The following is a 72089-nucleotide window of genomic DNA, read 5'->3' as shown; positions in this document are numbered from 1 at the left end:
TAGAGGCAGTGGGAGGAAAATTGAGCTTGAAGAGAGAGTCTCTGAAAAGCAACGAGTAATGAATCCTATAGAACCTATTCATATAGAGCCAGTACACATAGTACCTCCTCCACCTCGTAGATCTAGTAGGATCTCCCATCCTCCCAATAGATACTTAGGTATACTAGTAGAGGACATCGAGGAAATGTTCCTAATGGGAGATAGGGAACATATATAGGATCCCAATACCTACAACGAGGCGATATCTGATATCCATTCCGAGAAATAGCTGGAAGCCATGAAGTCAGAGATAGACTCCATGTATTCCAACCAAGTCTGGACCTTAGTAGATCCACCAGAAGGTATAGTACCTATTGGATGCAAATGGATCTATAAAAGGAAGATAGGTTCGGATGAAAAGGTAGAGACCTATAAGGCAAGGCTAGTAGCGAAAGGGTATAGTCAGCGTGAAGGCATTGACTATCAGGAGACCTTTTCACCTGTAGCCATGCTAAAATCCATTCGAAAATTGCTTGCCATTGCAGCATTTCATGATTATAAAATATGGCAGATGGATGTGAAAACTGTTTTTCTGAATGGATACCTTGATGAAGATATCTATATGGAGCAGCCTTTGGGTTTCACTTCCAGTGATGGAGATCACAAGATCTGCAAGCTGCAAAGGTCCATCTATGGACTAAAGCAAGCATCTCGGAGTTGGAACACTCGTTTCAATGATGCGATCAAATCGTTTGATTTCATCAAGAACGAAGAGAAACCGTGTGTTTACAAGAAGGTTAGTAGGAGTGCTGTCGTGTTCCTCGTACTGTACGTGGATGACATCCTCTTGATTGGAAATAATGTTCCCATGCTAACCTCGATCAAGGTCTGGTTGTCAAAAGAGTTCTCCATGAAAGACCTTGGGGAAGCATCCTACATGATGACCCAAAAATTGATTTAAAGATTAATTTTGATGATCACAAAACCTTGAAGTATAATTACTAATGTTTGTGTTGCAAGAAGAAAGATAATTTATTTTGCAAGGAACATAGCAAGTTGGAAAAATACAAGAAGGCCTCAAAAGCTCTCAAGAAAAGTTAGAAGAAAGCTACAATTTATTGGCCCAAGTTTCAAGTTCAAAGGATTTAAGTTGGAGGAGCAAATTCAAAGAAAGATTCAAAAGAATAGTCCTCGAGTCGACTCCGAAAAGTTTAGAGTCGACTCTGGCACTCTAGAGTTTCAAGAAACAGTGCTCGAGTCGACTCCGGGACTCTACGAGTCGACTCCGACTGAGAACAAACAAAAAACAGAAAGTTGATTTTCAGCGCTACAGTGATCTCGAGTCGACTCCAACTTCAGTGCTACAGTGCGGAGTCGACTCCCAGCTACAGTGCCGACAGACTACTATTCACAAGTGACTTCTGTTTCAGCCGAGTCGACTCCTACTTCAGCCGAGTCGACTCCAGCACGCTGGGAGGCATAACGGCTAGTTTTTTGTTGATTCCAACGGCTCTATTTTTGTCTCTAACGGCTAGATTTTTGTTTCCACTCCCTCTAAAGCTATAAAATCAAGAGGAGAGCTAGGGAAGAGGGGATGGAAGTGGGAGAAAACATTTAGGAAAGAGGTTTCAAAGAGATTACAAGGAAAATCTCCCATAAGCACAAAAGGGCCATCCAAAGCGAAATAGAGAGAAGAAGAGCATCCAAGTGAATCCCAAAGCTTCCTCTCCATCCGTGTGCTGCCTCAATCATCCTCTACCTCGTTCCAAATCAGAAGAGGGTCAAGTAAAGAAGAAGCCGAGTTCCTTCATCTTCAAAATTCGTTTGAGAGCTTCTCTTTACTCCATTTGTTTATATTTGATATATTTGCTTAGTTAAGAAGCTTGTATTTGCTTTAAATTCTTAGTCTAATATCTTGTAACTTGATTCAATCAAGGGATTGAATCAAGAGGTTAAGGTTTGTTGGTGAGCCAAAGGAAAACCAACGGTGTTAAGGTTTGTTGGTGAGCCAAAGGAAAAACCAACGTTGTATGGTTGTGGTTGGAAAGCCTTTGGGAAAACCAACTGGGTTGGATTGTGAGCCCGTGAAAACAATCGGTTGGTTCTAGTCGGTGAGCCTGTGAAAACCGACCGAGTTCGTTGTGATCTCGCAAAACAACAAGTTGGGTTGTGAGCTTGTAAAACAACCGACTGTAATCTGAGGGATTATAGTGAAATTCCCAAGAGGTCTTGGGGAGTGGATGTAGGTGCTGGGGTGCACCGAACCACTATACATCTTTGTGTTTGTGATGCCTTATCTCTTGTATTTCATGCCTTACATTCATGCTTGATTGTGTAATATCTCTAGCTTTGTTTTCTATAGAGTTATAAGTGATTGTTTAGAGTTTGCTTAGCTTCCACTCCATTCTTACCATACACATAGATTAAAATTGATCATACAACTATAAGTTAATTTTAGATCAATTGCACCCTAAAGCCATAGTATAATTGCTCTAGCTTAATTTTCCACTGCTTTACTTGTAATTGCCTAGAGCTTAAGTAAATAACATCTTATTATTCCGCTGCATTCTATTCAAAGTAAAAATTAGGGAACATAATTTTTAGAAAACCCAATTCACCCCCCCTCTTGGGTTGTCACCTTGGGCAACAAGTGGTATCAGAGCAGGTGCTCTAAGATTAATTATTGATCTCACGATCAAAAGCCAAAGATCATGACAACTCAAATAGATAGTCTTCTAGAAGAGGGACAATTAATTGATAGGCCTCCACTATTTAATGGCATAGACTACATATATTGGAAAGCACGCATGCGCATTTTTATTCAATCACAAAACTATTACTTATGGAATATCATAATAAATGACCTCCACACACTCTCTCAAACTATTAATGAAAAAGACTTAGCATAATTGAATGCTAATGCTATGAACATACTATATTGTGCTATCCATGAAACTATATTTAATAAGATTTCTGCATGCTTATCTGCTAAAGAAATCTGGGATACTTTAGAAATTATTTATGATAAATCTCAAATTAGCTCACATGTGCTTCAATTACATACTAATAATGAGACTGCAGAATCTCCCACATCAGCCGAGTCGACTCCCAGTTTGTCCGAGTCGACTCCAAGTATTTCAGAGTCGACCCCCAAGTTAGCCGAGTCGACTCCAATAAAGCCCGAGTCGACTCCGAGGCAGGACAGTTCAAAAGACAGAAAACAAACTCTTCGGCCTCTGAGAACGAGACGTCTCCCGAAGATCTCGAGTCGCCTCTCAAGTCAGTCGAGTCGACTCCTAGTAAACCCGAGTCGACTCGAGGAAGAAAGAACAACAAAAAAATTCAAAAGCTTCCTAAAGACAAAGAAGAAGAGGAAGCAAGAAGAAAGAAAGAAAGAGATAAAAAGGAAGAAAGTTTTGACCAAGGAAGAGTCAAGCAAGGAAATGAAAGCTAGGAGCAACAATGATGATATTAGCTCCAAAGAACTACAAGAGATAACTAACTTTTGCTTTATGGCACAAGAAGATAAGGTAAAATCTGAATCTACTTTTACATCAAGTAATTTTCAAGAAGAATTTTCTTATGATGAACTTTTAAATGCTTTTCATGATTTGTATGGTGAATGTAGAAAATTAGCTATGAAAAATAAAAATCTTAAAAAGCTAAATTTGCAAAATTCAAAAGAAAGAAATTTTATTGCTAAAATACAAGACAAACTAAAATCTGAAAATAAAAGCTTAAGGTTAAATTCAGAAGAATTGATTCAGAAAAATCATAGCTTAATCAAAACAAACCAAAACTTAAGTGAAGAAGTTGACCAACTGAAATCTCTTATTAACAAGTTCACTGTAAGTTCAGAAAGATTAAAAATGATGTTTGAAAGCCAACATGCTGATTTTGATAAATCAAAATTTGGCTTAACTCCTTCACTTAGCAATGAATCCCTAAAGAAAAAGGTTTTAAATTTGTCAAGCAAATCATCAAAAAGGATAACGTATTTCAAACATCAAAAGAATGGACATAACAACCTTACCTATAGTTCTAGTACAATTAAATCAAATGGTAAAGTTATTACTATTAAACAGATTTGGGTTCCAAAAGGAACCATATGTCCTAACTCTCAAGGACCCAAGCAAGCTTGGGTACCCAAAATGAAAATATGAGGATGTAGACATAGGTGTGCCAAGATACCCATGGAACAAATAGAACTTTCATACAAATGGGTGCTCTAGACACACGTCAAAAAATGAAACTTAAAATATACTTATGAAAAGTAATTTTAAATAAATAATAATAATAATGAAATCAGTAATCCTTGCATCTCATCATTATTTTTGCTTTAGTATTTGATTAAAATATGAATTGCATGTATTGATCAATTTTGTGATATAGAAAATACTTTTGGAAATATAATCAAATCACTTCATTTTATAGTATACTTTACTCACTATTGGATAAGTTGCTAAATGATTAATCAATTTATTAAGAATAACTCTATGAATTCTCTATATGCTTGATTGAGAGTTTTTATCCATGGCATTATTGTTTATTGATCATAGATATGATAATGTATACTTGGTGTGCTTTTGAATATATGCACTATGAATACCAAGATTAAAGAAACCATCTTTGGCATATAAAATCAACTCATGCTAGTATGTACTTAATCTCAAAAGACCTTGCCATTGGCTTACTTAGATTATCTTCTGAAAGGTCAAAGTTTGCTATGCATGCTAACTAAGGAAACAAACAAAAATCAATTTCTAAATCTAAAGATGTTGTTTCCATCACTAAGTTTTCAAAAGCTTACATTGGATTTGTTCTTGGCAAATAAAATTAAAATATTTTCTGTATTTGCTAAATCTTGTAAAAGTGTTTCAAATGATAAAGGTTTCCAAACTATGAAGATAAAGAGTATCATGGCACAGTGTTGAAAACCAAAATCCTGATAAAGTTCATACAGAAATTAATTATTTCAGCACCAAGGACACCATAAGTAAAATAGGGTTAATAGAATTTGTTGCCCAGATAGACAACCCAAGAGGGGGGGGTGAATTGGGTTTTTAAAATAATTTGGCTAATTAAAACTTTGTGGATGATTAATTAAAAACTATAGCAAGTTATTTAATTAAAGCCTAGTGCTGTGAGTAATGTGCGGGGAAGAAGATGAGAGACAATGCACTACAAACACAAAGTTTTATAGTGGTTCGGAGCTAACCCTTGCTCCTACGTCCACTCCCCAAGTCTCACTTGGGAATTTCACTATAACCCCCTTGGATTACAGCCGGTTGTTTTGCAAGCTCACAACCAAACTTGTTGTTTTACGAGCTCACAACGAACTCGGTCGGTTTTTCCAGGCTCACCGACTAGAACCAACCCCGATTGTTTTCCCGGGCTCACAATCAAACCCTTACACACGTTGGTTTTAACTTGGCTCACCAACCAACCTTAAACCCCTTGATTCAATCCCCCGATTGAATCAAGTAAATACAAGAGATAGAAGAAAACAGAAAATAGCTTCTCAAAAAGCAGATTTAAAACAATATAATCGTAAAGGAGTTAGAAGCCCTCAAACGCTTTTAAGCTGGTGAAGAGGTATGGCTTCTGGAATTCCGGTCTCCTCTTGAAAGAGTGGTCGACTTGAATGCAGGAGGAGGAAGCTTTGATTGTTGGAAAGAAGTTGTTGGAGCAGTAAATGCAGATCTCCCCTTTTTCGTTTAAGAGCACTTGGAGAGCTTGAAAACTTGAATGCTTGGAGTGGAATATCTGTTCTCTGCCTTGCTACAGTCCTCTGTGGCTATTTAAGCCAACTCCCACGGAAACTAGCCGTTACTCTGCTTTTTCTGGCCGTTCTGCACACTCTGCGCAGCCTGACAATATGACCGTTGGTGGGTTGGAGTCGACTCGCGCGATTAGGAGTCGACTCGGCTGTAGCGGGAGTCGACTCAAGCTTTTCCGGAGTCGACTCGGCAACTGTTCCAAATTTGAATTAAAGTTGCCGTCACGACTGGGAGTCGACTCGTCTTGACTCGGAGTCGACTCGCCAACTTCTGGAGCTGACCTGGCAATTTTGGAGTCGGCTCATCCACTGAAGTCCGTGGATCCAATTTTGAATTTTGTCCACTCGAGTCGACTCGACTGTCCTGGGAGTCGACTCGAATCTCAGAGCCCGAACTCCCGATTCTCTGTCTTTTGGCTCATCCAGTCTTGGAGTCGACTTGAACCTCCTTGGAGTCGACTCGGCTCTCAGTTTCCGAAAGTTGGTCTTCTCCCTTTTGACGTGAAGCTTGTCTCGGAGTCGACTCGAGCTGTCTGTGAGTCGACTCGAATCTCAGAGGCAGTAATATGGTTTTCTGTCTGTCGATGGTCGCTCAGTCTCGGAGTCGACTCGCGTATTGCGGGAGTCGACTCGAATCTCAGAGTCCGAAAATCGTTCTCTGACTTTTCTGCCTGTGACTGCTTGGAGTCGACTCTTACTTTCCTGAAGTCGACTCGGTGAACATTGGAGTCGACTCGCGCACTTCAGGAGTCGACTCGTTGACAGGTTCTGAGATGAAGCTTTCTGTCCTTCTGTCTGTTCTCAGTCGGAGTCGACTCGTACTGATCTGGAGTCGACTCGAGCTCGTGCCAGTGAACTTGATACGCTTGGAGTCGACTCGTGATACTCGGGAGTCGACTCGAGTCTCAGACTTTGGTTCAGCAGACTTCTTAACTTATCCAAAATACTATGAACCAAATCTAGATACACTTGGACAGGATTTTCACTGAAACACTCAATTGAATTCATTAGTAATCACAAGATATACTCAAATGCTTTGAGCTCATCAAAATCAAATGGGGTTTTAATCAATCACTCCACAATCTCCCCCTTTTTGATGATGACAAAACTTTGAGTATATGTAAAATGACTTGCTCAATAAATAATGAAATAAAATCCATAAATGAATTCAAATGTCTGATAATTTAATTTATCCAAGTTTGAAAGGAGTGAAACAACAAATTTCGGAGTTAAAGCTCCCCCTTGCATTTGGAATTATATAAGCCTTCATATTATGCAATCAATTGTTTGGCTTATATGTCATTAATGATTTAGCTTGATTAAAATTTAGATTCTCCCCCTCAATATATGCATTCAACTATGTTTTGATTCTCTGAATTTTCTTTTAATGCTTTGAAGTTTTTGAACTGAATTTTTTGTTTTTAGAGGGAAAATCTGTCAATTTGTTCTTGAGTAGGATTCAGCTAATCTCCGAATATCCCTTGAATAGATTCTGGAGATTACTCCATTAGGAGCCCCAAAAGAGAGATAATGAGCCTCGAGGTACCGAATCCACTTAGAACAAATTTGAGTGTGTTTTTAAGAGTTTATCTTTTTATTTATTTCCATTGATTTCTTTTACATATTTTTTCATATTTCTCCCCTTTTACACATTTTATACATATTTCTCCCCCTTTTTGTCATCATACCAAAAAGGAGGTAATCAACCACAATCAATGGCACAACCAATCATCAAATGGCACATAATTGAAGATAAGATGTCTACTCATTGTATTGATATGAATTGAAGTATATTTGAGCATACAATAAGTAAAGTAAAACAATACAAAACAAAACTCAAACACATCTATGTCCTCCTCGAGGATGAAGCTCCCCCTCTCGAGGATGCATCTCCTCCTCTGGAGGATGGTGCTCCTCCTCTCAATCGGCTCTGCTCCATGAGGAGGGTGACTGCATCCGTCACATGTCCGAGCTGCGTGATAATAGACGTGGTGGCTCTGCTATGTGTAGTGGAGAGCTCTGTCACCGACGCCTGAAGCCCAGTCACCGATGTCTGAAGTGCGTCCAGCTTGTCGATGAGTACATTCGCCAAGCGCTCGGCCCCCTCGGTGGTGGTGTGCATGTCACGACCTATCTCCTCTCGCATCTGTCGAGTGGAGCTCGTGACCTCACTCATGCTGTGGAACTGGGCCTGGACCAAACTCCGGACATTGTAGATCTCTTCCCGTACATGAGCCGTCATGTCAGTCACGGCTGTCAAGGAAGGGACCAACTGAGAAGATACGGGTGCAGGAGTGGGGGCAGGCACCGCACCTCGGAGCTCCCGAAGCAGCTCATCCCTCAGATCTCGGATGATCTCCTGCCGCAGCTCCCGGAGCTGCTCTGTATCAATACGGACCTCCATAGATGGTGGAACTGAGGAGGAAAGTCCGGCAGAGGTGGTAGGAGCAGGAGGAGTGGATGGGAGGTCTGGATGGTCTGGAAGGTCTGGGTAGTCTGAATCTGGCTCAGGACTGGGTGATGGTCTGGTGGTCTGAGCAGTGAGAGTGGACTTCCTAACCCAGATCCCTTCTCTCTTCCGAAACTCCATCCTGTGCATAGTCCCCGTACATAAGCGATCAGTCCATCGCAAGGCACGAGAGGGTTCCCTCTCAGGAATGGGAATCTCGTACTGCCTAAAAAGAAGAGTGAATAACATCCCGTATGGGAGTGAGAGCCTAGGTCTATCTAGGGGCTCACATATATACCTATAAATGAGCTTTGGGAAGTTGATCGGGGTGTCCTGAAGGATATAAGACATAATAGCTAAGTCCCTCTCATTCACAAAATCAAATCTCCCTGTCTTAGGGAAGATGGACCTGGACAGAATGCTCAAAAGGATTCTCACTTCAATAGGAAGTGAGCTAGCAGATACCTCATCTAGGGGGGACTGAGGTGGATGCCCTAAGACGACCGTAAGGGCCGCAACTCTATCCTCAGGGTGTGCGGGAGCCACCCCTACTAATGGAAGGTGAAGGATATGGGCAATGAGGTCCTCTGTGACACGCAACGGGACACCTACTACCGTGCCCTCGATACCTCCATCTCCCCGATGGACGGTACTGTAAAACTCTTGAACTAGGCCAGGATAGGTGGGAAGGTCCAAGGTGAGGAAGTACTCTAGGCTCTAGGCTCTAAGCCTATCGCCTATGGTGAACCCCTCCCGGGAGAGATAGTCGAAATCGACAAACCTCCCGGAGGTGACGGCCTTCCCGGCCAACGGCCTAACGAGAACCACCCTAGGCGGGGAACGATCCGGAGGTGGTTCCCTCGCGGGATCGTGCCGCGCCTTGGAGCGCCGCTCGGGACCGGCCTCGGGACGGGACCTCTTCCTAACGACGGTCTTACGAGGCATCTTGACCTAAACGGGAAGAAAAATATCTAGAGGACGGTGAAGGACCGACAGAGGAAGCTCGGGACGGACCGGAAATGACCTAGGAACGGACGGAAACTCAATGTCCGGCGAAAAATCGACGGGAAAAGGGCTTGGAGACGATCGGGGATGACCTAGGAGTCGGCTCTAGGGCTTTGTGAACAGTGGCGGCTTGAGGAAAAGTGTTTGCGAAACGACAAACCTAGGGTTAAAAAGTCGGATCCCGGCTGCGAGTCGACTCCCCTGAGTCGCGAGTCGACTCGACCTCGAGTCGACTCCAGAATATGCGCGAGTTGACTCCCGACAGTGTGCAAATCGACTCCCCCTCAGCTGCCAACTTTGCGAGTCGATTCCCGCAAATGCGCGAGTCGACTCCCCCTCAGGAGCCGGCTCTGAAACTTACTCGAGTCGTCTCTAACCTTGGCACGCACCTAAAAACCATGCCATAATCGTGCCAAATGAGGGAAAATCACCTAATTAAAGACTGATTTGATGATCACTGCATAGAAACTCTATTTTAACCTCATTCTAATCATCAAAATCAATTAATCTAGTGAAAAACCCACTAGGATGGATCAATCACTCCTAATCCCCTCCTAAGCACACTAAACCTCTCTTCACTTAGGAGTTTTGTAAAAATATCTGCTAATTGATTATCAGTACAAACAAATTGGAGTGACACATCACCATTCAATACATGATCTCTTATGAAGTGATGTCTTATCTCAATGTGTTTAGTTCTTGAATGTTGAATTAGATTTTTAGTTAGATTTATGGCACTTGTATTATCACAATTAATGGGAATTTTATCTTGTTTAATGCCATAATCTTCTAATTGTTGTTTAATCCACAAGATTTGAGCACAACAACTCCCGGCTGTCACATATTCAGCTTCTGCAGTGGATAATGCAACCGAGTTTTGTTTCTTGCTAAACCATGAGATTAGGTTTTCTCCTAGAAACTGACACGACCCGCTGGTACTTTTTCTATCAAGCTTACATCCAGCGAAGTCTGAATCTGTGTACCCTATTAAGTTTATGCTGGATTCTTTAGAGTACCATAGCCCTATGTTCTTAGTTCCTATTAAGTATTTAAATATTCTCTTAACTGCAGCTAGGTGTGATTCTTTAGGATTAGCCTGATATCTAGCACACATGCACACACTAAACATAATATCAGGTCTACTTGCAGTAAGATACAGTAAAGAACCTATCATACCTCTATAAAGTTTTTGATTTACAGATTTACCTGATTCATCTTGGTCTAACTTACATGATGAGCTCATGGGGGTGCTGATTGACTTGTTTCCCTCCATATCAAACTTCTTGAGCATCTCCTTGATATATTTTGCTTGATTGATGAAGATGCCTCCTTCAGATTGTTTGATTTGAAGCCCGAGGAAGTAGTTCAGCTCTCCCATCATGCTCATCTCAAACTCACTCTGTATCAAATCAGCAAATTCCTCGCAGAGGCGATTGTTAGTAGCACCGAAAATGATATCATCAACATAAATCTGTACTAATAACATATCCTTATTTTGCCTTTTCAGAAATAATGTTGTATCTACATTTCCCCTAGAGAATTCATGTTCTAATAGGAATTTACTAAGTCTCTCATACCATGCTCTAGGTGCTTGTTTTAATCCATAAAGTGCTTTGTTCAGTTTATACACATGATTAGGGTATTGATGATTTTCAAAACCAGGAGGTTGTTCTACATACACTTCCTCATTTATATACCCATTTAGAAAAGCACTCTTTACATCCATTTGATATAGTTTGAAGTCCTTAGAGCATGCATATGCTAATAGAAGTCTAATTGCCTCAAGTCTAGCTACGGGAGCAAAGGTTTCATCAAAATCTATGCCTTCTTCTTGATTATAACCCTTTGCTACTAGTCTAGCCTTATTCCTTATAACAATTCCATTTTCATCTAGCTTATTTTTATATATCCATTTAGTACCTATAATTGGATATTCAGAAGGTCTCTCCACTAGATCCCAAACCTTGTTTCTAGTAAATTGATTTAGTTCTTCTTGCATTGCATTTATCCAATTTACATCATTTTCGGCTTCTTCTATATGTTTGGGCTCAAAGTGTGAAACAAAAGCTAGATGATTATTCAAATTCCTAAGGGATGCTCTAGTCCTAACCGGTTGTGATGGATCATCTAGAATTAGTTCCTTAGGATGCCCGTGAGCATACCTCCAAGCTTTAGCTAGCCCATGATCCACTATAGGCTCTTGGTTTGACGATTCTCCTTCAATCAACTTTTGATTATCATCTTGTAATCCCATCTCATCTATCTTTTCTTCAAGTATTTCAATATCATCATCAAAATTAACCTTCTTACTAGATGAGATGTCACTAGAGTCATCAAAAACAACATGTATAGATTCTTCTATAACTAGGGTTCTTTTATTAAAGATTCTATAGGCTTTACTAGTTGTAGAATAACCTAGGAATATTCCTTCATCAGATTTAGGATCAAATTTCCCTAGATTATCTTTCCCATTATTATGTACAAAACACCTACATCCAAAAACATGAAAATAGTTAACTTTTGGTTTTCTGTTTTTCCACAGTTCATAAGGTGTTTTCTTTATAATGGGTCTTAATAAAACTCTATTTAATATATGGCAAGAAGTATTAATGGCTTCTCCCCAAAAGTACTTAGGGAGGTTACTTTCACATAACATCGTTCTAGCCATTTCCTCTAGAGTTCTATTCTTCCTTTCCACAACTCCATTTTGTTGTGGTGTCCTAGGTGCAGAAAAATTATGGGTTATCCCCTTTTTACTACAAAATTCATCAAATAATTGATTTTCGAATTCGGTACCATGGTCACTTCTAATGGCTATGACTGAAGACTCTCTAGCATTTGTTACTTCCTTATGGAACTTTTTAAACATTGAAAATGCTTGGTCCTTATGTGCTAGAAACATGACCCATGTGTACCTAGAGTAATCATCTACTATGACTAGACCATATTTATTTCCACCTAGGCTTGTTGTTCTAGTTGGACCAAACAGGTCCATGTATAATAATTCTAGAGGCCTAGAGGTAGAGACACATTTTATGGGTTTAAAAGAATTCCTAGATTGTTTGCCAAATTGACATGCTTCACAGATTTTGTTCTTTTCAAATTTTAACTTTGGCAAACCTATCACGGAATCTCTTTTAACTAATTTAGTTATTGTGTCCATGCTTGCATGACCTAACTTACGGTGCCATAACCAACTAGCATCATTATCTTTAGTTTCATTTACAACTAGACATTGGTTATGTTTTGCAAGATCTTCTAGGTCTACAACATATATATTTCCACGTCTAATTCCTTTAAAAACTAAACTATTATCATTAGGATTTGTTATAATACATAGTGATGGTTTAAACATAACATCATATCCTTTATCACATAATTGACTAATGCTTAACAAGTTATGTTTAAGACCATCAACATATCTAACATTATCTATAAAAGTAGAAGGGGTGATTTGAACTTTACCAACACCAATGATGTGACCTTGGTTGTTGTCTCCAAACGTCACAGCACCACCCTTCTTGGTTTCAAGGGTGAAAAATTGGTCTTTATCACCCGTCATGTGCCTTGAGCAGCCACTATCCAAATACCAGCAGTTCTTTTTGACCTTGGCTGCAAGACACTCCTACACAGGCAAATTATGTCATCTTAGATACCCAAGTTTTCTTGGGTCCTTCATGGTTAGTCAAGTTGGTTCCTTTTGGAACCCATACCCTTTTAATTTTTCTTTTAGTTTTCCTTTTCCTATAGTCACATGCATTTGCTTTATGTCCTATATTTCCACAACAAAAACAGGTTATTTTCTTAGTTTTATTTTCCCCAGCTTTGACAAAGAAATTACTAAGTAGTTTTTGTTTATTTTTTGGTTTATACCCTAAACCCGCTTTATTAAATACGGCTCGTTGACTATTAAGTATCAAGTTTAACTTTTCAGAACTATATGTGAATTTTTTAACTAAGGGTTTGTATTTGTTTAGTTCTTTAGTTAATGTTTGATTTTCGGCTTTCAGATCATTTAGTTCTTTTGTTAGATCCTTGTTTAAGACTTGTTTATGGTTTTTGAGTTCTGAAAGTTCCTTAGTTAGTTTTTCATTATCTTTCGTTAAGGTGTTAGTCTTCTTAATTAAGAGTTGGTTGCTTGTCTTAAGTTCTAGATTTTCTTTGGTAAGATTATCTTTATCCTTAATTAATGAATCATGCTTATGAATATAAGTTTGGTTAGTTACTTTTAGTTCTCTGTTTTTAACATTTATATTCTTATACTCAATCATTAATTCATTGAACGCATCATAAAGTTCATCAAATGTAAAATCAAAATGCGTATCGGAAGTTACCTCGTTTTCGTTGGCCATGAAGCAGAAATTGGCCTTCTCTTCTTGTTCTTCATCTGATGAGGAGGATGATGAGTCGGAGTCCGATAGGGTAGTGACAAGTGCCTTTTTCTTCTTGTACTTACTCCCCTTCTTCAGTAAGGGGCACTCCGCTCTTATGTGACCCGGCTTCTTGCACTCGTAACAACCAATCCCCTCATTTTTCCTTTCCTTACCTTTGTCTTTGCGGTAGGAATTTGAGGGGCCTCTCCTTTGATGATAGGACTTCTTGTGGTTGATGAATTTCTTGAACTTACGCACAAGAAGAGCCTCACCACCATCTTCCTCATCTTCTTCTTCTTCACTGCTGCTGCTGCAAGACAAGTCCTTGTTAGAAGAAGTAGATTTAAGGGCTATTACCTTTTTCTTATGGGAGGACTCTTTCTCGTTGTGTTGTTTCATGGTGAGCTCGTGCGTCATGAGGGATCCAAGAAGCTCCTCAAGTGGTAGCTTGTTCAAGTCCTTGGCTTCTTGGATTGCTGTCACTTTAGCTTCCCACGACCTTGGTAGACACCGAAGGATTTTCCTGACAAGCTCACTGTTAGTATAGTTCTTGCCAAGGCTTTTTAGACCATTGACAATATCAGTAAACCTAGTGAACATGGATGTGATTGTTTCATTTGAATCCATTTTAAATAGTTCATATTTATGAACCAAGATGTTTATTTTGGATTCCTTGACTTGATTCGTGCCCTCATGGGTCACTTCAAGTCTGTCCCAAATTTCTTTTGCTGAATTACAAGTTGAAATCCTATTGAATTCATTACGGTCTAAGGCACAATAGAAGACATTCATTGCTTTAGAGTTTAATTGTGCCTTCCTCATGTCATGTTCATCCCAGTCCATTTCTAGTTTAGGTACCTTAACACCATCTACGTAAATGGATGGGATGTATGGCCCATTTACTACAATGGACCACATCTCATAGTCTTGGGCTTGGATGAATATTCTCATCCTAGCCTTCCAGTATGAGTAGTCAGATCCATTGAAGAAAGGGGGTCTTTGGGTGGACTGACCCTCAATGTGAGAAGATCCAAATGGGGTTGTCATTTTGATCTTTTAACTCTTGAGTGGAAGAGTTTTTGGCTCTGATACCACTTGTTGCCCAGATAGACAACCCAAGAGGGGGGGGGGGTGAATTGGGTTTTTAAAATAATTTGGCTAATTAAAACTTTGTGGATGATTAATTAAAAACTATAGCAAGTTATTTAATTAAAGCCTAGTGCTGTGAGTAATGTGCGGGGAAGAAGATGAGAGACAATGCACTACAAACACAAAGTTTTATAGTGGTTCGGAGCTAACCCTTGCTCCTACGTCCACTCCCCAAGTCTCACTTGGGAATTTCACTATAACCCCCTTGGATTACAGCCGGTTGTTTTGCAAGCTCACAACCAAACTTGTTGTTTTACGAGCTCACAACGAACTCGGTCGGTTTTCCCAGGCTTACCGACTAGAACAAACCCCGATTGTTTTCCCGGGCTCACAATCAAACCCTTACACATGTTGGTTTTAACTTGGCTCACCAACCAACCTTAAACCCCTTGATTCAATCCCCCGATTGAATCAAGTAAATACAAGAGATAGAAGAAAACAGAAAATAGCTTCTCAAAAAGCAGATTTAAAACAATATAATCGTAAAGGAGTTAGAAGCCCTCAAACGCTTTTAAGCTGGTGAAGAGGTATGGCTTCTGGAACTCCGGTCTCCTCTTGAAAGAGTGGTCGACTTGAATGCAGGAGGAGGAAGCTTTGATTGTTGGGAAGAAGTTGTTGGAGCAGTAAATGCAGATCTCCCCTTTTTCGTTTAAGAGCACTTGGAGAGCTTGAAAACTTGAATGCTTGGAGTGGAATATCTGTTCTCTGCCTTGCTACAGTCCTCTGTGGCTATTTAAGCCAACCCCCACGGAAACTAGCCGTTACTCTGCTTTTTCTGGCCATTCTGCACACTCTGCGCAGCCTGACAATATGACCGTTGGTGGGTTGGAGTCGACTCGCGCGATCAGGAGTCGCTCGGCTGTAGCGGGAGTCGACTCAAGCTTTTCCGGAGTCGACTCGGCAACTGTTCCAAATTTGAATTAAAGTTGCCGTCACGACTGGGAGTCGACTCGTCTTGACTCGGAGTCGACTCGCCAACTTCTGGAGCTGACCTGGCAATTTTGGAGTCGGCTCATCCACTGAAGTCCGTGGATCCAATTTTAAATTTTGTCCACTCGAGTCGACTCGACTGTCCTGGGAGTCGACTCGACTGTCCTGGGAGTCGACTCGAATCTCAGAGCCCGAACTCCCGATTCTCTGTCTTTTGGCTCATCCAGTCTTGGAGTCGACTTGAACCTCCTTGGAGTCGACTCGGCTCTCAGTTTCCGAAAGTTGGTCTTCTCCCTTTTGACGTGAAGCTTGTCTCGGAGTCGACTCGAGCTGTCTGTGAGTCGACTCGAATCTCAGAGGCAGTAACATGATTTTCTGTCTGTCGATGGTCGCTCAGTCTCGGAGTCGACTCACGTATTGCGGGAGTCGACTCGAATCTTAGAGTCCGAAAATCGTTCTCTGACTTTTCTGCCTATGACTGCTTGGAGTCGACTCTTACTTTCCTGGAGTCGACTCGGTGAACATTGGAGTCGACTCGCGCACTTCAGGAGTCGACTCGTTGACAGGTTCTGAGATGAAGCTTTCTGTCCTTCTGTCTGTTCTCAGTCGGAGTCGACTCGTACTGATCTGGAGTCGACTCGAGCTCGTGTCAGTGAACTTGATACGCTTGGAGTCGACTCGTGATACTCGGGAGTCGACTCGAGTCTCAGACTTTGGTTCAGCAGACTTCTTAACTTATCCAAAATACTATGAACCAAATCTAGATACACTTGGACAGGATTTTCACTGAAACACTCAATTGAATTCATTAGTAATCACAAGATATACTCAAATGCTTTGAGCTCATCAAAATCAAATGGGGTTTTAATCAATCACTCCACAGAATTCTTGAAGAAATAAAAAAGACAATTGTGTATTATAGTCATCTACTTAAATATTTTTTTAAAGCTATCATCACTGCTTGTCATACATATGATTTCTATTAGATCTATTTTTGATGAAAACTCCTTTTGATCTTCTGAAAAATAGAAAATGAACTATTGCATATCTTTCATATTTATCAGTAGTATATGTTATACTTGATATGGTTTCTTGAAAGTAATGCTAAATCTGATAGAGATATGTCTATCCTTGGATATCATTCATCAAGCAATGCATATAGAATATTCAATGAAAAGATTTTAGTTGCAGAAATATCAATTCATTTTATTCTTTATGAGACTAATGATTTATTATCAAGATACTAAAATCAAATTATATATGTATATGGTTAATCTTTTACATATAACAATCTGAAAACATGTTAGTAATTAGAACCAAATTGAGTTTTTCAGAAATGCACTTAATGAAGAAAAATTAATGACTACTAAAAGACTAAATCAAGAAAAGATGAAATAGATCTTGATGAGATTCTTGTATGATTAGAAGTAAAAATCTCCATTATCATTTGCTTGCTTTATGAGCTTTATATTCTATCAAATGAGTGTGTAGAATGGACTCCTATGTGCTTACTTTATTAAAGAAGATATATGTTAAATAACCACCATATTTGAAAACACTCATTAGAAATATAATTTGAAACAAGCATCAAAAGCATGATATAAAAGCTTAAGCAACCTTTTTGATAGAAAGTAATAGTGATAAATCTTTGCATCAAAAAGAAGAATTTGTGATATCTTACTTGCTCAAAGTATACATTGATGACATCATTCTTGGTTCTACTAATGGAGATTTATATGAAGATTTTACTAAGCTCATGCAAGGTGAGTTTGAAATATGTATGATGAATGAATTAACATTTTCTCTCGAACTTCAAATTAAGCCAAACAAGAAAGGGGATCTTCATTGACCAAAGTTAGTCCACAAGAAAACTCTTAATAGAAGATTGGCATGAAGAAGGTATGTCTGTGACCCCATCTTGTAGAATTTAAAAAGGATGAGCAAAGTAGATCTATTGTTTTAAAGCTGTATTGAAGCATGATAGAATAACTATTTTATCATACAGCTAGTAGACCAGATTGTATGCTCATTATGTGCCCTTGTGCAAGACTTCAATCTAACTTTAATGAATCATATTTTATTGATAACAAATAAATCATAATCTGAATTTTGATAGAAACAACCGTTTAAGATAAGTTGATTAAAACTTAGCTAACATGTCTTATTGATAATTATCTTAAGCAAATAAAATCTAAACTAAATCGATTTTGAAAATAAGAAATTGATTTGACCTTGATAAATCTTCCTATTGCCTCACATGCTTGTCCTTGAACTATCTTGGTTAATGAAACTATCTCTTTAGTTCAAGTGATATGTGCTTGCTTATATTTAGACAATCTCTTGAGTAAAGTGACTCAATATTCAACTATTGTCATATCTTATATTGAGTCATCTAGTTAGAAATATGTTGGATGAATGGTTTGTATCTTAAAGAAACTAAAGACTTTCTTTCAAAAAAAAGAAAAGGAATTTGTTAATAATGCAGGATCCTTGAGCAAGAAAATGAGAGATCTCAACTTGAAGGATATCTCCATGTAAGATACAATAAACATTCACATGTAAACAAGAGAGAGGACCTTCTTCAGCCAAAAGTTCATACATAAGAAATCTAGTAGGTATTTGACTTGAAGAATGCAGAATGAATCGGTAATTTTAGATACCTCTCTCATAAATTAGCTAAGCAAAGTCAATAACTTAAATCTTATTGTGGCATGATTAAAATCTTTAAATATTAATTTCTAGATATCATGTCTATATATGCATTAATTGACTTATGCTTTTAGAAATTGTTTCATGGTTTGCTCAAACTAAAATAATTCTTTGCCTATATCATAACCATGAAATATACAAGTAAATGCTTAAAATTTTGATTTAAAATAACTTGTGAGAAGTTATGAATCCTTGAGCACAATGAAAATGTTGTTTGCATGATATACATTTATATGATACATAAGATTATTTCTTTATTCTGCTCTTTCATGTAAATTACTTGAGAATAACAAAAAGAGAGAGAGAGATAAAGAAAAGAAAATGGATATTATTCAAGAGAAGTAAAATCTAAGTAAAGGCAAATACTCCAATCTTAAGAAAAAGCAAAACAAGCATAATATATTCGGCACATTTGTGAGACTTGTGTGAGCATTCTTTTGGAAGGGATAAAATCTGTAATTAATTACACTTAAACAGGGAGAGTTTGAAGTAAACATTTTAACATTTCTATATTGCTCATCATAGGGATGGTGCCAATGGGGAGGCTAGTGGTAGTACCCGGCACTATTTGACCCAACTATTCGGTGTAGGGCATATTAGGGACAGCACAAGAGGGAGGCTAGTGGTAGTACCTCGTGCCCCTTCCCAACTCCACCGGATAGGGAGCAAATAGAGTATAGAGCATAAGAAAGTAAACATGAAAGACAAAGTTAATGAAAGTATATAAGAAGAATCAAGTCATTTTTTTTAAATCACTTGAAAACACAATTTAAGGATGAAATCAATGCAAGATTATATTTAAATAGGGGGAGTTTAGTTGAAAAGAATTGTTTTTGATCCTTGACATGCTTGTTCTTATTATTTTAATGCATGACTTAACACATAATATATTTTGCATGTGGCATGATGTCTTGAATTATGGGTTCTCAATATTTTGCAATGCTCCATGCTTGGATAAGTTGATTGAAATATGTCTTAACTTGGAATATGTCTTAACTTTGATCACTAGTCTTTGCTTCACCCTTGCCTCAAACTAACTTGTGTTCCAATGCTTGAATGTTTAAAATACTGCATAAATTTTTTTTTTGGAAATTATTGAAAAGAAATTTCAGATTTGTCGTTCACAATCATCTTTAAAATCTGAAAGTTGAATAAATTTGTAAAAAAAGAGAAAAGAAAGATATCTTTATTTAGGCAAAATGAATTGATCTTGATCTATCTTTCTACTTGCCTAACTTTGATACATAATATCCTAATACTTGTTAAAATATCCTCCATTTTGTATCGAAACTCAATACTAAATACAAAGATTCTGAAAGTGCTCTAATGTTATTGAAATATGTGTTTTCAATCTTAGTAATTTAAGATGAGCTACAATCTAGAAGATGCATATCTCAAATCATAATTTTGAGAGCCTTCTTGAAAATTCTTGTGAAAATTCAGAATCTGATTTTGTATAAAAGCTTAAACTTAATTTAAAAATGCTTATATAGTTACATCATTGTAACCTTAGTTATATACTTCAATGATCATGTCATTTAGGAGAATCACTCAAATGATTCTAAAAGAAAGAAAATGTAAATGTTTTTGAAAGAAACTGAGCTTCAAATGAATCATTTTCTGATTAATATTTCAGTACATTTTCTCAAAGATTAAGAGGAAGCATAACTTGTTCTTGAAAGATTAAAAAGGGTGATTGCTATAAATTTTGAATAATTCTTGATCACTCTACATTCTCGATATCATAGAATTTCAGTTTTATTCACGCTTGTCACTAAAATCTGAAATTCAACAAAAGAAAAGAATGATTAAAGAGGAATGCATCTTTTGAGGGAGAGCTTTAGATATTCAGTATCTTATCCTAAAGTTACTTTAATTTGATGCATAACTTGATTTTTATGGATTGATTTTGATGAACCTCCTTATATAGCAAGACTTGCTTTAATCATATAATAAGGTTATACCTTGAGATGAGTTCTATAAAAGTTGTCTTATCTCAAACCTTGAAGTCTTATGAAAATAAGCTGAAACTTATAGAAAATATTTTTTTGAGATTGACAATTTTATTGAACATTATTTTCAAATTCTAAACTCTTAAATGGAATGATCAATTAAGGGGGAGAAAGAAAATTTCAGAAGGAGAGATCTTATGGAACTTAATCGCATAAATCTATAACTAAAGGAGAGAGAAAGAATACTAAATGAGATGTGATCCTAATACTCTCCAATATGGATCATTTGAAATTTAAATTTGAAAATCTTTATGATACACCTTGAGGCTTGTTATTTGGTTAGTATATCTTATGCATCAATCATGAACCAAATTACAATTCAAACAGTTGATCTTAAGAGCCTCTAGTTTAATGAAATAGAGGAAGAATAATGTGTTGAATTTTCTTGAGTATCTCTTAGAAAACCTATTTTTGGAATTCACTAATGAGTTCTTATTGGCTTATTCTTTAGAACTTCAATTTAGTGCCAATTCATTATTATATGTACCAAAATGTGCTTCTTTTTAAAGAAATAAAGTCTTTAAAAGAGCTTTAAAAGAACCTTCAAAGCTTTCATTTTTATGTATACTCTAAGATATATCATAAATTGCATGAATTCATGTTTTAGTATTTATTCCACAATATTTTTACACCATTAAAAAAAAAAACTTTACAATCATACTTAATATATTGCTCTTATACTCTGAAAATTAGTTAAATTGCTCTCATGTTGCTAAAATACTTAATATATTGGGCAAAAGATCTTAAATGAACAAGCTTTCATATTTATTATTAAAGAATGGTGAGATTTTCATTCGTGCTTTCTTTGAATATCATTCTTGGTACTTCTTGAATTAACTTGAGAAAGATTCCACCTACACTTGATTTGAAAACTATCTTTGGAACCACATTCGATGTGTTCTCACTATAATTGGCTCTGATCTATGCTCATTAATCTTTTTCTAACATTATTGCCTTGAGTTATATGATTCATATTCTTGCAATAATTTGACATGCAAATCAGAGTACAAAAAGAAAAAGAAATATTTGAGTATTCTTATCTTTGTGCTTAATGTTTCATTATCTTGCAACCTTTTTGATGTTGTCAAAAAGGGGGAGAAATATCTAAGTATATGCTCATAATGCTTTATGTTGTGAATTGAATACAAATCAGCTTAAATTGAAATATGTTGATTGTGTTAAGCTGAATAAATCTAAAGCATTATCATGAAGTATGTTTTTAAATATATATGTTTTCTACTTCATGCAACTTAGCTATGCATTACTTCTAGAACAAATTATATTTTATATTGCATATACTCCAAGTTTTGTCATCATCAAAAAGGAGGAGATTGATGACCCAAAAATTGATTTAAAGATTAATTTTGATGATCACAAAACCTTGAAGTATAATTACTAATGTTTGTGTTGCAAGAAGAAAGATAATTTATTTTGCAAGGAACATAGCAAGTTGGAAAAATACAAGAAGGCCTCAAAAGCTCTCAAGAAAAGTTAGAAGAAAGCTACAATTTATTGGCCCAAGTTTCAAGTTCAAAGGATTTAAGTTGGAGGAGCAAATTCAAAGAAAGATTCAAAAGAATAGTCCTCGAGTCGACTCCGGGAAGTTTAGAGTCGACTCTGGCACTCTAGAGTTTCAAGAAACAGTGCTCGAGTCGACTCCGGGACTCTACGAGTCGACTCCGACTGAGAACAAACAAAAAACAGAAAGTTGATTTTCAGCGCTACAGTGATCTCGAGTCTACTCCAACTTCAGTGCTACAGTGCGGAGTCGACTCCCAGCTACAGTGCCGACAGACTACTATTCACAAGTGACTTCTGTTTCAGCCGAGTCGACTCCTACTTCAGCCGAGTCGACTCCAGCACGCTGGGAGGCATAACGGCTAGTTTTTTGTTGATTCCAACGGCTCTATTTTTGTCTCTAACGGCTAGATTTTTGTTTCCACTCCCTCTAAAGCTATAAAATCAAGAGGAGAGCTAGGGAAGAGGGGATGGAAGTGGGAGAAAACATTTAGGAAAGAGATTTCAAAGAGATTACAAGGAAAATCTCCCATAAGCACAAAAGGGCCATCCAAAGCGAAATAGAGAGAAGAAGAGCATCCAAGTGAATCCCAAAGCTTCCTCTCCATCCGTGTGCTGCCTCAATCATCCTCTACCTCGTGCCAAATCAGAAGAGGGTCAAGTAAAGAAGAAGCCGAGTTCCTTCATCTTCAAAATTCGTTTGAGAGCTTCTCTTTACTCCATTTGTTTATATTTGATATATTTGCTTAGTTAAGAAGCTTGTATTTGCTTTAAATTCTTAGTCTAATATCTTGTAACTTGATTCAATCAAGGGATTGAATCAAGTTAAGGTTTGTTAAGGTTTGTTGGTGAGCCAAAGGAAAACCAACGGTGTTAAGGTTTGTTGGTGAGCCAAAGGAAAAACCAACGTTGTATGGTTGTGGTTGGAGAGCCTTTGGGAAAACCAACTGGGTTGGATTGTGAGCCCGTGAAAACAATCGGTTGGTTCTAGTCGGTGAGCCTGTGAAAACCGACCGAGTTCGTTGTGATCTCGCAAAACAACAAGTTGGGTTGTGAGCTTGTAAAACAACCGACTGTAATCTGAGGGATTATAGTGAAATTCCCAAGAGGTCTTGGGGAGTGGATGTAGGTGCTGGGGTGCACCGAACCACTATACATCTTTGTGTTTGTGATGCCTTATCTCTTGTATTTCATGCCTTACATTCATGCTTGATTGTGTAATATCTCTAGCTTTGTTTTCTATAGAGTTATAAGTGATTGTTTAGAGTTTGCTTAGCTTCCACTCCATTCTTACCATACACATAGATTACAATTGATCATACAACTATAAGTTAATTTTAGATCAATTGCACCCTAAAGCCATAGTATAATTGCTCTAGCTTAATTTTCCACTGCTTTACTTGTAATTGCCTAGAGCTTAAGTAAATAACATCTTATTATTCCGCTGCATTCTATTCAAAGTAAAAATTAGGAAACATAATTTTTAGAAAACCCAATTCACCCCCCCTCTTGGGTTGTCACCTTGGGCAACACTACATTTTGGGGATTAAGGTCTATAGAGATAGATCTAAGAGGTTGCTTGGCCTATCACAGAAGATGTACATAGAGGAGGTGCTGAAAAGGTTCAGCATGGAAAACTCCAAAAGGTATCTATTACCCCTTAGGCATGTGATTCATCTCTCCAAGAAAATGTGCCCCAACACATCTGAAGAGATTCAACGTATGAGCAGGATCCCTTATGCTTCTGCAATAGGGAGCCTCATGTATGCCATGCTGTGTACACGACCTGATATAGCCCTTGCTGTGAGTGTCACTAGCAGATATCAGTCGAATCCAGGCGAAGAGCACTGGACAGCTGTGAAGAACATTCTTAAGTACTTAAGAAGAACTAAAGATTTATTCTTGGTCTTTGGGGGAGCATCAGAGTTAAAGGTAGAAGGACATACAGATTCAGACTTTATGACTGATATTGATGATAGAAAGTCTACATCTGGATATGTGTTCTTGTGCAATGGTGGTACAGTAAATTGGAAGAGTTCCAAACAACCGATCATTGCTGATTCTACCATGGAAGCTGAGTATATCGCCGCCTCTGAAGCTGCAAAGGAAGCCTTCTAGTTCAAGAAATTTATTGCAGAGCTAGATGTAATGCCATCATATGCCATCACACTCTACTGCGATAATAATGGCGCCATAGCTCTTACTAAGGAGCCTAGGTCTAATCAGAAGTCCAAGCACATAGAGCGGCGCTTTCACCTCATACGCGACTACCTCGAAAAGAAATATGTCGAGGTGCAGAGAGTAGACTCCGCGGACAACGTGGCGGACCCACTCACTTAGAAGTTAAATCAGCAGAAGACTGAAGCCCACCTTGAGAAGATGGGACTTAGATATATGTCTGATTGGCTTTAGTGCAAGTGGGAGATTATTAGATGTATGCCCTAGAAGCCAATATGGCGGACACATTATTATTTCTGGGACATAGATTTGTACTTGACTTTATTATTATTGAATAATTAATGGGCAATCTTTTCATTCATATTGTTTATGTGTCTATGAATCGTCCAAGAAATTAATAAGATGATGATACATATTCTCAAGAGTTGAGAATTTGAGCCATGTATCATTGGTGATTAATTTCTAAATGCTCCTGATCAATGGATCATCACGAGGACGGTGATCGATCCGATCAGTGCACAGATTGCTTTCCATATGGATGGACGAGACTCGAGTCCACAGTGTAGGGACACTGAAGTGAGAGGGCAAGTGCTTGTTAGAGAACAAGGGTACTGAGCGTGACCAAGACAAGAAGTCACTTGGATGTCTATCCACTCGTCAGTGACTTACTTGATGTTGCAGTAGTATGACTGGTCCTTTGACCTACGGTGCTTCGGCTACTCACAGTGAGGTTATTGTAGTTTGACTACACATACACATGGTCTCTAGTCATATGGGTCCTTGTAGTGTAGATTGGCTACAGTAGGTTCACTGTAGGAGTAGGATATGCACCTATATGGAATCTATCGACCTTGATAGATGAGGAGAGATCCTATGTGATTTATAAGACTGAGTTCTAAGACCTTGGCCAGGGCAGAATATATAGTGGAAAAGAGTTTTCTACTTTCGAACTCAAGTCAAATAAATCTAGACATATGACAGACGACGGGGTTTGACGAGTTATCCATGACCTCCGGTCTGTAGGGATCCATGATAGAAGGACTGTATCATACGAAAACTGCACCTAGAGGTTCATCATTCTATTCTGCTGGGTAGCCACTACATACTGCTAGGTGTCACTGGTGGATGGTGAGACTCACAGGGATCATCTTGATGGTCGATAATTCCTGGTGAGTTGAGTTGAAATTGTTTCAACCCATTGAAAGAAGTTTTCAATGATATTGTGATAGAGATCGCAATATATCACACTACTAGTCAGAATAGAACCTATGGAGTCATACACATTAGAGGTATTGACCAATCCGATGGTTGAATATGATTAGGAATCACAAATAATCAATTAGATTGATAAATGGATAACCCACTAAGAGTTAGTGGTTAGAAGAAGGAATAATTGCAGTCGGATTGCAATTTAATTTAATTAATTGGATTTAATTAATTGGACTTTATCATGAGTCCTACTTGGAGTGGGATTCATGAAGTCCTAATTGGATTAGAATTTCAAATTAAATTAGAGTCCTACTTGGAATAGGATTTCTAAAGTCCTAATTGTCTTAGGGCTGAAATTTGAATAAGTCCTAATTAGATTAGGATTTTCTTAAGTCCTAATTAATTTTAATTTTAATCTAATTAATTAAATGACTCCTAATTGGATTAGGATTGAAGAGTTCAATTGAGTCATGGTTCAATTAAATTCTAATTGGATTAGGATTTGGAGGAATTAAATTGGGTGCACTTAGTCCTATTTTGAATAGGATTGGACCTAGAACTAGTTCTAACCCAATCCCCACTTAATTTGATTAAGTGGGGCTAACCAAATGGGAGAAGAGGGAGGGGCCTACACCCCTCCCTTGGTTGGTGGCGTGAAGGAAAAAGGAGGGGCCACCCCCCTCCTAATTTGAATTCACAAAGGGATAAAGATGAGCTCCTAAAATTTAGGAGCTCATCTCTATCCACACACCATAAAAGATGGGTTCAAAGGGGCTACGATTTTTTCATGATTTTTCTTGGGATTTTTGGCAGCAAGGAACCATCTCCCATTCCTCCATTCAGCCACAAGAGCAAGGGAAGAAAATAAAGGTGGCATCATCTCCTTTCTCTTCTTCTTTTGGTTCCAGCGCAAGGGAAAGTAAAAGGCTGCGAAGAGCCTTTGTTTCTTCTTCCTTGGCATTTCCTTCTCCTTCCTCCTCTCAAGCCAATCAAAGGTTGATTCAAAGGAGAGGACTTCAGCCATCAATAGCGTTCTCTGCAAGGGAGCTAGCACCCCGGGGAGATCCAAAGGCTTCGATCGAATCATTACTTCGTGTGGATACCTGTAGAGGCCGGACGCGTATGCGGCTTCCACTGAGCCTTGATCAAATACCACGTAAATCAGATTTGCGGAGACCATCTACCCGCACAAGGTGAAGATCTTATCTTCTTAATAATTTTAAAATGATTTAAAATAATTTAATTCTAATCTATCTACAAACGAAAGATTTTAAAATATGTTCATGCAATGAACGGATCCCGCATATGTTTTTCCGCTGCAATCTGAAAATTATTTCGAAATTTTCATGGCATATGAGGGATGCTAACATGCATACCCTACTCCTACAGTGAACCTACTGCAGCCAATCTACACTGCATGGACCCATATGGCTAGAGACCATGTATACGTGCAGTCAAACTACAATAACCTCACTGTGAGTAGCCGAAGCACCGCAGGTCAAAGGACCAGTCACACTATTGCAACATCGAGAAAGTCACTGACGAGTGGATAGACAACCAAGTGACTTCTTGTCTTGGTCATGCTTAGTACCCTTGTTCTCTAACAAGCACTTGCATAATTACTCCAGCGTCCCTACACTGTGGACTCAAGACTCGTCCATCAAAGAAAGCAATATGTGCACTAATCTCAGCGGATCAATCACCGTCCTCGTGATGATCCATCGATCAGGAGCAATTCAGGAATTAATCACCAATGACACATGCCTCAAATTCTCAACTCTTGAGAATATGCGTCATCATCTTATTAATTCCTTGGACGATTCATGGATACATAAGAACATGAATGAAAAGAATGCCCAACTCAATTAGGTCAAGTACAAATTTATGTTCCAGAATAAAATAATGCGTCAGCCAAATTGGCTTCTAGGGCATACTTCTAACAGCAGCGAGCTCCTATCTCTTTCTTCTCTTCCTCTTGCGATTTTCTTGAGAACGGCTCCTTCTTAGCTCTTATGGGAAGTTATTCCCAAAATACCCAAAAGGTTTCTCTCTCCTGGCTCTATGGGATTCGGCCTGTGAACCCAAGCTTCTTCTTCTTCCGGTGAACCATGTGGGATTCCGCCTCTGAGAAGATATGGAACCGAACCGAAGTTGCCTCCCCCGTTTCACGTCTGGGTTCTTATAGGCTACCAACTCCCTCTCTTTCTTCCTCTGTGCTGATCCGAATGGGAGGATAAACTCGTGGAGGCTTTATCTCTTCCGCGGATGATGGGATGTGAGGAGATTGGGGCTCTGTTTCAAAGCAGAGGAAGATGTGGAGGAAGCTCACGATGCTTGCTTTCCGAAGAGGATAAACTTTGTTCTCAGGGATTTGGAGGTTGATTTGAGCTGCACTTATCCCTGGGTGATGGAAGGAATCGGCGCTTCTTCATTGCGCAGAGGATCTTGGACGCGTGCGGAGGATTGAGCTCGGTCATATCCCAGAATGGACGCAACTGCAGCTGGATTGGAGCTTATCCGAATGCAGGGAAGATGAAGATGCTGGGAGATACACTTGAGAAGATCTAATCCGGACGTTGGGAGGCCGGTGAGCTGAGAGCTGATCACTTCTTCAACGCCGAGGGGAATGCGGACGGCTGGGAATGAACTAGGACCCATCCGTGGAAGATGGAGGCTCTGATCCGTGAAGCTCGGGAGGATGACGGTGAATCCTGGTTGGTCGTGGGATAAGGATGAAGAACAAATGCAGATATGCACGGAGGAAGCTGACGGGAAGAATCCGAGAGAAGAGAATCTCAGACATGGTTGAATGCTGGGATGGTAATCTTTGAATTTATCCATGACTCTGTTCAGAAGCAGGGGATACGAATTACTTTGAATTTGATTTTCGGTTGGCTGGGATCAATTCTGAATGCTGGGCTGGTTAGGATGAAGTGGATACTGAATGAAATGAAGAGGAGATGAGCTTTGAACGCGGAAGGAATGAAGCTGGGGTTAATCGACGTGGGCGTTTGAAAGAATCTCGGAGGAAGAGGATCACAGAGAAGATGGGATTAGGACTTGATTCCGTAGGGGATGTAATCCGAGATGCAGGGGATTTGATCCGGTCGTGGGATGAAGTAGATCACGAACGCTATTAGGAGGGAAGATATGGCTTGGTTCGGAAGAAAGATACGGGAGCTAGAAGATAAGGATGATAGTTTCGAAGCAGGGGAGGATGCCTTTGGATGTTGGAAATTTCATGAGATCAAGCCGTGGACGATGGGATTCTATTCTCATCGAAAGAGGAGTTCTATCTTGAGGCAGGGAATGATGTGGATGAAACGAGCTGGGTGATGGAGTCGGATCCATGCGGACAGTTTGAGCCATGATAAGATGATATGAGCTGGGAGCAGGAGATTTTGTTTGGATGCTGAGATCTAGCGGAAGAAAAGTGAAGGCTTGAACTTCATTTTGTTAAGCTGGGAGGTGACGTGGAAGCTAGAATGTTGCCCACAGCTGAGAAGGGATGAGGCTTTGGGATCTGTGCAACTAAGATGGTATGCTTTGAGATCTGAGAGACAAATAATTGAAGGGATTTTATTGTTTTTGAAATTAAAATAGGAGAATTGGATTATGTGGAAAAAGAGTTGGAACGAGTGGGAAGAAATTTAGGTGAACTTGTGAAGAGTCAGGAATTAATGGGAAGCACTGGGTTTTGGAGAAGAGTTCTTGGAGTCGACTATGGAGGATGTAAAATTGTGAAATGATGTAGTGTCAGTTTAGGCTTTACCTAATTAAGCTTGACTCGACCTGCATACATTAAGCTTAATCAGTAAATAAATAAGTAATACTCGAATTACCTTTAATAATTTATTAAAATGCAATGCTGAAGGTAACACAATTTTTTTAGTTGAATTTACAAAATATGTGAATTAAAATAATGATAAGTGCTATGAATAAGATATTAATTTATGCATTATTTAGCACTTATCAATAGGTGACCGGATCCTCATCGTTTTCATAAAGTTCGATAGGATCCCCATCCCCGACTAAGAAACCGTAGTATCTGTCCGGTTGATGTGGTACTCTGCTTGATCGCCTTAATGTTACATCTATAATGGGTTCTGGGTTTGATATAATCAACTCAGATTCTAAACGTTCAGTGGTTGGTGTCGGTTCTTCTATATGTTGAATTTCCTTAAGTTCAACATTAGAACTATTACTTTCTTCTCCAAGAAATTTCTTCTCTAAGAAGACAGCTCTATTGCTGACGAACAACTTTTGTTCTTCAGCAAGATAGAAGTAATATCCCTTAGTCTCTTTAGGATAACCGATAAAGAAACATTTGTCAGACCTAGTTTTGAGTTTGTCCGCTTTCAAATGTTTGACATAGGCCGGACACCCCCAAATCCTAAGGTGAGTGAGCACCGATTTACTTCCTGTCCATATCTCATGTAGTGTTTTATTCACAGACATACTTAGAACCTTATTAAGAATGTAACAGGCTGACTCGAGTGCATATCCCTATAAGGATATCGGCAGACTTGCATAGCCCATCATGGATCGAACCATGTCTAATAGAGTTTGATTTCTCCTTTCTGACACTTCATTATACTACGGTGTACCAGAAGAAGTCCACTGGAGAGGATCCCATTCTCTCCTTGATAAGTCATAAACTCACTGGTGAGGTATTCACCTCCTCGATCTGATCAAAGAGTTTTAATACTCTTTTCAGTTTGTTTCTCTACTTTATTACAAAATAGTTTGAACATTTCAAACAATTCTAACTTATGTTTCATAAGATAGACGTGCCTATACCTAGATAGGTCGTCTGTAAACGTAATGAAATATGAGTATCCACCTCTAGCTTTTGTGTTCATTGGCCCACATATATCAGTATGTACAAGGGTCAATAAATCACTAGCTCGCTCACCTTTTCCGGTAATAGGTGACTTAGTTATTTAACCAAGAAGACATGATTCATAGGTTGTCAATGATTCACAATCATTAATATTGAGGATACCCTCAATTGTTAACCTGTTCATCATGTTCTTGTTAATATGACCTAGCCTATGATGCCAAAAATATACATCTATGACATTATCTATTCTAGAGCGCTTATTTGACTTGTACATTACATTAATAGGCTATGATAATATGTAAATGTCATTACTCAATTATCCCGCATTACAGTAACACCATTCATAATGATATCATAATAATTTTATTTTATTGAAATCTCATAACCGTGCATGGCCAAAAGGCCTACAAAAATTATGTTCAATAGAAAAGTAGGACAAAAATGACAGTCACTTAAGATTATTACATAAGAGTTGAATACAAATTTTAGAATTTCTAAAGCTAGAACTAGAACTGTATCTTCCATCTCCAATATTCAGGAATCTTTCATTTTCTCTAAATCTCTCATTGACCTGAAGTCCCTGCAACGAATTGCAAATATTAAATGGACTTCCAGTATCCAATACCCAAGTCGAATTATCATAAATTGAGAAATTACAAGGTGTTATCATATAAGTATCTTGATCAGCAACTGATTGCATCTTTTTCTTTTGCCTGTTTGAGTCAAGAGAGGCAATGTACTGAGGATAGTTCCTCTTCCAATGCCCTTGCTTCTTACAGTAGAAGCACTCTGCCTTACTTTGATTAGCCTTCACCTTTTTGGTCTGACTTGGCCTAGCACGCTACACTTTTTTCTTTTGATTCTTATTTTTCTTTCCTTTCTTAAAGGGACGACGCCCTCTGGAAGAGCCTCCCACTAAATTAACCGACCCTTTTAAGAGCTGGTGATCCTTCTCAAATGTCTGTAGTAAATCCAACAATTGGTGATAATTTACTGCAGGTTTCGTCATACGACAGTGAGTAAGGAATGGGCGGTATGATCTTGGCAGGGAATTCAGTATTGCATCTTTCCCCAATTGGTCATGTAGGAAAAATCTGAGAGTGCTTAGGCGCTCTATCAACTCGATCATGTACAATACATAATCAGTTACTGAGGCCCCATCCTTCTTCCGGGCGCTGAAAATGGCACAACTAGTTTTGTGCCTTTCAACATCGTTGGGAATGCCGAAAGATTCATTCAATACTTGAACAATTTCTTCCGGCTGTGCATTCTCGAACCTGCGACTGAACTCGTCATTCATCGCAGTGAGCATAATGCAACGGATAGTGATACGGTTACTGAGCCACTTCTGATAAATGTCTCGACTATACCCCGTGCATTAGCAACGGGCTGCTTAGGTGCTAGATCCGTTATCACATAAATGATCCGTTCATGCTATAGCACAATCTTAAGTTTTCTAAGCCAGTTGTTAAAATTAGGTCCTATCAACTTGTCGTTATCGAATAACGAACGTAGCGACAAACTGGTGGCCATTTCTGTATGAAAAGAAAATCGGCTATTAGTATATGAATTAACAAAGCCTAAAGATTTGGACTTTAGTCTAAAGGTTCTTCCACTATTTTATACAAATTGATAACCTCTACATTCAATTCGAAGAATTACTCTTAACCTTTTAGTGGGCACTAGAATTCATTTGATTGCATATGGACCCGAGTGTGGCTCGGCCAACCCACGTGCACCAATAGGTAGGTTCTTAACCAATTGTTTCATCTAAACAATTTTTAGTGAATATTTTGCCCCAGGCTCCTCTTCGTTGGGCGTGTGGCGCCTCCACCAAAAGTTCTGGTTAGGTCTAACCATTAATATGATAGGGTTCAGTGTAATCTACTAATAGATGACCAGGCCCGAGTGTGGCTCGGCCAACCCAATCACCTATGGAAGGTACACTTGACTCATCACATTATGAAGGACAATTTCAATGGTCAGATAATCGCGCCTCCAATGACTATCTAGCCATTGGACCCATTATAATCCAACTTAATAGGAGGCTATGACCTAGTTATTTCCATAACTATTTTATTTTAGGGACCTAATAATTTTAAAGGATTTGATTTAATTGAGAATAGATGAGAAGAACCAGTTAATCTAGATCCTTCCACTGACTTCATCAAGTTAGATTAATAAGAACTAGATTCAATCCGATTAAGGAGGCACCTAAATCAATCATACTGATTTTTCTTAAAGGCATAGGTCAACTCGAATAATTAAGTGATCCAATCAAAATGTGATTGATTATGTCAGCCAAGTAAGTGATATGCCAAGGAAGGGATATGCCATTAACTCGACAAAGACGAATCAGTGCGAGTAGCTCCCAATTAAAAACCACCAATCAAGTCTGCCAAACTTACCTTAGACACTGACTGATTAATCAATTTCAATTTGATTACTCAAATGACTCGGGCTCAACCTCTGAGCCTCAATCAAGTTCCATCTTGGTCTAATCAAAGATATGGAATTTGATCAACTACAATTATTGTATTTGACCTAGAGTTTTCTTGACCTAATCTAGTTACTACTTAATTAGATTTGATCAATTAACTCTAATTAGACCATATTTGACTCTAATCCTAGGTCTAACCCAATCTTAAGAACTTGATTTGAGCTAACCCAAATACCCCAAGAATTATGCAATGCCATTTAATTGAGTTTATAATTCTAGATCTAGGTTTTCATCATCACTTAATTCTTAATTAAGTGTAAGTTTATGAAAATTCAGATCATTGCATTATTTTTAATTACATATTAATTACAAAGTTTTTTTCAGTTCTTAAAACTTATTTTTCATATCTGAGATTTGCAATTAATCATGTTAAAATTTAGATTTAATTCATGTTTAAATCTTAGATGATTTATGTTCATATATCACATATACAAACTAATATGAATTAACTTAAACAACATACATTATATGCATTTATTTTCAGATCTCATTTGTTACATAAAATCAGAAAATAAATGAATCATAAATTTTATTTAGATCTAATCTAAACAAGTTTGTGATTTCAGATTTATTCATGTTCTCTATACTAACATGAATATACATCACATGCTTTCAATTTTTCAGATCTAATTAATCATGCATAAACAGTAATTAAATCATTCATAAATCTACTTTAGATTTGATCTAAATACATTTTTAAATTTCAGATTTAATTACAAAAAATTAAAACAGATTTTAATCTACCTTTCGTTGTTCATCTTCTAGGATCAACCACAGTAGCACCCTACACGCCGTAGAAGATTCCATCGAATGAAAAAAGAGGGTGATGAGCCCTTCTTTCTTCCATGACCGGATGGCCTGGTGATTAACCCAATTAGATTACTAAACTACTCAGATTAATTCAATTATTTTAAGCATAACTTGTTTAAACATTCAATCTGGATGCTCTGATACCACTGAAAGTGCGAGCCAGTTTTTGCATGCTTGTTATTTTCAAAAATTTTCAAAAAATACATCAGAATGATAGAATTAATCTAATTAATTTTAAGCATGCATCAGAGATCATATCTCGAATAAAAAACTATCCAGGATCTTTAAACTATTTAGGCAAAAACAATATGAGCATGATTAATCATATTGATTGAAAATCAGCAACCCTAGTTAAGTTCTAAACTTAATTAATATAAAATCATACCTTTGTGAAGTAGAAGATGGATCTATAGATCTGAAGCTCAAGCCTCGCAGCCACACACGTGTATGGCCTCTACGAATCGTCCATGTGAAGCTCCGGTTGATCTGATCCCGTGGAAGTGCTAGCTTCCGCGAAACCTTGCTGAAGGCTGATTTTGTTCTTCCTAGAATCAATCAACCTTTGATTGAACTTCTTGGAAGAAGTAGGTAGAATGGTTTATAGGGATGAAAAAGACTTGAGATCTGATCTACAATCCCTAAAAAGAAATCCTAAAACCTAATGCGTGGAGGATAATGGAGAGGATGAAGTGGAGGCATGTGACCTTTTCTTCATTCATTCATGGCAACACAAAGAAACTCTCCATTTTTATAAGCATTGCATCCCCTTCATTTTGAATTCAAACTCATGTCAACTGATCCATATCAGATGGCGGATCACAAGGGGAATTAACCATAAGATACTTCTTATCTTATGATTTGAATTTGAATTTCAAATTCCATGCGGATGGGAGAAGGGAAACCTTCATGCGATCACAAAAAAATATCTCCTTTATTTGTGTTGCACTCCTTTAAATTCTGAATTCAAATCACACGCCTTAACCTCATTGAATTGGTCAATAAACCCACATGATAAACACTTACGTTGTGGTGTGTTTGAATTTAAATTCAAACACCAAGCCATGACGCCTCCCATGGATATATGCCATGTGTCATGCGACATGAGGGAGATTGTTTTGATCTTACTCAAACATATCATGAGATCTAATCTCATGACGCCCCCCCTATTAGATGGTTGCCAATTGTCCCATGGTGCCATTAATCAAGTATTAATAATCCTAATCAAATTGGGATAGCGCCATGCATTAGATGAAAGGGTATTTGTCCCCATGTACCATCACATGTTCATGTGGACTTTAAGATCCGCATGATTCGGATCAAACCCAATCCAATTGGATCAAGTCACATCAATTAAGGAAGCCTAATCTCTTTGGGTTGAACCTAATCCGATTAGGTCAACACCTTATTAAAGAATAATCCTCTTAGGTTGAACCCAATCCAATTAGGTCAAACCCTGATGAAGCCCAAATTGTATCCAATTCAATTTGGCTCATCCTTAGTCCAATTAGCAAACTAATTGCTAATAAATCCTCCAATAATTCATTAATTATTTTTCAGCAACTTTTACTTATGATAATTTGTCAATCGAATTGACCAAATTATCTCTAGATGATTCTTAATTGTCCATCAACTCTGTAATAGTACATCCACTTCTGTGATTCAACTTTAGAAATTTTGTGACTCTTTACAAGATTACCTTGGCCAAGATTTTGCTAAATTGAACGCAAGGGCATTATCTCCTGTCTATAGAAGGGGTTAATTCCATCTTGACTCACATACCGACTTCGCAAGTACTTGGCTGCACCCAGTGACCTTCCGTCCCTGAATTAGAAATTTAGCTGATCCGGTACCAAAGTACAGTATGTTGCTTGCTAATCGCTGTGGTGATCTCAGGTCTGAGAGACATATATACCCATATCCACTCGGAACATCTCTCAATAGGAGCATTCCGAAATGGTCACATTCAGTAAAGTGTACTTTATACTTCACCTGTGTGACATATCAGTGTCTCCACACTCCTTGGTTAAGAGGACAACCAACGTATATGGCACACAATGACCTAATCTCGATAATGCTGTCGTCCTAGTAACAGCATATCATTTGGTCGCGAACTATTTTAAGGACTCGTAGATAAATCCTCCTTTATCATAAAAGAGTTTTAAGGACTTCATCACATAATAAGAGTTCATTTTAAGAAGTATAATAATGATAAATAATGCCAAATAACACTTTATTAATAATGTCAATTCATATACAAATTCAATCATCAACACGATGACGATTAACTTTTAGGATACATTTTCCAACAAAAGCAACATTCAAGAATTCTTGGACTATGGTTATTGTATAATTCATCTCTATGACTTCAAATGCCTAGGATGACTTCAGAGTTTACTGTCAACTCTTTAATCAGTTCATCCAATATGTGTTTCAACTTTACAAATCCTATGACTCCTCACAAGGATTACTCTGGCTAAAGTTTTGCTAAATCGAACACAAGTGCATTATCTCCTATCACCAGGAGGGGTCAATTCCATCTTGACTCACACACCGACTTTGCAAGTACTTGACTGCACCCAGTAACCTTCTGTCGCTGAATTAGAAACTCAGATAGTCTGGTACCAAAGTACAGTGAGTTGCTTGCTAGTCACCGTGGTGATCTCAGGTCGGAGGGACACATATACCCATATCCACTCGGAACATCTTTTGACAGTAGAGCATTCTGAAATTGGTCACGTTCAGTGAAATATACTCCTACACTTCACCTGTGTGGCAAATCAGTGTCTCTACACTTCTTGGTTGAGAGGACAACCAACGATATGTTACACAACGACCTATTCTTGATAATGCTATTGTCCTAGTAATAGCATATCGTTTGGTCGCGAATAGATTTAAGGACTCATAGACAAATCCTCCTTTATCTTTTAAAAGAATCCTAAGGACTTCATCACATTACTAGAGTTCAAGAAGATGTACAAAATATATGCGATGAATAATGCCAAATAACTTTTTATTAATTCATTAATTCATATACAATTCAATCATCAACAAGCTGACGATTGACTTTTAGGAGTATACGATACTATATCGATTGGCTTTAGTCCAAGTGGGAGTTATTAGGAATTGTATATTAAAAATCAATCGTCAGCCTGTTGATCATTGAATTGTATATAAATTAATGAATTAATAAAAGGTTATTTAGCATTATTCATCGCATATATTTTGTAGATCTTCTTAAAATCTTGTAATGTGATGAAGTCCTTAGGACTCTTTTAATAGATAAAGGAGGATTTGTCTATGAGTCCTTAAACCTATTTGCGACCAAATGATATGCTATTACTAGAACAATAGCATTATCAAGAATAGGTCGTTGTGTGCCATATCGTTGGTTGTCCTCTTAACTAAAGAGTATAGAGCAACTGATATGACACACAGGTGAAGTGTATGAGTACATTTCACTGAACGTGACAAATTCTGGAACGCTGTGCTGTCAAGAGATGTTCCGAGTGGATATGGATATATGTGTCCCTCCGACCTGAGATCACCACGGTGACTAGTAAGTAACTCACTGTACTTTGATACCAGACTATCTAAGTTTCTAATTCAGTGACAGAAGATTATTGAGTGCAGTCAGGTACTTGCGAAGTCGGTGTGTGAGTCAAGATGGAATTGACCCCTCCTGGTGGCAGGAGATAATACCCTTATGTTCAATTTAGCAAAATCTTGGTCAGGATAATCCTTGTGAGGAGTCACAGGATTTGTAAAGTTGAAACACATATTGAATGAACTGATTAAAGAGTTGACAGTGAACTCTGAAGTCATCTTAGGCATTTGAAGTCATAGGGATTAATCATACGGTAACCATAGTCCAAGGGTTCTTGAATGTTGCTTTGCAATCATTAAGCCTATTCGGACGTCGGATACTATTGCTAGATGGTCATTTCGATTAGTATAGAAAGTTATTCTTATGCTACGGGTTTAGGTTCAAACCTATGGTGTCATACGCATAGAAGTTTTTAGGTTGATCAAATGGCTGACAGACAATTAAGAATCGTCCAGGGGTACATCGGTCAATTCGATTGACAAATTATCCTAAGCAAAGGTTGCAATAAAATAATTATTGAATTATTGAAGGATTAATTAGCAATTAGATTGCTAATGAACTCAATTTGATTGAATGATTGAGCTTAGGTTGAGCCAAATTGAATAGGATTCAATTTGGGCTACATCAGGGTTTGACCTAATTGGATTGGGTTCGACCTAAGTAGATTGAGCTTGACCCAATTGATGGTACTTGACCCAATTGGATTGGGCTTGATCCAAGTCAATTAGAAGTCTTTATTTGATAAGGATTATGAGTCCAAAAATTCAGAATTAGATAAGAAGAAGAATTCTTAAATTTTAGGAGTCTAGCTTTATCTCTTGAAGAAGATTGACACCTCATCCTTATCCCCTTGATAATCCTTCTTAGAGAAGGAGTGTTCCACGAAATTAAGAGGAATTATTCTTCTCTTAACTCCCGTATTTTTCTGAATTTTTGGAGTTTTATTAGCCAAATAAGTTGGCAAAAATAGAGGTGTGGCGTGGGGGGTCCAAGGCTATAAAGGACCTCCACGCCTAGGGTTCATGATATGCTTCTTGGATTTTTAAAAGGGTTCTGAAAATTCTGAGATTGGGCCGTCCTCCTCTTCTCCTTCCTCTCCTTTATCTCCACCCTTCATCCTCTCGAAGAAAAATCAAAGGTTGAGTGCTTCAAAAAAGAAAAGGTTCAGCCATAGCAGCACCTCTGCGCGAGCTAGCACTCTGCAGTCGTCGATCTTTCTGGAGCTTCGCGTGGACGATCCATAGAGGCCGGACGTGTGTACGGCTACAGAGCATGATCAAGGAGTCATTAAAGACCTCCAGTGAATCAGGTATGAGATTTGATCTCATTAGAAATTAAGATTAGATCTTAAATATGGTTGCTGAAATTTCAGGATTGTATGTTAGACATACAATCAATGTTTCATGTTTTATATAAACATTTAAATCTTAGTTTTTATTTTTATGGTAGAGATAAGATCTCAAGCATGCATGAAAATTAAAGACTTTAATTTTTAAATGCTTCCGCTGATTTTTAGAAATTTTTTAAAATCATGCATGCAACCTACAAGGGTTCCTTTCAGCAATCAGATTGGTCCAACTTAGAACTGATATGGCATCCAGCATGGCCAGACCAATCCATCTTAGTTAGGCAGGGAGTAAGATAGGCAAACTAGAGGACCTCCTAGGTTACATATCACTTAATGAGAAGCACCGCAGCCTGGATGGATATTCCCCAGCTCAACTTCTGCCCCAAGTTAACCTAGGCCCTCTTACCTCGGCAGCTGGTTTTTTCCGCCATGTGCGGAAGATCGTTCCCTCCCTCAAGCCGAAGATGAAGATTACCATAAAACCTTCGACAGTTATGCTGAATCTCTAGGCGATTATAATGCAATCTAGACGGTTATAGCATGAATCTAGGCTTTTGAGATACAATTCGCATAATATTTAAGATTCTACAACCATAAATAAGTCCAAAGACTTTCTATGAAAATTAATTATTGAAGCATTCCTAGTACTAGTATTACTCAAGCTCTTTATTCTCTTAATCTTTTTCATTCTCATCTCTTACCAAATTTTTTTTTTTTGACTTAAGCATTAGAGGGTCCAATCAGAACCAATCTGGTAAGCTCTCTATTCTTATTTGTTTCCTTGCAGATCCAAAGAAGTCACCCACGCTGTCGATCCGAGAATCCACAGTAACAACATCTAATCATCATTTTCGAAATGTCCAAACTTGGATCAGTAACACAGCTTTCTTGGCATTTTATCTTGTTTATAGATATAGATCCTCCGCAGACACAGGCCTACTACATTTCCTCCCTCTTCATTTTTATGACAACAAACGTTGCAATCTCTTCCTTTCTTATTGGCGGTTACTAGATATCAACCACTCCCCCATACGGCTTCTTCTACTGGTCGCCTTAACACGGTCTGGACCCTTTAAAATACCGTACCGAAAACCCCCCCTTATAAAATCTACCATTCTTTTCCCATCAGAGGACGTATATTTGGGCATCTCAGTTTCTAACGAAACTCTTCCTACAGCCCAGCCGTCGTTGGCTTGCCACTTAAATTGAAACGGTCTAATTTACAATTAACCTCTCAAATCTCGGGGAGATTCCCATAATTAACCGGCCAAAACTTACATTTCCAATTCAGCTCACGTCCGCGTCTCGCCCAACCCAATTCGCGCAACTGTGTCGGGTTTTTCGTTGTAAAATCGGGAAGAGGAGGGGCATTATCGTCACTGTCGCGCGCCGTATCGAGGGCTCGTACGGTTGGGCTCCCCATTTCCGTTCCATTCTCTTTCCACCATGCCGTTTCCTCTCTCTTGCTCTCCTAATAAATTCGAGAGCGGATAAGGGCAAGAAAATAAAAGAATTAACGATTTAAAGGATAAAAGTGGAGCAGAAGCCAAGCGATTCTCTTCGGTTCTTCTTCGAATCCATGGGTAAATTTTGTTTTGGAATCCGTGCATTTTGATTCGTTTGGTTCCTTTTTAATATGGTCGGGATCTGGTGAAAGATCTTGTGGGGGGGTGGGGTGTTGCGGGGTCTGTGCTCCCAAAGATTAGATATTGCTTAGTTTTATTTTTTTTATCGCATGCTCTCGATGCGTTTTCTCTTCAATAATGGATTCTGTTGTGGTTTGGGATCTTGATAGCTTCAAAAGGTGGTGGAATGTCGGATTTATTAGGGAATGATTGGAAAATAAAAAATTGGATTTCTGCCCCTGGTACTTCTCTGTTATTCTTTAATTCTTTACATTGATTGGATTCTTTGGCCGCATATTGATTTACCATAAAACACAATTTTGTAGGGGAAAAAGAGTTTCCTTTTTATCTTTTTGTTTTTGTATAAGGAAACGAGGGCATGATCTTTTTTTATTTTCCTACTTCTGCAAGAGACTCGTCCTTTAATTTTGTTGATGGGCAGATTTTGGTGCCGTTGGACTTGGGGGAATGCTTGCATGGAGTCAACAAAAGAACAAGACTAATGCCTGTTAGCCTCTCTTTCCTTGGGGGTGGTTGAGTATTAGCTTGGTATGTTCGAGATCCTGTGATCAAGAACATTTTTGTTCATTGTTCAGATTGGTCTCTTTGTGACTGCTTCTGTCTCCGTTCTTTATGTCATGAGTATTTTATTCTGGCCTTCTTTTTTCTGAAAAAAAAGTATGGGCTAAAATTTTGCATTTTAAATTTGTGGTTATATGTTAGACTTAGAGCTTCTTGGCTGACTATAGATTGTTTTTTTTTTTTTTTTTTTAAATGAGGACTATAGATTGTATTGCAATAATGTTTAGATCTTGATTGGCTCCCACTTAAGGATCATTGATGCCATTGAGTAGTGAGGGTGCTATCTGGAATTTCTTGAGGAAGTGCTATTTTACTCTTTGATAGGCGACTGGATCATGTTTGGAGGCTATGGAGAATTAGAAATAATGATCTGGAGTTACATAAGGGTCCATTAAACAAAGATTCCGAGGGCATATAAGGGTAAGGGCTTAGCAACTTCTTCTTTTCTCTTCTACATGGATACCCTATGGTTCTTCTGTTCCACTGGTCTTTCTTTAGTTGAGTTGGTCAACATATTTCCTATTTTTTATTTGGAAAGAGGTTTGTTAGTCAATGCTTTGGGTCTCTGTCAAGATAATTTGAGTTTTTGATCTTCTACTGGGTTGTTAATGGCTAATTAGTGATTAGTAAAATTGAATTTCTCTCCTTATTAAGAGAGTTTTGATTGGTGTGTCTCCGAACTCTACATTGGTGGTAAGATTGTTATGACCTCTATGGGGTGAATGCCTTATCTGAGAATTTCAAGTAGTTAAAGGTTAGACTCTTCTAATTGTTTTCATCGAAAAATTAGAAGTTGACGTCACCAATTATTTGCTGCCTTTCTGAGTCATAACTTTGTGGAATTTGCTGCGATCTGTCAAGGTCTAAAGAACTTCTGTTTAGAAATTTTTCCAGGACAACTATGAATCAACATTTTAAAGTTTTTACTCCTTGTTAAGTGCCTGGCGTTATATGAGATTATATTTGTTTTAACTATCTGTCAGCGTATGCAGTATGAAAAATCTAATACAATTTTAATATAAGTGGAACAGCGACATAATTTATTATTTTGGTGTATGTTTTATCTCACTTTGAACTTTAACAATAATCCTGTAGAAACTATATGGTTCTAATAAGTTTTTGAGAGAAATACCATCATAACTTTTTCTGAGCCTTATATGGACAGACTACAATGTGGGGGAAAAAAGTTAGATCTATTGTATTTTGTTAGCTTATGTGAACATTGTGTGTCTGGTTCCATGTGAAAACTGAAATGGATGACACGACTGATTCTCTTTGTTGTAGTGGCTGCCGATTATCTCTCTACTTGTTGGAAAAATCTTCTTTTTTGTTTTTACTAGAATTGGGATGTTTTAACCTCTATAGTGTCATCTTTGTCCTGCTGCATTGGCATTGCAAACCAAATTTAACCTATATATGTTTTGCTTTTTTGTTAAATGAATTTATTGCAAGCAGTAGTCAAATTCTAAGTTATTTTAAGTTACAGGCATTCATGTATGCATTGGCCTGCACAAATGAAATTTCCGTTGCCGTTCACCATCTAGCATCTCTTTCAGCTTTTACCCTTCATGTATATGTTTGACATTATGACATTATATACTTGGTAGTTCAATGACATAATCTACATTAATTTGATTTTGCATGTTAGTATGTGTGATGCGGGACAGGGGATTTAAGGAAGAAGATATGAATAGAAAGGGAAGGGGAGGGAAGATCTGGAATCCACCAGATGTTAACACAATGTTTTCATTCCAAAATACTCTGATTAAAACAGGAGACATGGGGGTTCCATATATAGCCCCCTATGCAACTACTCATGATCCCCACAAGTGATCATGTAACTACCCATGATCCAACAACATCATGGTTCTCTACAATAGCTAAACACAGTCATAACAAGCCAGCAACTGACATAAGGACGAAAATACATTATAAATAAACGAAAATACATAAGAAAATAACACTAAGGCGGCCAAAGTGCTATGCACGCCGGCGACACATATACATATGCTGGAATCGGTGGTCTGTGTCCCCACCAACTTTTCTCAGCTGAGAAGAGTTCGCCTCTAGCGAAACGGATGTATGGTAATGCTCCAACAGGTCTGAAGCAAGTCGCTGAAGCTCATCTCTGCTAATCCAGGTATCATCTGACGGAGGTCGACCATGCCATCTGACAAGATATCGCTGATAACCACTGCTCTGCGTACTAACAATCTGACATCTAAAATTTGTTCCACTGTGTCTGTGATCTGTGGAAAAAAAGGTACAGGAGGCAAGGCAGGAGCAGGAGATATGTTTTCAAAATTGGATGTGAGGTCAGTGTCAGGCTCATTGAATGGGTCTGCAGGAATAGTTGTCGGACCTTGGTAGGCAACTAGTCTTCTACGTTAAAAACTGGATTAATCCCAAAATCACTTGGAATATCCACCACATATGCATTAGATCCAATCCGTTTCAGAATTTTGTATGGACCCATACTTCAGGCGTGCAATTTCCTAACGGCTCTTGGTGGAAACCGTTCAGGTCTGATTCTGATCATTACATCATCACCCACTCGAAATTCTTGATAACGTCGATGTAAGTCAACGACCATTTTATATCTCGCATTATTGATTTCAATTTTCTTATTAATCTCTTTATGTAAATTTTGCATGTGTTGCGCAAAGGACTCAGCGATCTCAGAGATTCTATTGTTAGGTGCTACTGGGATAAGATCAACAGGTTTTCGCGAAACATAGCTTAAGACAATTTCGAAAGGGCTTAAGCCAGAGGTCCTGCTCATAGAGCTATTGTAGGCGAATTCAGCTGTGGATAGGAGAAGATCCCAATTACCCGGGTGGTCACCCACTAAACATCTTAGAAGGTTTCCTAGGCTGTGGTTGACCACCTCAGTTTGCCCATCTGTCTGAGGGTGATAGGCTGTGGAATATTTAAGCTTTTCACCATAAAATTTCAGAGGGTCTTCCAAAAATAACTAACAAATTTGACATCTCTATTAGTCACTATCGATTTTGGAAGCCCGTGGAGCCTAACGACCTCATCAAAGATGATCCTCGCAACTTTGGAGGCGTCAGAAGTCTTGGAAGTGGGCAGAAAATATGCCATCTTAGAGAATCAATCCACTACCACGAGAATGGAATCATGCTTACTTCTAGTCTTTGGCAACCCTAGCACGAAATCCATACTAATGTCCTGCCAAGGACGATCTGGGATAGGAAGGGGGGTATATAAGCCAGTGTTTTGTTTGCGCTATTTGGATAAGTGATAAGTACGACACTGACTAACAATTTTCGCAACATCTCGTTTTTAAACTAGGCTAATAAAATCTTTGTTCGACCATATCAATGGTCTTATTCTACCAAAATGGCCAGCTATTCCTCCCGTATGGAGTTTCCAAACAAGAAAATCTCGAAGGGACGTTTGAGAAATACACAGCTTGTTTCCTCTGAATAGAAAAGCATCAACCACAAGGTAATCACTATTGTCCCAGGTGCGACCTTCTAACACGCTAGCATAGATCTCAGCGAAGTCTGGACATGTTGCATAATCGTCAATCATACGATCAAATCCAGTAACCTTTATGCTTACTGACAAAAGTAATGCTACACGTCGGCTTAAGGCATCAGTTGCCTTGTTGTTAATTCCTACTTTATGACATAACACGAAAGTGTATTCTTGAAGAAATTCAGCCCACTTTCCGTGTCGTGAACTCAATCGTTTCTGTAAATTCAAGTACCTCAAAGCTTCATGATTGGAATATAATACAAACTCTTGAGGTAACAAATAGTGACGCTAGTGACGCAGCGCTTGTACAACTGCGTAAAATTCTTTATCATAGGTGGAATATTTCCGTTTGGCATCATTCAGTTTCTCACTGAAGTAAGCGATAGGATGTTTTTCTTGGCTTAAGACACCATCTATATCTATACCAGATGCATCACAAGAGACTTCAAAAATTTTAGTAAAACCTGGGAGGCGCATTACCGGGGCTTCTGTCATTCTAGTTTTAATCTCTTGGAATGCCTTTGAGGCCGCAACGGTCCAATGAAATTCACTTTTCCGGATACAATCCGTAATCGGTGCGGTGATCGTACTAAATTCTTGATGAACCTTCTATAAAAGGTGGCTAGGCCGTGGAAGCTTCGCACCTCAAATAATGTAGTGGGTTCGGGCCATTCAAGAATAGCTTGGACCTTCTGTGGGTCTGTTGAAACACCCTCAGAAGATACAACAAACCCTAAGAAGATTACACGATCAGTCATAAATGAACACTTCTTAAGGTTCGCATATAGACTTTCTTTCCTTAGTGAATTGCAGAACAAACGTAGGTGCTCAAGGTGTTGTTTTTTGTTTTTGCTATAAATTAAGATATCGTCAAAATAGACAAGGAATTTTCCCATAAAAGGTCTTAGCACTTGGGTCATAATTCACATAAATGTGTTCGGTGCATTTGTCAACCCAAAGGGCATGACTAGCCACTTGTATAATACATCCTTGGTTTTGAAAGCCGTTTTCTATTCATCACCAGGGCGGATACGGATTTGGTGGTAACCACTCTTAAGGTCAATTTTGGAGAAGATAGTGGCACCTGCCATCATGTCAAGCATGTCATCTAATCGTGGTATTGGAAATCGATATATAACTGTTATCTTATTAATTGCCCTGCTATCCACACATATTCTCCAAGTGCCATCTTTTTTGGGCGTTAGAAGCGCAGGCACCGCACACGGGCTAAAACTCTCTCGGATGAACCCTTTTTGGAGTAGTTCATCAACTTGCCGTTTGAATTCAGCGTGTTCAATCGGATTGAGTCCATAATGAGGCAAGTTCGGGAGAGTCGCTCCTGGGACCAAGTCTATAACGTGCTGAATGTCACGCATAGGGGGAAGCTTATCAGGAAGGTCCTCAGAAAAGATATCCTTAAATTCTTCTAGAACACGATGAACTTCCTTCGGAAAATCTATTTGGAAATCTGCAGCAACTTCTTTGGAAACTAACATAATAACTATGGATTCTTGGGTTGCCGCTTTCTCAAACTCCTTAGGACTAATAATTTGAAGGCGCTTTTCAACTTTTACATCCTTCTTTCCAGCAATAGAGGGCCTAGGAGGTAAAGGGTTCAGACGAATTTTCTTTCCTTGGCAAACAAAAGAACAGGAATTGGATTTGCCATAAATGGTCACATCCAAATCACAAAGCCACGGTCTACCAAGGATGATGTGTCCAACATCCATGGGAATAACATCACACCAGACCTTATCCTTATATTCAGAAAAGTTGATTTGGACTAAACAACGCTCAGTGACTGGTATAGCGATTTTATCCACCCAAGACACATTATAAGGGTTAGGATGAGGCACTGTCTTTAATTATAGCTTCTTGACAGTTCTTGTGGATACAACATTGACGCTACTCCCACTGTCGATGATAACTTTACAGCTATGTTCGCCACACTTGATATAGGTATGAAATATGGATCGGCGCCTTCATCATCTTCTTGCTTAGGTTGTGTAAGGACACATCTAACTACGCCTAAAGGAGTGGAACCCTCAAGTGAGCCGGGTTCCTCACCTTCATCTGACTCTTCAGGGTCTAACTCTGGTTCATAGACTAACTCATCCTTTTCATCATTTCTATCTTCTTCGATGACTAGTGTTTTCTTAGTAGGACATTGACTAGCTTTATGCCCAAAACCAAAACATCTGTAATACTGATCTCGAGAAACTTTGGGGGGCTCACTTAAAATTCTCTTATTTTTTTGATTATTAATTTTTGGGGACTCTGTCGCTTGATTTCTAATATTGGGCTTACCCCAAGTGTTAGGTTGGTTTCCATGGGTGAACTTGTGGTTGGACTCTTTTAAATCAAAACGCCTGAAGGTTGGTTTATTATTGTAACACTCAATGCCTTGGACAAGTTGATAGGCATGTTTTAAAGAATTGATCTCACGTAGAATAAGCTCTTTTTTAGGTCATCTCGCAATCCGGACCTAAACCTAGAAAGGGTCAATTCCACACTCTCGCGTGCATCGCATCGCATGAAGAACTCGTCAAAGCGAGCGATGTACTCAGACACAGGTTTGTTTCCTTGAGTTAGTCATTGCCACTGATCTAACAGGCAACTCTTATAGGATGTAGGGAGATTTTTCTTTTAACCTCTTCTTCATTTCATCCCATTGCACTACAGGGGGTTGTCTAGCTCTAGCGAGCATATTTTCTACTGTATTCTAATGCAACTTTGCGGGACCAATGAGCTTCATTTTTGCAAAACAAACTCTGCGATCTTCAGATAGGTTATATCATTCAAAGTAATGGTCCATATCAGCGAGCCAGTCAATGAAGACTTTTGGGTCGAGACGACCATCATAACTTGGTGCATTGATCTTAATACTGCGCATTACACGCTCATCCGGTGTTTCATGCGCTCTAAGATAGTCCCTCTGGTATTGTTGCCCAAGGCCTCTGGGGCGGGGCGGTTCAAACTCACCAAGTTCAGACTCTCCATCGTTGTGAGTAACTTGGAGGTTGGTGATTGAATTTTCAGCCAAAGTTAAGTGGATGTTCAGCCTAGTTTCAAGGTCAGTAATCCTTGCCCCTAATCTGGTTTCTAATGCTGCAATGGCATCTAACACCTGTTGGTTTGGGTTAGTAGACATCTTATGTGAGTAGGATGTACCGCTGCGAGTTGTTATGCTCTAGCATACGAAAATCCTAGATATAAAATAACATTCAGATTAAAATCAACAATCTTGAATAAAAGACTTATGACAGAGTCTCGGTTAATTTCGAATTAGCACAGGTGATAACTAAATATCAGGACCTTAGATACTGCTAACCTTGGCTTGGGTCATGCAAAATCTTCGCAGGTTAATCTAATGAAAGCGGGGTCCTTCAAATTGATTAGGGTTTCACCAGATTTAAGTAAAATTTCCTAGTTTCCTTTTGAGGATTTGAAAAAAAAATGATTTGTAAGGCTCAATATGTGTTTTCAAAGGGCACAGGATCTTATACAATTAAGGTCCTATCTCAAACCGACAACATAAGTAAAAGCAATAGCAATCTAAAGACAAACTACCTTGTACGGAAAGGCTGAAAAAAATTTTAAAGGGGAGATACGACCTTTTCTTACAGATCTGAGTCAGTGGAAGAGTTTGGATGTCAGAGTGCAGGATGCAAAACTGGAGCCTGACGATTTGTAGAAGATGCTGCTGGAAGACGGCCGACTGCGGGTATCGTTGTGGAAGCCCAACACGCTGCAGGGTCTAGAGTCAAGTGTTGGGGCCTGAAAGCTGGGCCCACGAGACAACGGGCCAAGGAATCAATTGGGCTCGCATGACAATGGGCCGAATTTGGGGTCGGCCCGCTCGCCCGAAAACAGATAGAAGGGACCCGAAGCTTCTGGATGGCTTCGGATCCCTCTGAGCGGTTGGGAGAAGAGCTGAGGGAGACACCGGGGGGGAAGAGAAGAACGAAGTCGGAGGGCGGAGACCTTCGTTTTGGGGAGTGATGGAAGCGGCGAGGGCGGAGGATGGAGTCGGCGACGGAGGTGGGAGTGGCGGTGCGGAGAAAGAGAGGTCTCGGTGAGATGGGAAGGAGAAGAAGGGGATTAGGGTTTGAGGGATGAAATATGGGAGGGGGAAAGGTTTCGGTGAGCTGGGAGGGAGAAGAAATAGGGTGAACTCGAGGGTTGGTGGAGGGTAGAGGCAGCGGAAAAAATGAAGGAGGTGGCGGCGGACTGAAGCAGTGGCGTGGGCAGTCGCAGAGGAGAGCGGCGGTAAGGAAGAAGAGGCGGAGCGAGGTGGAGTTGCGACAGCAGCGGCGTGACGAGGACAAAAGTGGCACAGCGTGCGGAGGAGCTTGGGTGGGATGCTCGGCGGCGTTGTTCGTCGGCAGGGAGGCGGCGCTGTGATGGAGTTCTCGGGGAAGAAAGGTAAACAGTTTTTTTTTTCGTTTTTTTTTTTAATTAGCTTGTGCGACTCACGTGCGATGGAGCATGTGTGCCTCACGTGGGTTGGGGCACGTGCAACTCATGTGCAGCTTCTTTTTTTTTTTTCTGGAGCGGATCCGGGCTAATAAACTGGGTGACGGGTGAGGAACTTACCTGTTAACCAGTGCTCCTTCAACCTCCCGACGGTTTCGGGAGGTGGTTCCAGACTCTGTGGCTATTGCTGCAGAGTAGATCCTGTGGCCTGCGGTGGTGGACGGCGGCCGGTCACGAGCTCCTGACTGGTTGATAAGATCAGAGGAGAAGCAGCCTCCCTTTGTTGGTTCTGGTGAGAGCAGATCGAGAGGGAGGGGAACAGGGACAAAAGAAGGGATGCGATGCTCCTTCCCTTTTTGGCAACGCGAACTGCGCGTGGTCCTTCAACACGCTCTGGCGTCCGTGGCGGTCGGGGTACAGCGTAGATCTCGTGCGCTCATCTGAATCCAGGAATCCGGCGCTGCTCCGCCATACACAGGGTGGAACTTCTGTGGGAGTTTCAGAAACAAAGGAGACAACAAAAGGATTTTTTATTTTTGTGTGTATTCTGTCCCACTGCAGCCCAGAAAGGGAGGGGTTTTGGCAACAGTGGCAAAATCGGGATGGCTCTGATACCAAACTGATGCGGGACAGGGGATTTAAGGAAGAAGATATGAATAGAAAGGGAAGGGGAGGGAAGATCTGGAATCCACCAGATGTTAACACAATGTTTTCATTCCAAAATACTCTGATTAAAACAGGAGACATGGAGGTTCCATATATAGCTCCCTATGCAACTACCCATGATCCCCACAAGTGATCATGTAACTACCCATGATCCAACAACATCATGGTTCACTACAACAGCTAAATACAGTCATAACAAGCCAGCAACTGACATAAGGACGAAAATACATAATAAATAAATGAAAATACATAAGAAAATAACACTAGGGCGGCCAAAGTGCGATGCACGTCGGCGATGCTTATACACATGCTGGAAACGGTGGTCTGTGTCCCCACCATTGTGCTTCATGAAATAGAAAGAAATGGATGATTCTGGTATATCTGGCAAGTTATTATTATTTCTACGAATTCCGGTAAAAGGAGAACTTAGGGAGGTGAAATAACCAAGCTACTTGTGCTCATCAATCCAATTAATTGAATTTACTCATAAAAAAGACTAAGAGTCATGCATAAATAAATTATATAATAATCATGGGCCTTGAGAGAGACCAAACATTTTTTTTTAAAAGTGGTTTAATTGTTAGTGTTGCGCTTTTCCCCATAGAGGCCCTTCAATTTTATTTAGATATGCTGCGTATTCTGTCAGAACATTTATTTCAGGTCAATCTGCAGGAAAGACACATTTTTCTTTTTTGAAAGAGAGGAAAGCAGACCCACCTGTACTATAATTACCTAGGTTCCAATACTTGGAGATGCGCCATCCAAGATTCAAACTCCAAACCCAACCTCTTGTTGCTAACTAGAGGTGTATGACCACTGGGGCAAGCCCCATTTCATAGCTGACTCTTTTGAAACAAGGGTGATCTGGTTGCTTTACGTCCTTTTCCTTTTCTTTGATTGGTCACTACTTGGTGATTTGTTAACCTTCGTTTTATGGTTCATCCTCGATTAAGCATGTAAGGCTTGTGAAATGCATCTTGGCAACAGAAATCATGGCAAGCATGTTGTATTTGTCACTGTTTGAGATTTTTGTAATGTTACATTGTAATTATGTGTGCCACATTACGCAGGCCTTCAGATGTCCACAAATAACACAAGGTCTACTGGGTTGATGTATAAGTGTTAAAAAATGAAAGGAGGCTTGTCTTCCATGAGGATGACAACATGACCTATCTTAAGCTGGGGAAAAAACAGATGTTTGCTGGCTCATCTTCTGCCATTCAATTAAAAAATATGGACGAATTACCTTCAGTATCTGGGGACTGTAAATTAATCAGTTCAAACAAGCAGACTCCTCCTCAAGCTAATGTACATGGAAAAAAGCCTGTTGTACTTCCAAACGGTGACATAGATGGATTATTGGAGTGTCCTGTCTGCAGTAATTCAATGTTTCCACCTATTCAGCAGGTTTGTATGCTCGTCAGTTTCGTATACCCTGGGCATGTAGAATTTCCCATCATTCCGGCAAATTTGAGTCTATCTAGTGAATGCTTTTTTCAAATGATTTAACTCTGATTGTATTCATGCAGTGTCCAAGCGGGCATACCCTTTGCTTTTCCTGCAAAAACAAAGTCAGTAATAAGTGTCCAATCTGCAGAAAGGATATGGGCAACATAAGATGCTTAGCACTGGAGAAGCTGGCTATCTCTCTCCACTTGCCATGTGCATACCATCATCTTGGCTGTGAGGAAATGTTTCCCTATTACAGCAAGCTGCAGCACGAAGCGCAGTGTGTGTACAGGCCATATACGTGCCCACATCCAGGCTCAGAGTGCCCCTTTACAGGGGATATCCCTGCTCTTTTGTCACATATGCGGGAGAGCCATAAGGTGGACCTTCAAACATGCTGCGCCTTCAATCATCGTTATGTGAAGCAGGACCCTTGTTCAGTTGACAATGTATCATGGACGCTAACAGTAAGCTCGAGATTCTTTCCTTTGGGATTCTTTAAAAATATGTGAAATATTACTCACAAAATATAAATATGTTATTTATGAACTCTAATCAGTTGCAAACTAACCCTCAGTTAATTTTTATACCTTGCATCTTTCTGCAACTTGTATTTCATTACATTTTGCAGTTAGCCCTCAGTTTCTCAATGCTGATCATTATTACATTTTCTCTCTCAAAATTGAAAAAATGCTGACCATTATTGCTCTTGATTGTGCTGGCTCTAGCTTTTCAACTGCTTTGGACACTACTTCTGTCTGCATTTCGAAGCATTTCTGTTAGGATGCGAGCCGGTTTACATGGCCTTCCTCTGTTTCATTGGCGAGGAATGTGAAGCAAGAAAATTTGGGTATTGCCTTGAGGTTGGTGGTAATGGGCGGAAGCTGACATGGCAAGGAGTGCCTCGGAGCATCCGGACCCACCACAGGACAGTCCGTGACAGCCATGATGGCCTCATAGTTCAGAGGAGCCTGGCTCTCTACTTCTCAGGTGGTGATCGGAAAGGGTTGAAGATGAGAGTCACAGGCAGGATTTGGAGGGAGATCTGAGAGGGGAGAGAAGCAGACAGAAACGTGAGATGTTATAGCATTGTATATGTTGTAATTCTTTTATATAAAGTAAAAGTTTTATCATCTTAGCTGCAGTCCATGAATTGAGCCTTTTAGAGATATGTTATACTGCAGCAAATAATTTTTGAATGTGATTGGAGTTTAATTGGGTTACCTGATGGCAAATTTCTCCATCACAGCCTGTTCTTGGTAAAAATTATGCTGTATTTCTGTTGGCTTTGGCGTGGTGCAGCTTCATGGTAAGGTTTTAGATACATATTGCTGGGACATACCATTTGGACTAGAACTTAAATTATTACCATTGCTCTTAACCGCAGGATGGAATCTATTTCAGAATGATTGGCTTGAGGTGTGGGTTTTCAGGGCTTGTACTGCAAAAGTTTTAAATGTGGGAGCTTGTTCATTGTGAGCTGAAATTGAAGTAAATCCACCACTTTTTGATTGGATTAAAGCGAAAGCTTCGAAGGTGGACAAATTTGGTTAATTTGGGAAAGAAGCAACAGGATTAGATTTTGATTAACTGTTTGAAAAAAAAAATGTAAGTTTGTTGTTGGTATGTACTGGCTGGTTGAGAAAGGATTTTCTTTACCTATTTTTGAAGGATTGTAAGGAAAGCCCCAAAAAGATGAAAACAAGATAAATTACTCTAGTTACTTTGAGGGAATCAGAACCTCCAATGAAAACACTAAAGTGTTGGGAAAAGATAAGCGTGCTTGTTATTATTCTCTTCCCTTTTAAATAGGCCACAATACAATCGAAGTTCTCAACAAAATAGGAAAAATCTTACCAACTAGTTGACTAATTCAACTCAACTACAAATCAGAAAATAGTTAACACGAATATCTAGAAATCAGGAAACAAAAAATAACAAAAATTATTTAGAGTCCTAATGACTAGGAATTCTTGAATGTAACAGCTCCCCCCCCCCCCCCCCCCCAAAAAAAAAGAAAAAATCGCCCTTGTCCTCAAGGGAGATGTTTGGAAATTGTTTTTTGATGAAATCCCCATCTTCTCAGGTTGCATCAGCAGGAGATAAACCTTTCCAATGAATCTGAACTTCATGCTTCTTATTCGAGACTCGCCGATCAAGATCTGCTTGCGGTTTTGGAATAATTTTTTCTTCCTCCATGTTTACCAAAGGTAATTGAGGTTGCATAGAAACTTTTTTTCCAATTTTTTTCTTAGGAAGGGAGACATGGAATACTGGGTGGATACATGAACCTGCTAGCAAATCCAGTTTATAAGCCACTGCTCCTATTCTTTGAAAAATTTTAAATAGCCCATAATACTTAGCAGACAACTTGAAGTTCCTTCTCATGGACACAGAAAGCTGCCTATATGGTTGTAATTTCAAATACACCATATCTCCAACTGAAAATTCTCTTTATGTTTAGAATCATTTGAAATAATTTGAAATCTTTAAAACATGTAAATGCTAGTAACAATCTAATTGCCTCGAGTCTAACCATAGGAGCAAAGGTCTCATCAAAATCTATACCTTCTTCTTGATTATAGCTCTTTACTACTAGTCTAGCTTTGTTCCTAACCACAACTCTATTTTCATCAAGTTTATTTTTGTACACCCATTTAGTTCCAATTATCGAGTATTCAGAGGGTCTTTCAACTAAGTCCATACTTTGTTTCTTGTAAATTGGTTAAATTCCTCTTGCATAGCATTTATCCAATTTACATCACTTTCAGCTTCTTCAATGTTTTTAGATTCTAAATGTGAAACAAATGCAAGATGATTATTTAAGTTTCTAAGAGAGGTTCTAGTTCTAACAGGTTGAGATGGATCATCTAAGATTAACTCTTTAGGGTGACCGTGAGCATACCTCCAAGCCTTTGTAAGCCCATGTTCAGCAATTACCTCTTGGCTTGTTGAAGTCTCTTCAATTTGCTTCAGTTCATCCTCTTGTAAGGTCATGTCATCCATCTTTTCTTCAAGTATCCCTGCATCATTATCAAAAGCTGCTCTCTTGCTAGAGGAAGCATCATTAGACTCATCAAAAATAACATGAATAGATTCTTCAATAACAAGGGTTCTTTTGTTGAAGACTCTATATGCCTTACTTGATGTAGAATATTCCAAAAAGATACCCCTTCATCAGATTTGGAATCAAATTTTCTTAAGTTATCTTTGCCATTATTATGAATGAAACACCTACAACCAAAAATATGAAAGTAGTTTACTTTGGGCTTTCTATCTCTCCAAAGTTCATAAGGTGTTTTCTTTATAATTGGTCTCAATAGAACTCTATTTAAAATATAACATGATGTGTTAATAGCTTCACCTCAAAAATACTTTGGAAGATCACTTTCACACAACATAGTCCTAGCCATTTCCTCTAGGGTTCTATTCTTTCTTTCCACCACTCCATTTTGTTGTGGAGTCCTAGGTGCAGAAAAATTATGAGTTATTCTCTTTTTACTACAAAATTCTTCAAATAGATGATTTTCAAATTTCGTTCCATGATCACTCCTAATAGCAATAACTGAAGTATTTTTTGCGTTTGTTACTTCCTTATGGAATTTCTTAAATACTGAAAATGCTTCATCTTTTGAGCTAAAAACAAGACCCATGTGTATCTAGAAAAATCATCTACTATGACAAGACCATACTTGTTTCCACTAAGGCTTGTGGTCCTAGTTGGTCCAAAAATATCCATGTGAAGTAGCTCAAGAGGTCTAGTAGTAGAGACACAATTTATGGACTTAAAAGAACTTCTAGATTGTTTGCCAAATTGACATGCTCTACAAATTTTATTTTTCTCAAATTTCAGCTTTGGCAAACCAATCACTGAATCTCTTTTAATTAATTTAGATAGTGTGTCCATGCTTCGTGACCTAATTTACGATGCCATAACCAACTTGCCTCACTGAGCTTAGTATCATTAGCTACTAAGTAGCGGCTGTTTTTAGCAAGATCATCAAGATCTACTACATAAACATTGCCACGTCTTAGTCCTTTGATAACTAAGCTATTGTCAATTGAATTGGTTATGATGCACATAGATGGCTTAAACAAGACATCAAAACCTTTATCGCATAATTGACTAACGCTAAGTAAGTTATGCTTGAGACCATCTACAAACCGAACATTATCAACAAAGATTGAAGGTGTGATTTGTATTTTACCGATACCCATGATGTGACCTTGGTTATTGTCTCCAAAAGTCACCGCATCTCCTTTCTTAGATTCTAGGATGAAGAATTGCTCCTTGTTACCCGTCAAATGTCTTGAGCAGCCAGTATCCAAGTACCAACATTGTTTATTGAGCTTGGCTGCAAGACACTCCTACACAAGGAAATTATACAGTCTTAGGTACCCAAGTTTTCTTGGATCCTTCAAGGTTAGTTATGTTGGTTTCTTTTGGAACCCAAACCTTTTTAATTTTTCTTTTAGCTTTTGTTTTTCTATGGTCACACATATTAGCTTTATGTCCTACTTTACCACAACAAAAATAGGTTACATCTTTAGCTTTACTTTCACCGGCTTTTACAAAAAAGTTTTTAAGAAATTTTTGCTTGTTCTTAGGCTTATACCCTAAACTGGCTCTATTAAACACAGCTCTTTGACTATTAAGAATCATTTCTAGTTTTTCAGAACTATAGGTAAACTTCTCAACAATAGGTTTATATTTTTCAAGTTCTTTTGTTAAGTTCAGTTTTTCTATTTTTAGTAAGTTTAAATCTTTTGTAAAGTTATCTTTTAGAGTTTGATTACTGTTTTTAAGTTCTGAAATTTTCTTAGTTAGTCTTTCTTTATCTTTAATTAAGGTACCAGTTTTTTGAGTTAGCAATTAGTTGCTTGTTTTAAGTTGTAAGTTTTCTTTAACGATAGAGTCCTTATCCTTAATCAATTTATCATTTTTATGAATGTAGGATTGATTAGTTAGCTTCAATTCTTTGTTTTTAAGGTTTATTGACTTATATTCATCCATTAGTTCATTAAAGGCATCATACAATTCTTCAAAGGTAAAATCCAAATGTGTTTTAGATATTACCTCATTTTCGTTTGCCATAAAGCAGAAATTGGCCTTTTCCTTTTGTTCCTCTTCCGATGATGATGATGATTTATTGGAGTCAGTCCAGGTGGTGACAAGAGATTTCTTCTTCTTGTACTTGTTGCCCTTCTTCAGCAAGGGACAGTCGGCTCTGAAATGACCCGGCTTCTTGCATTCATAGCATCCGATTCTCTTACTTTTCCTTTTCTTACCTTTATCCTTGTTGAAGGAACTCGAGGGAACTGTCTTCTTATGGAAGGGCTTCTTCCAATTGATAAATCTTCTGAATTTTCGCACAATGAGAGCCTCTTCTTCATCTTCCTCATTGTCTTCTTCTTCACTGCTACTACTGAAGAAAGATCCTTGTTAGAAGAAGTAGACTTGAGGGCAATTACCTTTTTCTTATGGGAGGATTCTTTTTCGCTGTATTGTTTCATTGTGAGCTCATGCGTTATTAAAGATCCAAGAAGCTCCTTGAGTGGCAGCTTGTTCAAGTCTTTTGCTTCTTGAATTACTGTGACCTTGGCTTCCCATGATCTTGGTAAAGAGCGAAGAATTTTTCTGACAAGATTACTGTTAGTATAACTTTTACCAAGGCTTTTTAAGCCGTTGACAATATCAGTAAATCTTGTGAACATGCAAGAAATGGTTTCATTAGACTCCATTTTAAATAGTTCATATTTGTGAACTAGCATGTTAATTTTAGATTCTTTGACTTGATTTGTCCCCTCGTGGGCCACTTCAAGTCTATCCCATATCTCTTTTGCAGAATTACAAGTAGAGATTCTATTGAATTCATTAGGGTCCAAGGCACAATAAAGAACATTCATTGCTTTGGCATTTAGTTGTGCCTTCCTTCTATTATTATCATCCCAATATTTTTCAAGCTTGGGTATAGCAATGTTATCAACATAGATAGAAGGAATATATGGTCCATTAATTATGATGCTCCAAACATCATAATCTTGAGCTTGGATAAATATCCTCATTCTAGCCTTCCAATAGATATAGTTAGCTCCATTGAACAATGGAGGCCTATTGGTGGATTGCCCCTCACTAAGGGAAGATCCAAAAGGGGTTGTCATCTTGATCTTTTACTCTTTTTAAGGATTAGAACACTAATCGATATGAGAGCACCTGCTCTGATACCACTTGTTGCTCAAGGAGACAACCCAAGAGGGAAGGGTGAATTGGATTTTAATAAATTATTGCTCAATTAAAAATAAGGTGAGCGATTAACTAAATATATTGCAAGTGAATTAGTCAGATCACTAGATGCAATGAGTGAAGAGAGTGAAAGAGACAAGGTGCAATACAAACACAGAAAGATTTATAGTGGTTCAGAACCAACTCTTACTCCTACATCCACTCCCCAAGCTGCACTTGGAAGTTCACTATAATTCCTAGGATTACAGCCGGTTGTTTTACAAGCTCACAATTCAACTTGTTGTTTTCACGAGGTCACAACGAACTCGGTCGGTTTTGACAGGCTCACCGACTAGAACCACCCGATTATTTTTCCGGGTTCACAATCAAACCCAGTTAGTTTTTTTCGGTTCACCAACCACAACCTTACACTGTTAGTTTTATCTTTAACTCACCAACAAAGCTTACAATCCTTGATTCAATCCCCTGATTGAATCAAGTATACAAAAATAAGAGTTTAAAAGTTCTCAAAGAAAGCTTCTAAAAATCAAGTGTGAGACAATATAAACAAAGTTGAGTTAGAAGCCCTCAAACAGTTTTTAGATGAGGAAGTGGGGGCTTCTCGATTTCTAAGTCTCCTCTTGAATGTGCCAAATGATGGAGGATAGTAGTAGAGCCTTGAATGCGAAGGAAGCACTTTTCGGTTTGAGTTGAATGCACTTCTTCCTTCTTTTTCTTGGATTTACTCAACAGAAGCTCTTGGTGGTTGAAATGCTTTAATGCTTAGATAGAATAGCTCTCTTGTTGTCTACTACTGTTCACTCTGGCTATTTAAGTGGTTCCATTCGAAAACTAGCCATTAGAGAGAGATTTGGAGCCGTTCTGTCCCGTCTGTACATCCTAACAATGTATCCGTTGGGATCGGAGTCGACTCGTGCGATCTGGAGTCGACTCGACTGTTACTGGAGTGCACTCGCGCTTTACTGGAGACGACTCGCCCGCTGTTCCAGATTTGAATTAAAGTGCATACCTCGTCCTGGAGTTGACTCGGACCAAACTGGAGTCGACTCGCCAACAGCTGGAGACGACTCGGACACTTAGGGATCGGCTCGTTCTCAGAATTCCAGAAACTCAACTTTCTATTTTTCTTCCTCGAGTCGACTCGGGTTTACTTGGAGTCGACTCGGCTGACTTGAGAGACGACTCAATATCTTCGGAAGACGACTCGTTCTCAGAGACTGAAAAATCAATTCTCTATCTTTTGAACATTTTTGCCTTGGAGTCGACTCGGACCTTACTGGAGTCGACTTGACTATCTTGGGGGTCGACTCTGCAACACTTGGAGTCGACTCGTTCACAGGGTCTCCGAAAGTGAGTCTCTGCCTTTTCAGACTGCTTTCCTTTGGGAGTCGACTCGGACATACTGGGAGTCGACTCGTCAAGAATCGGAGTCGACTCGCAACCTTTTGGAGTCAACTCGGTAACAGGATCTAAAATCCATCGTTCTGTCTTTCTGTCTGTTACCCTTTGGAGTCGACTCGGAACCATCTGGAGTTGACTCGCCAAGCATCGGAGTCGACTCGAAACCTTCAGGAGTCGACTCGTTGACAGGGTCTGGAAAACATCATTATGTCTTTTTGTCTGTTCTCGGTCGGAGTCGACTCGAGGAGTTCCGGAGTCGACTCGAGCTTGTGCTAGAAAAATCAAACTACCCGGAGTCGACTCGCAAAGTTCTGGAGTCAACTCGTGATGCAGACTTTGGTTCAAATTGAGTCCAACACTTAGCCAAATTACTTTGAACCAAAGCTCGAGGCACTTAAACAGAAATTGATACATATTTACCTGAAACACTAGATTGAATATATTAGTACAACATAAGATATACTCAAAATGCTTTGTGCTCATCAAAATCAATTAGGGACTGCTCAATTACTCCACAGAACTACTTCACAAGTTACCTCCAATATACCTCTTAATTATAGCAAATTTGAAGGTACACTACTTGGTGGTCTTCAACTTGATATTCTTCTAAATCTAACCAAGAGGATAGGAATGTGGATGAGACTAGGTCTGCAACCTCAGCTTTTAAATTATATTTTCAAAGATGAGATTCTTTTGCATTACAAGATCTACGATACCCTCGATGATGGTCTGCTTCACTTTGATCTTCAAGTGATAGAGTTCCTCATGTGCCTCTAGATCTGTCTTAGTTGTTATCTCGGGTTTCCTCACCATCAAGCTCAATTTAGAATTTGCTTGCTTAAGCTCAAGTAGCTCCTCAACCTCTATAGCATTAATAACCGCCTTTTCTTTCTTCTTAGAATCATCATCCTTCTGCATCCTTCTCTTCGACTACAACTTCGGGTGAAGTTTCTAGCACTTCTCCTTAGTGTGTCCACGGAGGTTACAGTCATCACATTAATTTTTGTAAATCATGTTAGCTTACTTCTTGCCTTAGTTCCACTCTTGGCTTGATTTCATAATGCCTTTCTTAAACCTATCGCCCTTTCCTTCCTCCTCAATCCTTATGGTCTTCATGTTGGCTTCATTGGTGTCTTCAATTTTGAAAAGTTTCAGCTCCTTCCTTATGGCCTTCCTACTAGCATCATTGATGTCTTCAACTTTGAAGGTTTCAGCTTCTTCTGAATGCTCTTGTGGAGACCTCCAACGTACTTCATAAGGACTATATGATCATCGATGGAGATTTCGAGTGAGATTGCTTGCTTAGAAAACTTGATGGTCTAGTCTTGAATAGGCTGATCATACTTCTACCTAGGTACTACCACTTAATCCACCAATCCTCTTCATGGTTGATTAGGTAGAGCTGCTTCTTAATTAGGCTCTTGAATTGGCTCTATGTCAGATTAGAAATATTGTTGTTCCTTATGTACAAATTCGACCAGATAAGAGTATGGCTAGAAAGCATGAGACAAGCAAAATCTACTTTCAGAACACTGGAGTATCTATATATAGTAAAGTAGCTCTCTAACTAGTCTAGCCAGTTATCTAACTTTTTTGTATTGATAGTCCTATCGTATACAGGGACCTCGATTTGAGCTTCAACTTTAAAAGGTTGAAGAGAGAGAGAGAGATTTTGCATACCTATTGGTTGCCCATCCTCCTTACTATATGGTGGATCTTCATCTCCATACATAAGAGATAGCTTCGCAACAGAAGCTGTTGGTGCTTATGTTAAAGGCATCACCAATTGGGAGACAATCTTAGTGAGTTTAAAAATCTTCTTCTCTAGTTATATAAGATGTCTCTTCATCTCATCATCTATTGAGAAAGAACTAGCAGCCATGCTCGTTTACCTTTCGATATACTTGAAACATAAATAGCACTTCTTCTGATTGCTTATATTGCTCATGAATCTAGATCATGAACAAAATCTCCCACAAATATGGAGGGTCGAAGCTCTAATACCAACTTGATCTAATTAGAGAGAAGAAATATCTACTCGAATATCTCAAAAGAAAATTAGAAGAAGGAGAAATTGCAAAAGTAGGGCTTAAGTTCTTTTCTTTTTTATCAATGATCAAAAAACTAAGATATACAACCTCTATGTATAATGGTGAGGTCCTGATAAGTGCTAAATAATGCATAAATTAATATCTTATTCATAGCACTTATCATTATTTTAATTCATATATTTTGTAAATTCAACTAAAAATTTGTGTTACCTTCATCATTGCATTTTAATTAGAAATAATTCAAGTTTGATTATTTTTATTGATCGAATCTAATCTATGCAGGTCGAGTCTAACTTATTTGGGATGATCACTGAACCTGAATCGCATGCACCCCGTGAATCGGACCCTCTCAGATTTCCGATTCAGTCTAACTCATCTGTTTCTTTCACATCCAATCGAGTTCAACCTTTCGTTTATATTTCAACCTTCTTTCCTAAAACCTCCCACGTTGCACTATTTGAGCCCGTATCACATCCGTAGAATAGTCTTCATCTCGGTTGAAATCAGCCATTCAAGTCATTCCATCATCCATATCATCTTCATCTATGAATTAATTCCCCTGCTTTATATCTCGTGCATGTTCTCTCCTCCCGCATCTTTCTCATCTTACTTATCTTCCACGCGTCTTCAGCCATTCCCAATATTCCCTGTTCCACGTCCTCCCGTCCATATCCGAAGAACAGAAGCTTCCATCCGCAAAGAACGAAGCCGTGTACCCCTTTGGAACAAGGAACACAACCACAGATCAAATCTTCCTTCACCTCACCAGCATCTACATCCCGTCCGCCCAAGCTTGATCTCATTCGTGATGACCATCCAGATCCATGACAGCAGCCCGAGCTTCACGGATCAGAGCCTCCATCTTCACGGGATAAACTCAAATCCCATCCCCTAGCTCATCCCGCCTTCATCCCATCTGCTTCAGCGAACAGAACCCAAGTTTTCATCGATCCAGCCATATCCTCCCTAATCATCCGCGATTCAAGGGATCAGCTCCCAGTTCCGTTCCCAACAACCATCAACATCCCCTGTTTTGGAACCACTCCCAGCCGGCATGCCAGATTGACTCAAACCAATCCAAGCATCCCATGTTCGGCCATCCGTGGATCACGTCCCAGCATCCTTATCACCTCCCCATCCTGTGAGCATCAAAGGATCACTTCCAAAGCTAATCCTGTTTACAACCAGCCATCTCCCAGAAAACCTCAGGATCTCATCCGCATCCTTCTCAACATCCCACGAACGAAATTCCATCTCCCAGCATCCTCCTCTTCCGGCTTGATTCCAGCTCCCCTGTTACGTGTAGCATCCCGTCTTCATCGCCAACCAAACTCTGGATCCATTCAATCCCAACGTCCCTGCTCACAGCTCTCCCAAACACAACCCCTGTTCCGAGTCAGTCCCGTATCCCATGCTCATCACGAATCCAAACAAAGCCTAGTCTTCCCATCAACTGCCAACCGAATCCAAACTTCCTCCCAGGTCATCCAAGATCAACTCCCCTGTTCAGCTCCCATCCTTATCCCACCAAATCCAGCCGTTCCTTGACCTTATTTTCCCACTCGGAAGATCCTATCCAGGGGAAATAGAGGGGTTGGTGAAGCTATAAAAGGAGGAGGCATTCATTCTTAGGGAGCATCTCTTCGGAGGGGAGGTATTCATTCTTCCCCACCAAGGCTGATCCCATCCATCATTCGAAGGAGTCCACAGGAGACAGAGTATTTTATTGGAAGAGGAGACGAGCCGGAGAGGAAGCCAATAGTGATGGAAGCCTGCTGCTGTGTTGCTGCTGCCGTCCATCACTGCATGGAAGCTTAAATTCTCCACTAGGGCTGGATGCAACCCTAACAAAGGGACACGGGTTTTATATTTTATTTTATATTCTTGGGGTTGTATGAACTTATTGTTTCTAATGGATATCTTTTTTTGAATCATATTTAATTTCTGTGATTTTAAGTATGATGTTCGTACAACTGTTATTCATGATCATTGAAGTAAAAATAAGATAGTTCATGCTTAAGGAAGATGCGATGTGCTACCACCTTAGATTAGGGTAGACATTTCATGCTAACTAAAGATGGACTATGTCTAAAATACTTTTGTGAAATTTTATTCGAATGCTTATTAGGCTTGTAGCCAATTTGCATGTTAATCCAAGAACGAAATAAATTATAAATAACCCTTGTTCCGATGTTAGTGGTGAATTCCTTGCCCTAGGTTTTCTTAAACTGATATCCTTTTAATTGCATTTTCTTTTATTAAATTGCTTAGTTTAATAGTCTTCACAAATTCATCCTTTTAAATATTTTTATTTTTAAGAAAACAACTATACCCCAATCCCTGTGGATCGATACCCGTAATCGCTATCCTACTAGATACGTACTATTGCGTGGTCTTTAAAGTTGACTATCAATTTTTGGCGCCGTTGCCGAGGATTGTTAGCATAGTTGTTTTCTTTTCATTTAAAAAAAAAAAAATTTCAAAAAAATATATATCTAAAATAAAATAAAAATATTTTCTATTTCTACTTTCCTTATCTTCTTCTTCTCTCTTACTAATTCTTGAATTTTCTTTTATTCAGGAATCAAAGAAGAAATTTGGGACGATCAAAAGGAAACTACTGGAAAAAGGAATGCAGTAGAGGTTTGCCTAAAAATAAAGAAAAATTGTTTGGAAAATTCTCTTTGGTAACATCTAAACCTGTCTTATTTAAATTGATTCCTAATTAGCCTAAAATTTTGTGGTAATTGTTTGATTTTAATTTAAGTAAAAGTGTGAATGCATGCCTGATACACATACACAAATTAATCCGCACATAGTAAGGGCAATCACCCCAACAAGATAAGAACTGAATTTCATCACCAGATTCTTGCCCAAATTAGGTGAATCAATTCTCACATAGCCATCATTTTAAATTAAAATCAATTAGACGTTGGCCCTAGGGACATTCGAGCTCAATAGGACGAAGATCACCGAAAGTTGCACCAATTTCGCTCTGTGGCTCAGTTGATGTCTAGGCAAGCTTTGTCCCAAGGGAGACAGTTCATCTGTTCGAGGCAAGTAGTTTTTAAGTGGGACCTTTGCAACGCATCGTGACCCCCCCACTTACCTGGGAGCTTACCTGGTCAACTCAGTTCATTAGACCGGATTGGAGGCTTAAGTGCCCTCTTCAAACCAGTTAGGAGCTGTCTAGTGATTTTAGGGCAAACACAAGGATTTGATTTGTTTTTCCTTTAGTGCATGCTTGACTGTACTTGACTGATCCAACAAGCTTTAGTGTATGCTAGGGTGTCGTTCCAGATCTCCTGAATTAGTACCTTTTGATTCTGAAATAGAGCGTTCTATTAGGGCCCTTCGAGCCGAAATCCGCACCTATAGGACCATAGGATCTACACCACCTGTCGAGATGGCTGAAGAACAACCCAAACTGTTAAAGGAGTACTTCACTCCTTCCATTTATACCTCTCCATCTTGTATTCGACTACCTGATACCACTACTGCTGTGCAATTTGAAATTAAGTCTAGTGTCATCCAAATGCTTCCCTCTTTTTATGGACTTAATAATGAAGACCCATACAAACATTTAGATGAGTTCCTTGAGATCTGCACCACTGTCAAAATTCAGAACTTCACTGATGATGCTCTGAAACTTAGGCTGTTTCCCTTTTCCCTTAAGGATAGAGCTAAGCAGTGGCTCCATTCATTAGAAGCCAATTCTATTCTCTCTTGGTCTCAAATGCAACATGAATTTCTAAAGAAATATTTTCCCATAGGAAGAACAAACCAATTTAGGCGTGCTATCACGAGCTTCTCCCAATCTGACGGGGAAGAATTTCATGAAACTTGGGAAAAATTTAGAGATTTACTCTGGAAATGCCCGCATCATCAAATACCCAAGTGGCAATTAGTGCAATGCTTTTATGACGGACTGTCCGAACGAAATCGTCAAATGGTTGATGCTTCTTGTGGGGGTACTTGCATGCTTAAAAGTGAACATGAGGCATGGCAATTGTTTGAGAACCTTAATGAAAATTTCCTCCACCATGCTTCCTTTGCTCGTCAAGCACCCCCGAGTTCTCAAAGAAAAGGGACCATATATGAAGTTAGCCAGTCCATAGGTCTATCGGACAAAGTAGATGCACTGTCCCGCAAATTGGACCAGCTAATGTCTAGAGAACAGCTTCCAAACTTTCTCCAAGCACAAGTGTGTGCTCTCTGTTCTAGTCCGTCTCATACTGTTTTTGAGTGCCCTTCGGCAGCTCAATTTCCTGAATTTGTGTAAGAACAAGTTAATGCTGCCCAAGCACAGTCCCGATCGGGTAATGATCCGTATTCTAACACTTATAACCCGAGGTGGCGCAACCATCCAAATTTTTCTTGGAAGCAGCAGACTTCCAATACTTCCCAGCCATACTCCCAAAACTTTCAACCGTTCCAGAATGTTAATCCCTACCGTCCTTTGACTCAATTTCAACACACTCCTCCTCCACCCCATAGAAACACAGCCTTTGAGGAGAAAGTGTTGACCTCTCTTCAAGGTTTGGAAACCATTACATAATTGGTGCACTCTCACACGCAATCCATCGCTAAGCTAGAATCCCAAATGGGGCAACTAGCTAATGCACTGAACAAGCGAGAGGAAGGAAAGTTTCCAAGCCAACCAGTGAGTAATCCTAAGGGACAATACATGGCTCAAGAAAATCAACTAAATACAATTCATCATGAACAAGCCAATGCGTTGACTACCCTAAGGAGTGGACGTGTATTGTCAAATAAGATTAGTGCAATAAGATTGGGGAGGATAACAATAAGGAAAGTGAAGAAGAGGATAGAAATGTGTCAAATAAAAATCTAAAACCTTCTTCTTCTTCTTCAGCTAGTCTACCTTCTGCCAAAACTCACATTCCAAAGGCCCCATTTTCTGAAGCACTTAATGCACCCACTCTCTTTGGCAAGAAAGGAACTTCACTAGAGGAGATGATGGAAATTTTCAAACAAGTAAAAATTAACCTTTCGCTTCTTGATGCTATTCGACAAGTTCCCTCCTATGCCAAATTTCTCAAAGATCTTTGTACCCAAAAGCGAAAATCTAGAACACATGTGCCTAAAAAGATCTTCCTAACTGAGCAAGTGAGTTCTATTCTCCAACACAACATCCCTCCGAAATTTAAAGATCCTGGTGCTCCCACCATCTCCTGTGTCTTAGGAAATAATTTCATTGATCGAGCACTCTTAGATCTTAGGGCAAGTGTCAACCTTTTACCTTACTCAGTTTATGAGAAACTTGGGTTAGGTGAGTTAAAACCAACTTCGGTGTCCCTGCAATTGGCTGATCGATCTGTTAAAATACCACGAGGAACAATTGAAGACGGCCTAGTCAAGGTAGACAAATTCTATTTTCCAGTCGATTTTATCGTCCTTGATATGGAACCGGTGCCGAACTTTAAAAAATAGATCCCTATGATTCTTGGTCGTCCCTTTCTAGCTACAGCCAATGCGAGTATAAATTGTAGAACTGGGGTGATGAATATATCTTTTGGAAATATGAAGGTCAGGTTAAATATATTTCGTGCCTCTGATCAACCTGCAAAGAAAGTTGAGTGCTTCCTAATAGACAAAATGGACGATCTTGTAGAAGAAACCCTTCCCTATATTTTGGCAGATAAACCTCTGAAAACATACTTGGCCTATTTTGACTTTGATATAGACAAGGCCATAGAAGCCGTCAACTCCTTGCCCGACAATCAGTCTTCCACAAATTTTCTTCCTTGGAGAATGCGGCATGAACCCGGTATGATTTGATAAGGATGCACTGCGTCTGGCTGAAGACGTTAAACTTACGCTTGTTGGGAGGCAACCCAATTCTCGTAGGTTATTTTTGCATATTTTTTTGTCGCATTTTTTTTATTTTCTTAACAGGATCCCTCATATTATTGATGCAACTACGGTAAAATGCTTCTATCCTCCATATGCATCATATTTTCGTCCAAAATAAAAAATATATAAAACAATAAAAATAATAATATAATATTCAAAAAAAAACATTGAGGACAATGTCTGATCTAGGTTGGGGGGTATAGGATTCAAATTTTTGAAAGAATTTTTCGCATTTTCACATTTTTAAGTGAATTTCAAAAAAAAAGTGAATTTCAAAAAAAAAAGTGAATTTCAAAAAAAAAACCTAATTTCTATGCCTTAGTGCTGAAATGATAATCACACAAAGTATATAAAATCTAAAAAGCCCAATGATTAGTCAGGAATAAGTCAATTTGAGTTCTTTTCATTAAAAATTCTTTTAGCGAGTTGTAAGATAATTTTTACTTTGAAATTTCACAACACGTATGGCCTGCACTTCTAAGGGTTAGGTTTAACATGATGTTGTTAAGTCTGGTAGCAACCTTGAGTCCTGATGAATCATACCTATCTAATTTGCTATTAAAAAAAAAAGAAGTGAATTTAGTCAGGTACATCGAAAAGGGCTACCTATTGTCAAAGGTCAGCGGGCTTGCAATGATGAATCTGAGCATAGGTCCGTAGGGGAGTCTTGATGCCTAACACCTTATGCCATCTGGTGTGGGAGTGTTGACTGAATGCTCGTTACATGGAGGAATCATTACAAGAGTAAAAGTGCGTAATAAATATAAAATAAAAAAATAATAAAAAAATAAAAAAAAATAAAAAAAGAGAAAATAATATTGACCTTGAAAAAGACGATAGTGTGAAAGCCATCGTTGTAAAAATTCGAGTAAACTGGAATATTACAGATAAAGCCCATGAGGTATTAAAGTAAACATCCATAACTCTCGAAATCCTGCAAAGTAGGATGATTTTGAATCAGTGATTAGGTCTTACCTGACCAATTCTTGGAAACTACTAGTTTTAGCAGTATTTTGGAGAATCTAAAGCCTTAGCTTGTGTATGGTCCAGACATCACCGAGCACCCAAGTATAAATTAGCCTTACAACTCTCTAACAGAAATTTAATGACTTCAACTTAAGTTGCATACTGACCTAGAATTTGGGCTGACTTAGTAATTAAAACTTTGTGTATTTTTGAAATTATTGGCACTTATGCATTTGAAATTAGATTTTAGGAAACGATAAAATAAATTCTATTGGGTAAAGACACCAGTTTGTGGGTATCTAAGCCGGAAACCCTCACGAGACAAAACTCGTCCACTAGGGCCACCTAGGGGTTTAAAGCCTTATTGCATATGGTAAATGCAATCGCGATTCCTGCGAAAGTGAGTTAGTTTTTTTTTATATTTTGCTCGAGGACTAGCAAAATGTAGGTTGGGGGGTGTGATAAGTGCTAAATAATGCATAAATTAATATCTTATTCATAGCACTTATCATTATTTTAATTCATATATTTTGTAAATTCAACTAAAAATTTGTGTTACCTTCATCATTGCATTTTAATTAGAAATAATTCAAGTTTGATTATTTTTATTGATCGAATCTAATCTATGCAGGTCGAGTTTAACTTATTTGGGATGATCACTGAACCTGAATCGCATGCACCCCGTGAATCGGACCCTCTCAGATTTCCGATTCAGTCTAACTCATCTGTTTCTTTCACATCCAATCGAGTTCAACCTTTCGTTTATATTTCAACCTTCTTTCCTAAAACCTCCCACGTTGCACTATTTGAGCCCGTATCACATCCGTAGAATAGTCTTCATCTCGGTTGAAATCAGCCATTCAAGTCATTCCATCATCCATATCATCTTCATCTATGAATTAATTCCCCTGCTTTATATCTCGTGCATGTTCTCTCCTCCCGCATCTTTCTCATCTTACTTATCTTCCACGCGTCTTCAGCCATTCCCAATATTCCCTGTTCCACGTCCTCCCATCCATGTCCGAAGAACAGAAGCTTCCATCCGCAAAGAACGAAGCCGTGTACCCCTTTGGAACAAGGAACACAACCACAGATCAAATCTTCCTTCACCTCACCAGCATCTACATCCCGTCCGCCCAAGCTTGATCTCATTCGTGATGACCATCCAGATCCATGACAGCATCCCGAGCTTCACGGATCAGAGCCTCCATCTTCACGGGATAAACCCAAATCCCATCCCCCAGCTCATCCCGCCTTCATCCCATCTGCTTCAGCGAACAGAACCCAAGTCTTCATCGATCCAGCCATATCCTCCCTAATCATCCGTGATTCAAGGGATCAGCTCCCAGTTCTGTTCCCAACAACCATCAACATCCCCTGTTTCGGAACCACTCCCAGCCGGCATGCCAGATTGACTCAAACCAATCCAAGCATCCCACGTTCGGCCATCCGTGGATCACGTCCCAGCATCCTTATCACCTTCCCATCCTGTGAGCATCAAAGGATCACTTCCAAATCTAATCCTGTTTACAACCAGCCATCTCCCAGAAAACCTCAGGATCTCATCCGCATCCTTCTCAATATCCCACGAAGCGAATTCCATCTCCCAGCATCCTCCTCTTCCGGCTTGATTCCAGCTCCCCTGTTACGTGTAGCATCCCGTCTTCATCGCCAACCAAACTCTGGATCCATTCAATCCCAACGTCCCTGCTCACAGCTCTCCCAAACACAACCCCTGTTTCGAGTCAGTCCCGTATCCCATGCTCATCACGAATCCAAACAAAGCCTAGTCTTCCCATCAACTGCCAACCGAATCCAAACTTCCTCCTCGGTCATCCAAGATCAACTCCCCTGTTCAGCTCCCATCCTTATCCCACCAAATCCAGCCGTTCCTTGACCTTATTTTCCCACTCGGAAGATCCTATCCAGGGGAAATAGAGGGGTTGGTGAAGCTATAAAAGGAGGAGGCATTCATTCTTAGGGAGCATCTCTTCGGAGGGGAGGTATTCATTCTTCCCCACCAAGGCTGATCCCATCCATCATTCGAAGGAGTCCATAGGAGACAGAGTATTTTATTGGAAGAGGAGACGAGCCGGAGAGGAAGCCAATAGTGATGGAAGCCTGCTGCTGTGCTGCTGCTGCCGTCCACCACTGCATGGAAGCTTAAATTCTCCACTAGGGCTGGATGCAACCCTAACAAAGGGACACGGATTTTATATTTTATTTTATATTCTTGGGGTTGTATGAACTTATTGTTTCTAATGGATATCTTCTTTTGAATCATATTTAATTTCTGTGATTTTAAGTATGATGTTCGTACAACTGTTATTCATGATCATTGAAGTAAAAATAAGATAGTTAATGCTTAAGGAAGATGCGATGTGCTACCACCTTAGATTAGGGTAGACATTTCATGCTAACTAAAGATGGACTATGCCTAAAATACTTTTGTGAAATTTTATTCGAATGCTTATTAGGCTTGTAGCCAATTTGCATGTTAATCCAAGAACGAAATAAATTATAAATAACCCTTGTTCCGATGTTAATGGTTAATTACTTGCCCTAGGTTTTCTTAAACTGATATCCTTTTAATTGCATTTTCTTTTATTAAATTGCTTAGTTTAATAGTCTTCACAAATTCATCCTTTTAAATATTTTTATTTTTAAGAAAACAACTATACCCCAATTCTTGTGGATCGATATCCGTAATCACTATCCTACTAGATACGTGCTATTGCGTGGTCTTTAAATTTGACTATCAGGTCCACCCTTACGTAATTCAGGCCTGACTTCTCTTTTTATTCTAATAGGACTTTTTTTTCTACAATAGACTTCACTAATAGAAATAAACTAGAAAAAGTTAATTTTTTTTTAGGAAGTAGATCTCAACTTTTACATTAACTTTTTTCTTTCATTGTTCTATCTAATTCTTCTCAAATGGAGAGCTATGTCCGGTCAAAGTCTTATTTGAAAAGAAAATTATTGATTTGATTGGCTCATTTCAAGCCCCGAAAGATGAAATTTGCATATAAGGGTGTGACATCATATCATAGATCTCAAAAAACTATCCGATTAAAAAAGAATTGCCTCAATTAGATGTCATATGACCAAGTTATAGCCTTCAAAAGTTTGGCTTGCGACGCGGCTTTCCGACTTAGCGGATCTCACTCCTGGACCTTGTCTAGCTTTACTTATAGCGGCCATAGTTGTCCACATTAAGCCTAGAGATCCTTCTGAAGTATTTTCTGTAGTTGCTTCCTTGATTTTTGTCTATAATGCCATAATGGCTGTTACGCAGCATCACATCGAGTATGCTAAAGATCTTATTCATACTCTTTTCTTCTGGGCCAATTCAGGCATACCAAGTTCATTGTCACCCTTTTGTCCTGTTCGGGTGTGCCAAGAAAAGGGTAGTGATAAGTTAAATAGCAGGATAGATAGGTGCATGGGTATGCCATCGATATTAAAGCAATCGGAAAGATGGTGATTGAAGGAAGGACACGAGAATGGTGTGTATCCATGTACCTTACCTTCAAGAACTTTTGCCATCATCATAGCCCTATTTTTTGAAGGAGATGGATATAGATAGGGGTAGAGATATATCCTAAGTTATGGTAGTAGGAATCTAAGTCAACACCACTATTAAGTTAGAAAGCTACGAGTAAACTAAGATAACATTAAATGCATTGATATGTTGGATTGTTGAAAGATTTTATAGATTACAATTCCACTTATTTACACTCAATATAAGAATTATGTACATTGGTAGTGACTACCAATGTTTGGCCTCCACTTCTAATAGTTCTAAAATTGATGCTAGTAATCTTTCCACTATAACATGTTCATTAGTATGGTTACTCCGTACCAACTATTGATTGATAATTATATCTTATCGGTCTTAGTTTATCCAGCATTTTCGTGTTGGCCCTCTCCTTATTTGGTCTATGGTGTGGTCTTTAGCATTTAGAAATATCTTGAAGACCAATTCCGTTCCCTCGATTTACTCCTGTCAGCCATCAGACTTCATATGCACTGTATTGTGATTGATTATAGCTAAGACTTGATATGTTAACCTGCTTATTAGTTTTATGGCTGGATTCAATATCTTTGGTTTGCATTGTAGCTGAACTTTATCCATCTCAACAAAAGTTATTGATTTTCATCTATCTTTACTTCATCTAACTTTGTCCATATGGTACTTGCTTATGGTCTCTAGCTATGTTGTTGAGATGGCGTGTAAATAGGCATAATCAAAAGGAAGGCTTCTTCTTTCTCAAAGAAAGAGATAGAGAGAGTTTAAGACAAGATAGGATCATTTAGGAATGATATCGGAGAGGCAATTAGGTAACTAAATATTATCTTTTCAACGAAGTTATCTGTCCAAAATTTTCCATATAGTTATCACATAATAATGTCTTCGGAGAAAAAATCGTTATCCACTCAAGGTAAATTTGAAAGATCCAAAGGCTCTCCCAGCTACCCCGCATTGCTTGTATGAAATATCATATTGCTTGTTATCATCATATTTGAGATTTCTGTGTACTAAAAGCCTGAAGATATGAAGAACGATAAAGAAAAAAAAAAAGAAAACAAGTGAAACATTGAGAAATAACAGTTTGATAGTTACCTAATTCCTGAATACTTAATAATGTAAATACCTATTGTGGTATAGCATGCTAACAAAGAAATACCTAAATATATGAAAATTGATATCATAATTACCATAAATCAAGTTCCGTGTACAAATATCCAACCTACAACATATGAAGTACAAAAAAAACTGATTATATTGATCTCAATTCAGAATCTTGATGATTTAAGCTAGGATTTAACAAGTCAAGTTTATACAATGC

At 38.8% G+C, this 72089-nt stretch overlaps 1 protein-coding gene across 3 annotated transcripts; it reads left to right on the top strand.

Annotated features, from left to right (window-relative positions):
- Window positions 1–39795: 39795 nt before the first annotated feature.
- On the top strand, window positions 39796–51940 carry LOC103696809 (E3 ubiquitin-protein ligase SINAT2-like). 3 transcript variants are annotated; one of them, XM_088714186.1, is made up of 6 exons: window positions 39796–39978; window positions 40463–40569; window positions 40808–41022; window positions 50319–50655; window positions 50778–51164; window positions 51426–51940. In XM_088714186.1, exons 4-6 carry the CDS (start codon window positions 50413–50415, stop codon window positions 51744–51746), a joined length of 951 nt encoding a protein of 316 aa, XP_088570312.1. In that variant the 5' UTR covers window positions 39796–39978; window positions 40463–40569; window positions 40808–41022; window positions 50319–50412; the 3' UTR covers window positions 51747–51940. The 3 variants fall into 3 exon arrangements, with proteins under 3 accessions (XP_088570312.1, XP_088570311.1, XP_088570313.1); XM_088714185.1 differs by lacking the exon at window positions 40808–41022; XM_088714187.1 differs by lacking the exons at window positions 40463–40569; window positions 40808–41022.
- The last annotated feature ends 20149 nt before the right edge of the window (window positions 51941–72089 follow it).

The sequence above is a fragment of the Phoenix dactylifera genome, chromosome 18, assembly GCF_051530095.1.
Source record: "Phoenix dactylifera cultivar Ajwa chromosome 18, Ajwa_hap1_PhDact_Kaust_v1.1, whole genome shotgun sequence".
NCBI classification, from domain to species: Eukaryota; Viridiplantae; Streptophyta; class Magnoliopsida; order Arecales; family Arecaceae; genus Phoenix; species Phoenix dactylifera.
This window is presented reverse-complemented; position numbering and strand designations above follow the sequence as displayed.

Bases quoted from the DNA above. Each gene is read 5' to 3' on its own strand.
- LOC103696809 (XM_088714187.1), top strand. From the start codon at position 50,413: ATGACCTATCTTAAGCTGGGGAAAAAACAGATGTTTGCTGGCTCATCT. The intron at 50,656-50,777 runs GTTTGTATGCTC...GTATTCATGCAG, and splicing joins TGTTTCCACCTATTCAGCAG to TGTCCAAGCGGGCATACCCT. The intron at 51,165-51,425 runs GTAAGCTCGAGA...TGCTGGCTCTAG, and splicing joins ATGTATCATGGACGCTAACA to CTTTTCAACTGCTTTGGACA.